At 36.0% G+C, this 72,089-nt stretch overlaps 1 protein-coding gene and 1 non-coding gene across 2 annotated transcripts; one reads left to right on the top strand and one right to left on the bottom strand.

Moving 5' to 3' along the window:
• The first annotated feature begins 18,308 nt into the window (after positions 1-18,308).
• LOC143640932 (transport and Golgi organization protein 1 homolog) lies at positions 18,309-58,564 on the top strand. Its single transcript, XM_077108446.1, has 29 exons — positions 18,309-18,441; positions 21,242-21,375; positions 24,238-24,324; positions 26,178-28,989; positions 30,572-30,775; positions 33,142-33,290; positions 39,172-39,303; positions 41,529-41,550; positions 42,464-42,552; positions 42,793-42,870; positions 42,956-43,066; positions 44,290-44,361; positions 44,559-44,663; positions 45,306-45,428; positions 45,527-45,635; positions 46,666-46,721; positions 46,810-46,900; positions 47,072-47,210; positions 51,941-52,042; positions 52,898-52,958; positions 53,073-53,108; positions 53,184-53,251; positions 53,363-53,463; positions 53,647-53,784; positions 54,553-54,621; positions 54,725-54,801; positions 54,927-54,998; positions 56,395-56,557; positions 57,568-58,564. Exons 1-29 carry the CDS (start codon positions 18,309-18,311, stop codon positions 57,879-57,881), a joined length of 5,847 nt encoding a protein of 1,948 aa, XP_076964561.1. The 3' UTR covers positions 57,882-58,564.
• On the bottom strand, positions 36,334-36,440 carry LOC143640960 (U6 spliceosomal RNA). The gene has a single exon (XR_013155199.1). It is a non-coding gene; the product is annotated as a U6 spliceosomal RNA (small nuclear RNA).
• Positions 58,565-72,089: the final 13,525 nt, after the last annotated feature.

The following is a 72,089-nucleotide window of genomic DNA, read 5'->3' as shown; positions in this document are numbered from 1 at the left end:
TACAACTTGAGAGTGTGAATTAGATTGATGGAGACAGGTAGTTAATGTCTGTGCAAGAAGGAAAGAATCGGAGAAAAGGAAAATAAAGTAACATTTATTAGGCAGTGCAGTAACTATGATTTCACATGGCTCATCTCATTTATTTTGCATATCGACTCTGCATAGTCAGTATTATTTTTGATATGAGTTGAAAGAGATTTGAACCAAGGTCAGTATATTCCAAAACACCAGATTTTGTGCACTATGATACATTAACTCACCATGCCTCACTCCTTGAAATTAGTTATAAAAACTATTTAAATTTTTTTTTGCTAATCCTAACATCTGTGTCAGCTCACGGAACTTTTTTTATATGTGATATTTTCTCTTGTGGTTCTCATTTTTCTATCTGCTTTGCATTCTGGCAAAATTTAATGATATTCTACATGCCTATAATCCCAGCAACTCAGGAGTTGCTGAGGCAGGAGGATCAAGAGTTCAAAGCTAGCCTCTGCAACTAAGGGATGCACTTAGCAACTCAATGAGACCCTGTATCTAAATAAAATGCAAAAAAGGGCTGAGGTTCTGGCTCAATGGTTAAGCACCCCTGGGTTCAATCCCTGGTAGCAAAAAAAAATTTTTTAATTATATTCTGGTCATTTATAGATGATACATCATAGGAAGTCTGGATTATGTTGTCTTCCTATAAAGGATATTCTGTTTTATGTGTCATGCAGGCTAATTACTGGTGAATTGTTTTGATCATATTATATTTGGTATTATTATTATTATTATTATTATTATTATTATTATTTGGTACCAGAGATTGAACTCGGGGTACTCAAGTACTGAGCCACATCCCCAGACCTATTTTATATTTTGAGAGACAGGGTCTTACTGACCTGCTTTAGCACCTTGATTTACTAAGGCTGGCTTTGAGCTCATGATCCTCTTGCTTCAACCACCTGAGTCACTGGGATTATAGGCATATTCCACCGCGCCCGGCTAGGTTTGGTATTTTTCTTTTTTTCCATATTTCATGGTGCATTATACTTGTACATAATGGTGGGATTTGTTGTTATGTTTTCATACATATGTACAATATAGTGATAAAACTTAGCCAATATTATTCTTGAGTATTTCTCTTTTACCTGCTTTCCTCTCTCCCCTGATCCCTTTCCTCTATTCTACTGATCTCCCTTTGATTGTTGTGAGATTCCTTTCACACACACACACCTTTCTTTTCCTTTTTCCTTTCTGGCTGCCACATACATTTTTAGCATGAGTCAATTTTGGTTTCAAATGTAGGTCTACCATTTTCCCTTTACTCTTTTGTGTGTGGTTCTTTTTGCTAAGGCTTATTTCTGAACTCTTAATTAATTACCTGATATATTAGTGAAGCTGCTGCAACCTGACTCTGCTGGAAACCTAATTTCTTCCAACATTGCCATTTAGCATCATCTTCAGTCTTTATAGCAGTCAAACTCTGCTAAGCCTTAAAGAGTCTCATCTGGTACATTCATTTCAAAAATGAATTTCCTCCAGGCTTTTAGTATTCTCTCTCTAACACGCACACATAATCACATTGCACCCACCATACATAACTCAAGACATTCTTGTCCACAAAATTCCAACCACTATGATAATCTTGCACTTTGATAATTTTCTCCTTAACTCAGTATGACCACCATCTTACTTGAGCTTCATCTCCCTGTATAAGTGTGTTTTGTGCACCAGGCCTACAGTCATGTCTGAAATTAATACCTGAAAGTGTTTAGTTTTTCTAGTTTTATACTCTTTTGTGTCAGGAAAACAAATCCAGTACAGTAGATCTATAACAGTTTCAAGTAAAAGTACTAAATTACTTATATCCTTGCCCATCAATAGTGGTAGAGGCACTTAGGTGAACTTACATAGAAACTGCAACATCTTACATACTCAACAACAATTTCATTGCCCATGGAACCCAAAATTAATTGAAAGAGTAAACCCCAAAATGGATATCTGAATAATAAACTGGTCAAAATTAGTAAGGCAGTCAGACTTAAGTAATCATATATTTTACCAATAGCACTAGCTTAAAAGTATGGGTCTACATTAACTGGAAAAATACAAGTTAATGTCTAGAGTCATAAAAGTTTCTATTACAATCCAATAGGCAGTCTCCTATGATGCTTTAATATTATATGATAGTTGTGAAATGATTACAAATTAATAATGAACATAATCTACTTGCAGATTAAAATGTTCTTCCCTGTATTATCTACAAAGTTTAGATACACCTCAAAATGTCCTGGAAAAGAAATTTCTTAACTCTCATCAAAATGAACTGCCTGGTTTTTTCCTACATTTGACATGACACAGTGTCAAGATTTCTAGTCCTGAATACACACTTTCTATAGGGAAGAGACATTTATCTTGGCAATTAACAGTTCATTTATCTCATTTCATACAGCCAGTTTTCTTCGTAAGAAAAGAAATGTTTATGTATTTGTTCTGCTGACTTTAATCTATAATCTAATCAGGGATCAACAAACTTTTCCTGAAAAGAGACTGATAATAAATATATTAGACTTTGTAGGCAAGTCTTCATTGCTACTCAAGTGCCAGTGTAGCACAAAAACAGCCTAGACTGTGGGTAAATAATATAAGCTTCTGTGTTCTAATAAAACTTTGTTTACAAAAGCAAGTGTTATTGTTGGACACCGTGGTGTACTCCAACAGTCGCAACTACTCAGAAAGCTGAGGCAGGAAGATTACTTGAGCCTAGGAGTTCAGGCCAGCCTGGGAAATATGAAAGAAAGAGAGAGAGAGGGGGGGGGAGGGAGGGAGGGTGAGAGAGAAGAATGAAAAATAGAAAGAGAAAAAAAGGAAAAAAGAGAACAATTAAAAAAACAGTGTCAGGCTGACAGCTATGATTTGCTCATCACTGTTCCAGAGTATTAATTAATGTTTATGCTCACAACAAATGTTTGGCTAAGCTGTGTATATACATACATACATACATGAAAGCAATTTTGTTCTTTTTGTTTGCTTTCTTTTATTTTTTCCATTTTTTTGGTGATACATTATAGTCGTAAATCATGGCAGTATTTGTCGTTACATATTTCCACATGCACAATATAACACTACAGTTTGGCCAATATCATTCCCCAGTATTTTCCCTTCACTCCTCCCTCTCCTGGTCCCTTTCCTACACTCTACTGATCTCCTTTTTATTTTCACTTTTCTTTTCCCTTTTCCTCTCTTGCTTTCACATACGAGAGAAAACATATGCTCCCTTGACCTTAGGAGTTTAGCTTATTTTGTGTAACAGAATGTTCTCAAGTTTCATCCGTTTTCCAGCAAATGACATAATTCACCTTTATGGCTGAATAAAGCTCCATTGTGTGTATATGCCAAATTTTCTTTATTTATTCATCCTTGATAAGCACCTAGTTTGTTCCATAGTTTGGCAACTGTGAACTGTGCTGCTATAAACATGGGTATGCATGTACTACTCTAGTATTATGACTTTAATACTTTAGGATAAACATTGAGTAGTTGTATAGCTGGGTTATATGGTGGTTTCCTGCCTAGTCTTTTGAGGAACCTCCATACTGATTTCAATAGTGGTTATATCCATTTACAATCCTATCAACAGAAAAAAAACTGTCCCTTCTTCTCCACATTCTCTCTAGCATTTATTATTGTTCATATTCTTTTTTTTAAGTAGTTGGACACAATACCTTTATTTATTTATTTTTAATATGGTGCTGAGGATCAAACCCAGAGCCTCGCACGTGCTAGACAAGCGATCTGCTGCTGAGCCACAACCCCAGCCCCATATCTTTCGCATTCTTGATGGCTGCTATTCTGACTAGAGTGAGATGAAGGCTCACTGTAGTTTTGATTTGCATTTTCCTAATTGCTAATGATGCTGAACATTTTCATAGATGTGTTGCCCATTTTTATTTCTTCTTTTGAGAAGTATCTGTTTAATTCATTTGCCCAATTAAGCTAGGTTATTTGAGGTTTTGATGTTAAGTTTTTTAAAGTTTCTTATATAGTCTGGATATTAATCCTGTGTCAAAAGAGTAGTTAGCAGGGCTGGGGATGTGGCTCAAGTGGTAGCGCGCTTGCCTGGCATGCATGCAGTCCAGGTTCCATCCTCAGCACCTCATACAAACAAAGATGTTGTGTCTGCCAAAAACTAAAAAATAAATATTAAAAAATTCTCTCTCTCTCTTTAAAAAGAAAAGAGTAGTTAGCAAATATTTTCTCCCATTCCGTAGGTTCTTTCTTCATGTTACTAATTGTTTCCTTTGCTGTGCAGAAGCTTTTTAATTTGATGCCATTCTGTTTATTAACTTTTGTCATTATTTTCTGAGCTTTAGGAGTTCTAATAAGAAAGTCATTGCCTGTACCTATATGCTGGAGTCTCAAACCTATATTTTCTTCCAAGGATTTGCATAGTTTCTGGTCTAATTCTTGGGCTTTTGATCTCTTTCAAGTTTGTACAGGGTCTAGTCTTATTTGTCTACATATGGATAACCAATTTTTCTGGCACCATTTGTTTAAAAGCCTGTCTTTTCTCCCAATATGTTTTGGCACCTTTGTCAAGGATCAGATGACTATGAACTGTGTTGGATCTTTTTCTGTGTCTTCTCTTCTCTCCCATTGGTCTGTGTATCTGGTTTTATGTCGGAGCCATGCAATGGTTATTTCAATAGCTTTGTAGTATAATTTGAAGTCAGGTATTGTGATGATGCCTCCAGCTTGCTTTATTGACTTAGAATCGTTTTGGCTATTCTGAATATTTTATTCTTCCAAATGGATTTCAGGACTGTTTTTTCTAGTTCTGAAAAAATGACATTTATTATTATTATTATTATTATTATTATTATTATTATTATTATTTTAAATATATGTATGACAACAGAATGCATTACAATTCATATTACATATATAGAGCACAGTTTTTCATATCTCTGGTTGTATACAAAGTATGTTCACACCAATTCGTGGGTATTTTGATGGGAATTGCATCAAATCTGTCTGTTGCTCATAAAACCAATTTCAAACATATACAATCATATTAGTAGTGATTTTAGTGTCCAAAAAGAGATCTACTAAACATTAATTACTGGGCTGGTTTGGTGACTTGTAGTCCTAACTACTCAGAAGGCCAAGCCAGGAGGATTGCTTGAGTCCAGGAGCTAGAGATCAGGTTAGGCAACATAGCAAAACACCCATCTTAAAAATAATAATAATTACTGATGTCAAAACACATCTCAATCATTATGATAGTCACTAACTCTTCAGTGTTTTCCTTGAAATTCTAATATACAATTAGTGAATGTCAATTTAGGACTAATTGTGCTGTTTTATAGAGGAGAAAGTTGATTATAATGGTAAATGAAATCAGCTATCATGAACTGATTTGTGTTTATTTAATTACAATTATCATGCTGATGACTCTACATATTAAGTCTCCACCTGTAGTCCCCTAGGTGCTAATTTTAAAAACATGAGTTTTCATTAAAAATAAGAAAATAAACCCCTCCATATGCATTTCAATAATTCAAATTGTATCATAATTTGACTATTAACACAAAGGAAAATCAGTGCAACTAATTCAGATTTAGATTTAAGATTACACAGTGCAAAAGAGGGAATAGTCTTGGAAAGGGAAGTAGAAAAATGTAAGATCCCTCTTAGATTTCAGAAAAACTAAATTCAAAAATGTGATTTTTTTAAAGGTAGTGTTAACTTGAAGTGGAAAACAAAAAGCAAAAAACCTTTGAAGCAAAGTCAGTTGTGTTTACAAGGGCCTTTGGGTTTCTTTTTTGTTTTAGTGCTTCTGGTTTTTAAAATGTTGATTTGTGGAGGATGGGCAGAGGGGATTGAATCTAGGTGCTTAACCACTGATCCACATCACCAGCCCTTTTTTACATTTTTTAATTTTGAGATAGGGAATCCATAATTACTAAAGGCCTTGCTAAATTGCTGAGGGTGACTTTGAACTCAAGATCCTCCTGCCTCAGCCTCCAGAGCCACTGGGATTACAGTGTGCATCATGAAGCCCGGCCTTAAATGTTGATTTTAGAATCCTTTCTTTTTAGCTGATAAGAGAAATTACAAAATACAGAATACTTGCAAACTACAAAATATAGGATACTTACAACTAAAGGTGCTTTGTTAAATGATCAGAGTTTAACTTAAGTTTCAAGCAGTGACTCTCAAACTGGGAGAGTGATTCTATTTTATCAAGAGAAATTTAGAAATGCCTGGGGGCATTTTGTTGTTGTTTCACCATGACTGAGGAAACTACTAACATTTTTTGGCCAGGCCCATAGATAGTATATAACCTTCAGATAGAAGGAAGAGTTCAAACCAAAGTACCAATAGAGTTCTATCAAGAAACCCTGGTGCAAAGAAGTAATCTACCAAGGTCTCTTACTTAACTGCAAGGAAAACACAGTTGCAGTTAAGTAAGAGAACAGAGCAGCAGGTACTGGGTGCAGTGCTGCATGCCTGTAATCCCAGTGGCTCTGGAGGCTAAGGCAGGAGGATCCTGAGTTCAAAGCCAGCCTCAGCAAAAGTAAGGCCCTAAACAATTCAGTGAGACCCTATCTCTAAATAAAATACAAAATAGGGCTGGAGATGTGGCTCAGTGGTCTAGAGCCCTTGAGTTCAATCCCTGTTACCAAAGAAAAATAGACCACCCAGGTGACTTGTTTGTACCAGTAGGTCTACCTAAAACGAAAAGGGATTTTATGCAGTCAAATTGTTTTATTATCCATTTAAATATAATTCTTTATTTCTTTATGTTTGTCAAGAAGTAAATATATTTAAGATAAAAATGAAAAATAATAAAAGAATGACAAGTGTAGGAACCTAATGATGACTTACACTTTTTGATTACAGACTTGAGATTCATCTGAAATGACAATGCAATCCCTAGCTATTGCAACAGAAATCTTAACCTCTGAGTGAAAAAAAAAAAAAAAGAGGGATGTTGAGATACCTTCAATCATCTTTTCTCACTTCTGCGTAAGTACCAAGAGAGGTTGGCCAAAAATATTTTAAAACCTTAAACATACTTTTAAACTTGGCTTTTCTTTAAAATAAGTGCAAATATATGATATGGCCTAGTGTTAATTTACAATCCCTACTTTCTTATGCTGCGACTATCTTTAAATGTGCCCAGTTTGAACTGAGATGTGCCATAAGTCAGATATCAAAGACTTATTATGAAGAGTGTAAAATAACAGTTATATTTTTATTTTGATTACAAGTTAAAAGGATGACATTTTGAATATATTGAATTATGTAAAATGTATTATTAAATGAAGCTCATCTCTCTTACTTTTTAAAATATGACTTCTAGAAAATTTAATTTACATGTAGAGTTAATATTATATTTCTATTGGTGGTTCTAAGGGATCAGTGAGAAATAAGAGAAAGATCATGTTCAGATTCTCTATGTCATCATTTGGGTTTGATGTCATTCACTGATCCTCTTATGTATTCCAAACCATTTCAAATTTCATGTGGATTTGGGTAAGACTGAGCTTTCATACTGTCGCAGAGAACTTACTTTCCCATATGTTTGATCAGTGTCCCCTGCTGAGTATAGTCTTCATAATAGTGTTTATGATCCTGTTTCTAATTTTATACTGCATGCATCAGTTAAAATGCTGAAGATTCAGGAGGGCTTGCTTTGCTTCAGTGTATGCTCTGGTAGACTATATGTTATCCCAAAGAACATATTTTCTCCTCCACTCTCCCTGTCTCCTCCAAGAGGTGCTTGTGATCTTCCAAGCACACTTTGGGAGGATGTTATCAGCCTTACTTTGTTTCAGTGAGAAGAGAACAGTTTCCAGAGTAGGCACTATCTAAAAATGGCTCCTTAGTGATGAAAGCATTTATTGCCAAGACTTTTGTTGCTTTGTCAATTGTCTATATTGGCTGTAACAGCCAGGATGTTGCTGTTTAATTATTTAAATCACATAAATGGGCAATCTTTCATATATTATCTCATTTTCTTCTTAAAAAATGAACTATACAATTTTAACTTTGACCCATATTTGTATAGATGAAATATCTGAGACTCAGAAAAGTTAATGATTTGCCTATAGTCACACAATTAGACTTCTGACTCTTACTACAATCCTTTTGGCTATATTCCTTACTTCTGCTGTTATTCTGGTAAGGAAGTAACTTGTATTTCTGAAAACTAAATGTATCAATCCAAACAGTGCGGGGCTGGGGATGTGGCTCAAGTGGTAGCGTGCTCGCCTGGCATATGTGCAGCCCGGGTTCGATCCTCAGCACCACATACAAAGATGTTGTGTCTGCTGAAAACTAAAAAATAAATATTAAAAAAAGCCAAACAGTGCACTGTGGAAATTGAGATGTATAGGCCACATGTCCCCAATATCTGTTCTGCATTTATTTCAACACACCAAATATTTGACCTCCATGAAAAGAATGCCAAGGTAAATTAGGGAGAACCAGAAACAGGAACTCATATACATGCCATATATTAGTGGCAATTTCAGATGTTTGAGTTTCTTTCTTTGTACAATTGAAAGTGGAATAATATTTGTCAGGGCTAGACAAACAGTAGATGCTGGCAGAAGACCTTGCCTTGTATATGACTCACTCCCATTAGTACAGTACACTTCGACATGACTTTTTAATTGTGGGGAATGCCTCAGCCCTAGTGGTCATGCCCAGCCTAAACCTCCATCTTCCCTGGATTTAAGGACAAGATACTTGTTTAAATTCCACTGAAGTTATATGATCCCTTTACTTAAAGTCTAATATTTTCTGCATTTTTATTCTATTAAGTCTAAATCCTTATGCTTGATTTTCAAGGAATTTCATAATCTGACCTAAGCACACAAATATGTCATCCTTTATAGAATCCTTTCCTCTTAGCAAAATGAGGTGTCTTTACTGTCCTTTAAACATATTTCTTTCTGCTGAGTCTTTCTTATGCTGTTTAATTCACTTGCTTTTTATTCTCTTTTTAGAATCTGAATCTTATGTACTTATCCAGGTCTAACTCAAATCCCAAGACTCATCTCTTACTTTTAACTCTTTAGTGTTTATGATTTGTATCAAAATGCATTTTAGCATTTATTTTGTGGCAGGGTAGGGCCCTTGCCACCCTCCCACTGCACTAACTTTTACCAAAGAGGAAACTGGTGTTACCAATAAAGACCTGTTTATTTTTTAGGAGTTCCCACTTTCGAGATTATAATGAGGATCTAGAGTCACCTCCACCCTTGGAGATAGATCCAAGATTGGGGTCCTTAGGCACAGGTGTAAAGGTTGATCCATTGCCTAAACCTCTTACACTGGCACAGAAGATGAAGTACATACACACACACACACACACACACACACGCCAAAACTCAGGAAGGAAGGAAGGAAGGGAGGGAGGGAGGGCAAGGAAAGAAGGAAGGAGACCCTTTGAAATCCATTGAGAAATGATATTGTTCTGGTCAACCTGAGAGAAAATGGATATTTGTTGTCATTTTATGACTTACCATATTGTGACCAAGCATCGTGCTCTTATTTTTATTAAGTTTTTACTAAGACCTTTACTAGGATTCACCTGGTTTATAACTTTCTACCTTTAAATATAACTGAATCTGCTGGGAGGTGGTGGCAGAGTCTGTAATCCGAGATATTTAGGAGGCTGAGGCTGGAGGATCGAAAGTTTGAGGTAAACTTGGGGAACTGAGCCAGACTCTGTTTCAAAATAAAAACTAAACTGGGCATGGTGGCACACACCTGTAATCCCAGCGGCTCAGAATGGTGAAACAGGAGAATTGGGAGTTCAAAGCCAACCTTAGCAACTTAATGAGGCCCTGAGTAACTCAGTGGGACCTATCTCTAAATAAAATACAAAAGAGGGCTGGGGATGTGGCTCAGTGCTTGAGTTCCCAAGAGTTCCATCTCTGATAGCAAAAAAAAATAAATAAATAAAAAAATAAAAAATAAATAATAATAATAATAAAAGAATAAATAAAATAAAAAGGGCTGGGGATGTAGCTCAGCAGTAGAGCACCCTTGGATATTTGTACTAGGGAGTACAAAAAAAAAAGAATTTTTCAATGCATATTACTTTTTGTCTAGTTTATTTCCTTCAGAATCTCCCTGTTTTTGCTATTATCAATAGTTCTTTATTCTTGCTAAGTATGTTTCCAAAATTTATTATCTATTTTCCTATTGATATACATTGGGGATTTTTTTTAAGAAAACCAGGTTATATTTATACAGTGGAAAATTATTAAGCAATGAAAATAAGAAGTACATTCATATTCAACAACTTGGATAAATCTTATAAAAATACATATGGAGCTAAAAAAGCCACACACCAAAGAACACATGTGTATGATTACACTGAATAAAGTAACAAAACAGGCAAAACTAATCCTTGTTATTAGAAGTTAAAATAGTGCCTAACTCTGGGGGAGCGGAGGGAATAATTAGGGGAGCAATGAGAGAGGGCTCATGAAGGTGCATTTGATGTCCAATCTCTTGACCTGGGTTAGGTTTAATGGATATGTTTACTTTGTGATAATTCATTGTGCTATACGTGATTTTCTTTTGGCTGTTATATTTAATAAAAGAGAAGTTCTATTAACAGTAAAAAAATCAATCTCTACATTCATGGAATAGTTAGTAATCAAATGCCTACTATATGGTTAATATGAGTATAAGGATTCTGAGGCATGACATGTTCCCACAGTCCAACATTGGGGATTTTTTGACTATTACAAATAAAACCACCATGAATAGTTGTGCACAAGTCTCAGTGTGGATGTATGCTTTTATTTCTCTGGAGTAAATATCTCGACAGATGTGATTTAATTTTTAAAGCAACTGCCAAACAGTTTTCTAACAGTTTGCCATTGTTTGTACTACATGGTATAGTCTGCAGTTCTAAGAGAGATACCATAGTCTTCATCTTTGTCAACATTTGTTATGATCAGTCTTAAATTTTGTCCATCCTACTGTATGTGTAATAACACTGCAGTTTTGATTTACATTTCAAATTATGTTGGATATCCTTTCATGTGCACATTCACCATATTTGTATCTACTTTGGTGAAGAAAAAAATCTTCTGCCCATCCTTTCAAATTGGCTCATTTTTCTTATATTAATAAGTTTCAAGAATCATTTGCATATCCTAGATATCATTCTCTTGAGAGATATATGTTTTGCCAATACTTTGTCCTAGTCTGTCAGCTTACCTTTCCATTTCCATAACAATGAATATAGAATAGACAGTTTGTTGTTGTTGTTGTTTTTAGTACTGGGGATTGAACTCAGGGGCATACCACCACTGAGCCACATCCCCAGTCCTATTTTGTATTTTATTTAGAGACAGGGTCTCACTGAGTTGCTTAGTGACTCACTTTTGCTGAGGCTGGCTTTGAATTTGCAATCCCCCTGCCTCAGCCTCTTGAGCCACTGGTATTACAGGTATGTACCACCACGCCCAGCATGAGACAAAGTTTTTAAGTCTGATCTATTTCTGAGAGGAGAGAGAGAAAAAAGAGAGCATGAGGCAGAGAGAGTCTCTGCCAAGCAGCTTTTTATATTTTCTTCCAGAAGTTGTATAGGTTTAGCTGCTACATTTAGGTCTGTAGTCTATCCCTACCAGTAGTGTGTGAGGGTTCCCATTGATCCACATCCTTTCCAACTTATTATTATCTTTTTGATTATAACCATCTTAATAGATGTGAAGTAGTATCTCACTGAGGTTGTACATTTCCCTAATGGTGCTGGGTATCCTTTCATTTGCTTATTGGCTTTTGCTTATTTTCTTCGGAGAAATGTCTATTCTAATTTCTTGCCATTTGTCTTTTCATATTGAACAATAAGAATTGCTTATGTATTCTCGGTAGTTATATTCTAACTACATGAATTGTAAATATTTTCTTCTATAATTGTATTTTCACTTTCTTCGATGGTAGCCTTTAAAAGTTTTAAATTTGATGAAGTTTATTACTTTATTATTTTTTCTTTTGGTGCTTGGGCCTTTGGTGTCTTAACTACGAAGTAATGACTTCGTAGTTAAGTTCTTCTCCAAGTTTTACTTATGTTTTCTTACATTTGGTTTTGGTTCTTACATATATATGTGTTGTCCATTTTGAGTTCTTACATTTATGTCTGTGGTCCATTTTGAGGTAATTTTTATGTGGGGTAGGGTTTAACTTAATTCTTTTGCATTGGGGCTGGGGATGTGGCTGAAGCGGTAGCGCGCTCGCCTGGCATGCGTGCGGCTCGGGTTCGATCCTCAGTACCACATACAAACAAACATGTTGTGTCCGCCGAGAACTAAAAAATAAAAATTAAAAAAATTCAAAAAAAAATCTTTTGCATTAAAGACTACATCATTTTGAAATATATTTTCATTTGGAATGCAATTCTAGGATGTCAGTGTTTTTTTCTTTCAGAACTTGAAAATATTGATGTACTGTTTTCTGGTTTGCATGGTTCTTGAATGAATTTTGACATTTTACTCTCACTCCTTTGTACATAATGGTATCTGTTTTCTGTAGATGCTTTTCAATTTTTTTCTTAGCACTGGTTTTAAGCATTTAGTGTATATTTGTGTCATCTTTATCATTTTTCTTGTTCATTGAGCTTTTTGAATCTGAGTGTTCATCAGATATGGAACATTTTTATTTATTATTTCTTCAAATGTGTTTTTCTCACCTCTTTTAGGAACTACCATAACACATATATTGGACTGGTTGAAGCTGTGCATACTGATGCTCTGTTCAGTTCAGTCTCTTTCTCCGTGTTTCATTTTGGAGAGTCTTTATCACTGCATATTCAGTTTGCTGATATTGACTTCTTCAATGTAGAATTTGCTGTTAATCTCATTCAGTGTAATTTTCACCTTAGCCATTGTTTTATCTGAGTTTGAATTAGATCATTTTTATATCTTCTTTTTTCTCCTTTACATGCTTATGCTTTTCCATAGCATCTTGAACATATGGTATACAACTGTATTAATGTCCTTGTATAATAACTCTATCACAGTGTATTTAATGATCATTTCTATTAATTTTCTTTTCAACATGGGTTATATTTCGCTACCTCTTTGCATGCCTCATACATTTTTATTGGATTCCAAACATTGTGAATTTACCTTGTTGAGTATTGGATATTTTGTATTCTTTTAAATATTCTTGAGCTGTGTACAGCTTTTTTCTGAACTATCTTGGAAACATTTTTATCTTTTTAAGATTCTGCTAGACAGGAGTTACCTTCAATTTTGGGCTGATTTTTGCCCTTTACTGACTATGTTACTTGATGCCTTTTTATTATAGATTTTCCATTCCAGCTGGTGATTACAAAAATTGATCTCCATGCCAACAATCACCACCACCTTCCATCCTGTTCCTTTCTGAAGATTCTTTCTCTGGCCTTACATGTGTGCCCATTGTTACTTAACCACAGACTTCAGGGGAACCCTCCATAGATGTCTAGAGAGCTAGTACATGTACACACTCTCTCTCCCTCTGCAGTTCTCTACTCTCTCCTTTACTCTGATCTGTGACTTCTAGCTGCATCGGTCTCTTCAGACTTTAAAATCCATCTCTTCAACTCAGGAGATTTTCTATTTGAGTTTCCCTTCTCTGAATGTGGCCTGAAAAATTCTTTCCAGGGAGTAAATTGGGATAATCCTAGCACTCATCTCTCATGCTTAACTTTATCTTAGAGGTCACTCTTATGCTGCTTACTATCTAATATCTGAAAACTGTTGTTGTTTGTATTTTGTCCACTTTTTTCCAATGTTTCATATGCGAGGGTAAATCTGTTGCCCCTCTTGGAGAGATTTAGTCCTCCATAATGTTTAACACTATTCTCTGGCACATCATTTACAATAGATGAGGTTCTTCCTGGTAACGGCAGCGTTAGGCCTTCTGAATGCTCCTAGGCAAGTGCCTTCACAAGTTTCCAATGGTATATGTTATTATGCTGCCAATTATTTGTTTCAGATATGTTTTTCTTGTCTCATTTAGATTGTACTCTGACATTAGGAACCCTCATACTTAGAATTTTATGTCCCCTCCACCCAAACTGGATACATTTACCTTTAACAATTACTCAACCCTTACCCCGTAAGAATTCCCTTTGAGGTATTAAAGAATAATGCACTTGAGATTATTTATCTCCATGCCAACAATCACCACCACATTCTATCCTGTTACTTTTCTGAAGGTTTTTAACATAACCTTATATTAAACATCAATGCCACATATTTAAATGCTATGAGTAAAAGTGAATGCGGATTCATCCACTAATTGTATGTATCCTGGTAGAAAGAACTACCACTACCTTATTGTGGCCAGTTGAGAAATTTTCTTCTCATTATCCACCAGACTAGTTAATATGTCTTTAAGGCAATAATTTTAAAAAATAATACTGATAAATCAAAATATTGAAAACTCTACAAACTAAGCAGCTAGTTCTTCAGTAACTGGAAGCACTAACTATGCATATAAAATTATATCTGATTATGAGTCAAAGTAAATATCAAGAAGATAATATGCAATTAGATCATTTTGCTATTCTGATTTTTCCACCAATGAATTATCATTAATCTCTATTCTATAATAAGAAAAATTCTACAACATACCATATTATATAATAAGAAAAATAGGAAAAAATTAAATCTAGTTTTTAAAGAACTGCTTAAATATTCCAGTATCATTTAACAGAACAACTACTCTCCACAACAACTATGTTTTTATTCAACACAAACATTCAGGGGTCCATTCCTGGAGTTGAGATCATTGGAACCATGAGTTTATTCAACAAATCATTTGTTAACTCTCTCATACATTCTAGGCATTTCCCTAGTCACTGATGTAACAGTAGTGATCAAAACAACTAATTTCCTGCTCGTGTTGGAAATTGTGTTTGAGGTTGGGTTGGAGCACTCAAATAGATAAACAAATGTAAGGCAAGTAGTAAGAGAAGTCTAAAGTGGTAAGGCAAGTCTGAAGAGAAAGAAAGGCAGGGTGATGGGCTTGATAGTCATGGCAAGAGGCTCTATTTTGCGTAGGGTGGCCAGGGAAGGCCTTTATCACATGAAATGCCACTGTTGCAAAGACATGATAAAGTGAGGGGGGTAGTTAGCTAGTCAGATGATTTGGGGAGTTAAGGTTGAGGCAAAGTTGCAAGTGTAAATGCTCTGAAGCAGGGGTGGGCTTGGTGTATTTAAATGGAACTAACAGAGCAAGAGAAGAATGCTAGGAAATGGGGAGAAAAGGATGAGGGGAGTCACATTGATTAAGAGCAGTCCATAATAAGGCAGGGCAGTCCATAATAAAGTCATGGCTTTTTTTCCTTTTTTTTTTCCTGATACCAGAGATTGAACCTCCAGGGGCACTTAAACACTGAGCAACACCCACAGTCCTTTTTAAAATATTTTATTTAGAGGTAGGGTCTCACTGAGTTGCTTAGGGACTCACTACATTTCTGAGGCTGGCTTTGAACTCAGGATCCTCCTGGCAGCCTCCTGAGCTTCTGGGATTACAGATGAGTACGACCAGGCCTGGCTAAAGTCATTGCCTTTTATTTGGAAATGGGAAGCTATAGGAAGATTTTGAACAGAGAGACACAATCAAATTTATATTTAAAAATATCAGTCTAGTTGCCATTAGGACAGTAGATATTGGGGAAAATGAGGGCAGAAGCAAAGACAGAAGAAGGCTATGGAAATCATTCAGGTGACTTATGATGTGGGTTTGGCCTGTATATTGGCTTAGCAGATGCAGAGGAGTGGTCAGATTCTGGGCATGTTTCAAATGCTTACTTGGAAAGAAGGATGTCAGAAAAATAAATAAATAAAATGCTGTATAATTTATATCAAATTCTAGAAAATGCAAAACAATCTATAATGACAGGAGATGTTTGGAGACAGCCAGAAAAGAAGAGGGGAGGGATTACAAAGAAGGATGAAAGACTCTTTTGATTTTGGTGATAGTCTCATGGGTATATTCATGTCAAAACTTATCAAATTTTACACCTTAAACATTTGCAATTTATTGTAGGTCAACTATATCTCAATAAAATTATAAAAATAAAGTCATAATATTGTCTAATGGACTGGAGTTGGAATGTGAGAGAAAAGAGATCAAAGATGGTTTGTAAGTTTTGGGCTTTGAGCACCTGGATAATGGGAATTAAATTGTCATTCTTATTTCTGAGTTAGGGAAGACTGAAAGGAGCAGATTTTGAGAGAAAAATGAGTTCAGTTTTCAACATGTTGTTAGAGATGCCTAGTAGATACATTTTATAACATAGTAAATACATGGTAGAAAAGAAATGAAGAATGACTCAGACAGTTTCTCTCTATGATCCACTGGTTCTCCAGAAAGCGCAGAAGTACACTGGACCAACGGGGACCTCTCATGGCCCCTGTAGACAAATGTTTGTGCACACCTTTTTTCCATTGTTTTCTTTATTTAACATTATGAACATGGTGGACTACATTCTTTTCTCTAAGTTTTAAAGATTCAGTTAATTTGGGGAAACAACTGATGGGTTCAGTGTTGGAGGTTGATGAATAACTTTAGCAGAGACTATAGTAACAAGCCCTTGGTCACAGACAAATGAGAATGGCTCCACCAAGGATGAGAGCATTGCAGACACTCTTCCTTGGGCTGGCTAGCTTGTGCCTTTCCCCCCCTTAACTGTACATATCAGTAATTCAGCTATATTATGATTTAAATCATATTTTGCTCCTCTTGTCAGAAAGTACAACATTTGCTTGTTAGTTGATGGGTTGTGATGAAAAGGAGTCTACTCCTTGGGTTTGAAACTTAGCTCCATTACTCACTGTGTAAAGGTCAGGCGAGCGTCGGAGGAAGAGACCACCAAGAGACTATCTCATGCAATGGCAAAGGGTTTATTGACCAGCATGCTGGGACTCAGAGCTCACTTGAACAGAGCAAAGAGAGAGCAAAGAGCCCTGACAACAGCTTAAGCAGAGCTTATATACTTTCCTTGAAGAGGGCAGGGAGGGAAGTTACATTCTGCAGTTTGGCAGTTGGGGACAGCACATTCTGGGAACAAGATTAGCAAACAGTTCAGCAGTTGGGGACAGCACATTCTGGGAACAAGATTAGCAGACAGTTTTTTAAGATTTCAACGGTGTTTTGTTGAGCATACAGAAAAACAGAGTAACAAGTACCTGTTTTATTAACCTTTCAACTGGATGTGTGACTGCCTCAATTTACTCTAAAATAAGGATTGGAATAGGACCTACTACTACTGTAAGGTACTATTGTTATGAAGATTAAATGAATTGATATGTATAAAACCTTCAGAATAACAACTGGACATAAAGAAAGTGTTCAAGAAATGTTAGCTAATTGCTTTCTTCTCTGACAACCGGTTTTGACAGTTGGTTCCCACGAAGTTGTGGACTTTTTCAGACCAGGACCAGATATCTTGTCTTTTGATTTTCATCCACTCCCACACCGTGCTAGGGCTTTGTCCAGCATCTGGCATGAATGGTAGCACAAAATGAAAGTTAAAAATATGCTGTTGAATTAAATGATTTCTTCCCTTATGGATAAAGATAAGAATCTCAAGATCTTAGCCCGAAGACTACTGTCCATCTCTCTGCCCTCACTTGTCCCCGCCTTAAAAAAAAGCAGGCCATAGTCTCCAGTTTACACCCTCACTCACAGTTCCATTCACTTTCCCACTTTCCCCTTTCCTAATCAGAGGGATTGGGGTGGGGCTTCAAGGAACCTCTAGGAGTTTGAAGGGGAGGGAGCTTGGAACCATAGACTAGCTGTGACAAGTCATGGGTGGGATTTGGTAGTTCAGAAAAGGTGGTACCAGACCAGGAATGGGGGATGGGAGTGATGGTGAAGTGGAGTAGGCTAGTTCAGGATGGACCACAAATGAGAAGTTGATGAAAGCCAGAAAAGACCGGTTGGCGGAGTGGCGGGGGATGGTGGGTGGCGAATGGAATCATGCGGAGGGTCGCTTGTGAGGGCACCGAAGCAAAGGCAGGTGATTGGATGAGAAAGAGAGTCCTAGTTGCCACGGCAGCGACTAGAGGAGAAGGTCTTCAGTTGAGGAGCAGGTCTCCACTAGAGAAGGACGGGGAGCTCCGGCTCCCTGCATTCCCCAGTAGAGCCAGTGCATCGACCCCCATATATCCCTGCTGACGTGTCAACCGGGAAAGGCTGAAGCCTTCCCGGGTGCCGCCCCTCCGCGCCTTGCTACCCACCCTGCCCCCTGAGCCCCATGCCCGCCGCAGCCTACTCCCCGAGGTGACCACAACATGGCTGCGGCGCCGGGGCTGCTCTTCTGGCTGTTCGTGCTCTGTCCGACCTGGCGAGTACTGGGCCAACCGGACCCGAGCACTGGCCAGCGCTTCTGGAAGCACAAACTCTGTGCAGACGACGAATGCAGCAGTGAGTGCGCAGGCGGGTGGGCGGCCCGGGGTCTCCGCGGTGGCTCTTCAGGGCTGCATGGGGCTCTGATCTCCCAGTCCCCAGCCCCGCGGGCTGGGCTAGGGGGTCGAAGGACGACGGGTGGGGTGCAGGAGTGACAAGAGCCTCGGGACCCTGCGTGTGCCCACTCCGGCTCTGCCTGCGCCCCCGCCAGCCCGCTCGGGTTGCGGGGGTTTGGACTCCCACTTGTTGCCAGCGTTTTATTTTTCTCTACTGACTGAGGTGGGGGTTGGGAAACAGGATTCCCCAGGGACAGCTCTCAGTTTATTCCCTTCCAGGATTTGCCTAGGATCTCAATGGGTGATGGGGTTGCGCGCCACGCGCCCGGGGCTCCCCACACTGTAGCAGAGCGCTTTTCTGCCCCCGCCACAGGGACCTGGGCCGGTGCGGTATCAGGGCAGATGCTCTCCAGGGCTAGGTGGCCTTAATCCCAGTGGCAGGTTGATGGTGGGGCTCCTTGGGAAAGGCTCACTGGCCCCTTCGTTTTTTTTTGCTGCACTGGGGATTGGGCTGGTTTTGCCTTTTAACAGGGACTAGAGTTTAGGCTTGGGAAGAGCACCAAGTCCAGCCACGCAATGTGTTCCGAGGTCTCGGCCCCGACTCTGCTTCAACCTGTCATTTCTGTGCATAGAAGCCTCCCTTCATATTTGAGGTAGGGTAGCAGGTGGGCCAGTAATCTTTTGCTTTTGAAAGAGGCCAAGGATCTGCACTGGCCACCTGGGAACTGCAGCCTCTTCTGTGTGCAGGAAGCGGACAGAATTGCTTCCTGCACACCTGGATTGGAGGTGGGCGGTGGGGAGGATGTAGCCATTCAGATTCAGATGAAGAGGTTTGTTGCAATAACAATAATAAATACTCCAAGATTTTTATAAGCCAATTCAGTTTTAGACTCAGTTGCTAGTGTTGTTGGAACCTCTTTCCTCTATATATTTACTGGCCCAGAATTCTTCTTTTGGCCTCCTGCTTGGTTTCTAGTAACCTTGTAACTTGATGACCATGTTGTCCATAAATTGTAAGCAGTACATATTTTAAAATATTCATGCTGAAAAGGCCAAGAAGTTTACCATTGAGCTCTTTATGCCTAAATTGGTGTTACCAAAAACAAATTTTATAATTTGAATTGTTTGTTCCACTCCCATAAAGAAAAAAGATGTTTCCAATATATGTTAAGCTGTTCCTAGAGGTAACCCTAAGGCTGGAGTAAATAAACACTCAGAAAAGCAAAGCAGCTGCCATGATATTTCCTTTCAGTTTTGGGTGAACAAAATCAGGCTTCCGGCATGGTAGAATGTTTGCTATTCTTTGCTGTCAAGCGCTATCCTATGTGGGCTACCTGGACAATCTCATCACTGATGCTTCCTCAGTACTAAGACATGGTGTTGGTAAGGTTCAGTGGGGTAACATAGCTTGAGAAATGGCCTGTGTCCAAACAGATGTGACCAAACACAACAGGTGGGTCTGTGTTGTGTTGTAGGAAGTAGTGAGGTGTGTATGTCAGGTGTCCTTGTGTGCCTTCCAAATAAGTGCTCCAAAAAAAAATAACTAAATAGGTGCTCCATAGTATGCATTATGTTGTCACCTAATATATTACTTATTTGTAAATCCTCTATGACCTAAGGGGGAACAAGAGAAACATTGCCATTTCCACTTGTGATGAGAATTCCCCACCTTAAAGTTTCTCTCACCTTCAACTTGGCCTCTTAATTATCTATGAATTAGGATGCTGACAGTTTTGAAAATAGTTCTATTTTAGCTTCAAAATAACAAGTTACCCTCTCCAAATCTGTGTTTGTTCCTCAGACATATATTTTTATAAAACACACATTCTTGTGTATTTTACTGCTAATTGGCCTTTAGAAAAAGTGTTATTTCCATTTCTTCTTTGTGCTTTTTACATACATCTATTGTCCATTTCATCTTAAATCAGAAACTGTGTATTTGGTCAACCAAAAGAAAAATGTTGCTTCTACCAGTTTCTAGATCAATTGTGATTCTAGTCCTGCATTTTAAGCATGAAGGTATTGCCTGACCTTTTCTCATGGTTAAACTTGTTCCTTGTCAGATAGGATACCCACTTTTGATTTTTGATATTAATGAGGATGTTTTGAAACAATCTTAATGTTGGATATAGTCAACAATATTTGCTCAGAGAAAATACATTTCCTGGTAATTTACCCAGATCCTGAACACAGAGACAGCAACTCTTCTGCAAATGAAATTGACCGTGTTTATGGCTGCATGGTAGCACTTGCAGCCACTTAAAGGTAATGTCTTTTAGCGGTTAGTTCAAGTTAATTAACCCCTTGGAGGTTCCTGGATATTCTTCCCTCTTCCCTCCCTATTACCTCTGCATGAAGCCATACTTAAGCCTGTCCGTGTCTACACTTGGATTTACATATTTGCAAAATGAAGCTTTTTATGATTATGAAACAGAAAAAAATTGAGGCCTGCAAGAACCAAGAGTTTCACTGAAACCAGCCATGATTGGTGGTAGCCACATTGCTTTTTATTTCTCAGCACAGAGAAAAATAGAGAAGCTTCCTTTTCCCTTGTCTAATTGCAGGGAATATTGTATTTTATAGCAATAAAATCTCGAAGAATTTTAGATACTTTGAGCAGGTGAATTAAAAGTGATTCCAGAGAGTACTGGAAAAACTTGATTTTTGTTCATAGTGGGATTCATATTTCCTGATGGGTCAATGTGGATCGTGAAAAATCAAATTCTAATGTTTGTTTTTCTTTTTTCAATGTTCATATACAGTGTTAATGTACCGAGGTGAAGCTCTTGAAGATTTCAGAGGCCCAGATTGTCGTTTTGTGAATTTTAAAAAAGGTGACCCTGTATATGTCTACTATAAACTGGCAGAGGTATCACCAGAACTTTGGGCCAGAAGTGTAAGTAAAAGTTTGACAGGTGTTATATTCTTACTTTTGATGGGTTTTTCAGCAGTGTAGATTTAAATGACTGATTTCTTGGGGTCTTTGTAGAGTTAACCTAACCTCTCTGCCAGGCCCTGTGCTCCTAACATGCCTTAGGCCTGGCACAGCATAGAAAGTCAGTAGACTTTCTGAAACAGAACTGAACTGGTTGTGGTTGCTACCCCTCACATCAAGTTCCAGAAGGCTCTACACATCATAAAGGTTGTCATGGTGAAAACCTGACAATTCTTAGCTTTGCTGCTTCAAAAGGGAAGGATTCAAGGACATTAGAGTTAATCCTGTAAATTAAGTCTGAGATAGTAACTCAGGCATGCATATTTAAAGTTGATTTTTTGTGTATTTTACCTAATCATTTGTGCTGTTTTTACTCTAAAAAAGCAGAATATTATGTTCATTATGTGCTTTTTTTTTTCTTTTTTGCAACTTCTGGGTCATCCATTTCCTGCTTTTCCTATAATCTATGCCTGAAGGTTCCCCCAGGGGTTCTACTTCTAGCCAGTTGTATGGATCTTCTGATGAAAGACATGACATTCTTTATATCATGCTTTGATATTTTAAATGGGGAGATTCACAAGGAGTGACCTCATTGAGAGACTTATGAGTATTGTCCTTTTCATTTAAATGTGATATGTGGATTGTTTACTTAAAATAGTAGCAAGGGTCTTTGATGACTGTAGGAATGTTCCAGTTTAGAGACATTCCGGGTTGCATCCCTGAAAGTTCTCACCCTAAATAAAATACCACACAGCAGAAAATAAGAGTAATCCCTATGGGAAAACTAGTTTCATTTTGTTGCCATTTCTGATTCTTAGGGAATGATCTTGAAACTTGGTGCCTTTAGGTACAAACTTTATATTTAGACAGAGTCCCAGTTGCAGTACTCCATATAAAGAACCATCTATTGTTTCTTTCAAGTATACCAAATAGGATTCGTAATCTTTAAACTTGGAACTGTTTTTCCATGTACCCAAGTGGCATTTTTCATACAGTAGTCGTCTTTCTCCCCTTCTTTGAACTTTTGGATAAATGGGCTTGATTTACATTTTCTCCTGTCACATTGTAGCCTGTTAACTATGTTCATCCCTAGGACTCTTGCCATTCTGGGTGGCAGCACTCATCCTGTCTTCCTGAGGAGCCCTGCTTTCAGCACCTGACCAGAAAGGATCTTTGCCGACTGATGAGTGTTTGGGTGGCACTTTGTTTGCATTGCTCCTGTGGCATTCATTTGTCTTCTTTGCCTTCAGTCAGGTTGTGTTTTATCTTAGCTCCCTATAAAGTGAAAAACTTAGTTAGGAAAGGACCCCTGTCTAATCCATCTTCCTTTTGAATATTTCCATTCAGGGCAGTGGCACTTAAGTACATTTGTTCTGATAGTAGCTTATGCAGAATTTGTTCTCTTGTGGCAGTTCTTTGCTCCCCACCCACAAATCAAATCAGCAGCACCTCAGCAGGGATGATGTATGGAAGCAAAATTAGGTATAAAAATTATTTCCAGTCATGAGCCTCCATGATTCTGCATCATTTTTTTTCATATCACAAGAAATGGGATACCACCCAGTGTGTAATTATGGAGCTTTATATAATCTATGGTCTCAATTGACACAGATTAATAAGAGATAAATGTGTTTCCTTTCTCCATACATCTCTGTTTTTTTTTCCTTTTCCAAATTTAACCTTAATAGAATTTTCATCAGAAGGGAAAAGTGTATTTCCCCTCAGACTCGCCTCTCATGTCATGAATGTTATACTTAGGAAATTAAAAACTCTTTAGTTTTCAAAATGATTCTCCTTTTGAGTTTTTAGTTTTCATTCTGCAATGTTGTTGATTTTCTAGAGTCTCAGACTTTATCTGCCAGTGATGAAGCTTTTAATTGCTCCGTCTTATCTAATCTTCATGGCAGTATTCTACCACTAATACTGGCTCTCAGATGGTTTCTAGATATAACAAGAACATTCATGAATGGGGATATTTTAGAGTTAGTGATAAGATGCCTTTTTTAATTTTCTTTTTTGGGCGTTTGATTTGCCTATCAGTTTCCTTTAATTATTGGCAAGAATCTTCTGTTCCTTTTAGTCAGTAGTTAGTAATAAGAGTGTCTTTCTCAAGGGGAACTTTATATACCTTTTGTACACTTTATGTAACTTCATATAATTTAGCTGTTGGTGCTGAAAATAAATGGGGTTCTTTTCTGCAGAGGATTTATTTTGGGTGAAACTGAAGCTTGATATGTGGTTTAGTATGCATTATATTGTAATTTTATTTTCTCCCCAAGTACTTGTAAAAGTAGATTTGGAAAAAGCTAGGAAAGCATATACTATCAATACATTTGCTATAGTGGTAATACATTTTAGAGATTTTGTATTGTTTTTACTTATTAATTTTCATGACTGTTATGTATTGGTTAAGAAAGACATAAATATTGGTTTATGAGCAATGCTACAAAATGTACAGGTAAATTCTTGCTAGAGGTTATTTGGAATTGCATTTATAACCAGCTTTGATTTATATAGTTTTAACCATATAATATACAATAATCTCCTATGCAAATCTTTTATTTACTTCAGAAGTCTTAACTTTATATGCTCTGTGTTGAGAATTAAGCTAAATGTAAAAAAGAAAACTTCAGTGGTTGGAAATGTTGTTTTAACAGTTCTGTATTTGGAATAATAATCTCAGTGTAATTGTTATAGCAACTTTCTTTCTTGGTTATACCATATACCTATCTATTATGTGTATATTTCCTGCCACTTCTGAGAATCTCTTATTTATATTTCTTGTACAGAATTTATTTTATATTTGTCTCCTTTGCACTATAGTTTGGCCATATTTTTGGTTATTTTCCGAAAGATTTCATCAAAGTAGTTCGTGAATATACTAAAGAAGAGCTACAAATTTCAACAGATGTAAGTTATGGATTTCTTTTTTGTTCTCAATTGTAAACTGGCTTATAAATCCACCCATTATATTCAGTTAACTGCTTCTGAAAGTTTTATAATGTGTTTATAACATTTGTGTATCAGATTTTCATTTGAAATCAGACTACCTATAAAAAAAAGTTTGAAAGGCATTCAAGGGTGATTATATTATAATCTGAGAGTTTTCTAATATATTGAAACAGATATTCTTATAGAAGGCTGTTTACTCAACTATAGGGCTTTTCTCTTCTGTTTTATATGTGAAAAATAAATAATGTAATATATTTGTACTTGGCTATTAAATTTAAGAGGTAAATAATTTCATTTTACAGGCAAAAGGAGGTATTCCAACTTGAAAACTACTCATTGGATAGTTATTAGACATTTTAAGTATATTTAGGTTAAATTAATAAACTCTAACTTTTATACTAGGCTAGAAATACGTACTTACAAAGGTTTTCTTATTCTTAGTCATATATGGGATCGTAGTCATGTTATAGATTTGGAAAAGGGGACCTGAGTGTTTCAGGTGATGTTCAGTCTCAGATCTTTTAAGGCCCCAACTGCTTCCTTTATACAGCATTCCTGTATTGTGCTCTGACTTAAATTGATTTTGTGACTGAAAGGATTTCGTGTTCTAGAATTCTCACTTCAGCTGATTATTTTCTAGAGTTTTAAATTGTGTAGTAATTGATGCCCACCAACATTGAAACATCTTTGGGCAGCTCTTTGTAGTGGCTGTAGAATATGCAAGCTGCTAGGCTAGGATAGTTCTTAGATTAGATGGGGTGAATGGATAAAGTCATCCTGTTTGTTGTTGCTGTTCCTAAAATTTCTTCATAATCTCAGGGGCCATAAAATCACTTCTGTTGCTTGTTGGACTTCATTGTTGGTAAAGAGAGTTAGTTCTTGGGATTTAAGCTGTGACAGCAGTTCACTGATTACAGAGAACTCATTTGTTTTGAACTCTGCCTTTTCATTATGTTTCCCATTACATGCATCCCTCATGGCTTAGAAATGCATGTGATGGGGAGAGGAAATCACTCATCCCTACTACATTGAACTGCCTCCCCCACCCCCAGAACCCCCACAGAATATTATGAAGATTTAATTAGGAGATGGAAATTTTTAAAAAAATTTCCATTCATACTATGGCTCCTTTTATATGTCAATTTGCTTACTAGTGGCAAGAAGGAAGACTAAATAAATATATAGATAGTCCTGAGAGAGGTCTTAGTGACTGTGAAACCCTGATGAAGAGGAAGGTGTATAACTTGTTGAATCTTGTTTTCAGTTCGTTCTTGTGGTAATAATAATGTGAGGAGCCTCCTTAATATCATTCTTTATTCCATCAAATGTACTTGTATCTCAGTAAGATACTTTAAAACTGATTCATCTTTCTCAATGCTGCAGGATCTTCCAGCTTCTCCTGAGCAAATGATTAAGAATTAAATTCCTGAAACATAGGTGTAGATTTTAGAGCTTGAGGATCCTACAAGTGATACCTTGCCTTTCCCTACTTATGCTCAGAGCAAATTGAGAGAGACCCAAGAGTCAGGCTGTTGGAGACCAAATTGTCACCATTTTTACTCATTATGCTTTTTAAAGAATATGACCCATGTTAAAAAAAAAAGAAAGAAAGAATAGACTTTCTAACACTGTAGTCTAGAAAAAGACAGATTTACGCAGCCATAGAAGGAGTTAGCCAATGGGGGTTGGAGGAGGGTAATCTGGTTGACCCCAAAGATTCTTTAGAACCAATCCTGAATTTGGGAGCATGGATGAGTTTGCTTTTGTGACACTTTGTTATTGACACACTAATGTTTTCCTTTTCCTTACAGGAGACAGATTTTGTCTGTTTTGATGGTGGAAGAGATGATTTTGATAATTATAGTGTAGAAGAACTTCTAGGATTTTTGGAATTGTATGATTCTGCAAATGAAGATTCTGAGAAAGCTATAGAAAAAGTGGAACAATTTCCTGAAGTCTCCCAGGATGTTGAACCTGAACCTAAACCAGTAGTAGCAAACTCAGAGCAAATTGAAAGTGCATTCTCAGAAAACACTATGGATCTTGAGGAACAATTTCTGGCTCAGAAGAACCATCCTCATGCAGATAGTCAAACAGATAATGCTCAAGGTGAACAAACTTCATTTGAACCCTTTGAAGAAATACTACAAGATGAATTGAAAGTGCCAGAAAGTGAAAACAACAAAACCAGCAACAGTTCTCAGGTCTCAAATGAACAGAAGACTAATGCTTATACACTTTTGAAAAAAGAAATGACATTAGACTTGAAAACCAAATTTGGTTATACTGCTGATGCACTTGTGTCTGATTATGAGACGACCAGACTGGTGACTTCATTAGACGAAGATTTTGATGATGAGGAATTGGATGCTGATTATTATGCATTTGATAAGGAAGAAGAGGAGAATGAGGAAAGCTTTGGGGAGCTCCCATTACTAACCTTTATAAGTGAAGAAGGCATGAAATTCCCAGTAGAGTTTGGAGTGGAGAAATATTCAATAGGTGAAGAGCAGAATTCAAATGAAGAAGATAAGGTTGAGGTAACTCTGCCCCCAGGCATCAAGGATGATGACAAAAATATACTGACAACCTTGGAGGATACTTTATTTATTGGCACAGGTGGTGACGAGAAAACAGATATGATGGATTTGGGGAATTCTTATTCAGAAGAAGAAAAAGAAGATGAGGAAGCTTTAGTTCCAGATAGAAAACAGAAGAAACCACAAGCAGCAACAGATTATATTTATCCTGAAAGTGCAGAATATGGTCTTTTTGTGGAAACCTCTAAGACAGATAATGATGAAGAGCCAAAAGTGGACATCGAACTTCATATTAAAGGAAAAGAGACAGATGTTCAGGAGCCTAAGAAGCACCTGATGCAAGATGTTTCAGAATTAGAGGATGAGAAGATAGAAGGGATGATTGCATATACTTCTCCCCAAAGCAATAAGCTCAGCTCATTGCCAGCTGTTGAAAAGGGCAAGGACACATTAAAATCAGCCTTTGAAAACAAAGAGAATGACCTAAAAGAAGCAGTTATCCATATCTCAAAAGACTCAAAAGAAGTGAATGAAGAACTCTCTTCACCTGGAGAGAAGATTTTGGAAGATAGCTTAGAGAATAAATCTCTACATAAAGCTGTAGGGAGTCTGATGACCCAAGAACAGAGTAAACCACCAGAATCCTTGGGCATTGCAACATTCCTGGGAGATAATCAAAATGATACATCCAAAGATGGAATGGAGGAGCCAGGTTCAGTAAATACACCAACCCTGCACATAGACTCAGTGGAGCATCAACCTCAGGAAATTAAAGAGGGACTAGTTCTGAAAACTGAAATTCAATCTGGATTCTCCTCTCCAGATGGAATTGGTTTGTTAAGAGAACCAGAAGAAGAGGTCCACAGTCCCAGAAAAAATTTTTCTTGGCAACAAGAAAGAGATGTGATTGTTACAGTTAGTCATGTAAATGAGAAAATAGGGCTTTCCAAGCACAAGGGTAAAGAGCAGTCCTTGGCTGAAGAATTGATTCAGCATAAGGCAACACAGGGGACACAGGAAATTAAAAAAACAGAGCAAACTGACGAGGTAGAAGTACCGGGTCTCCATACCGAAAGGCCAGCATCAGTAGAGGAGGATTATTGTCCCCCTGAAGAGCTACTGGAGGATGAAAATGCTGTAAGTGCAAAACAGTCAAAAGAAAAACATTCTGGGATTCAGAATGTTAACCAGCACGTTCTTGAGAAAGCAATTTTAGAGACTATCAATCCTGATCTAGAAACCAAAGAAAACAAACAAGAAATGAGTATAATTTGGGAGATTTTTAAGAAAAGTGAAACCACAGCCAAAAGGGTAGACATGATGGACAAGGAACGAGGTGATATGGAAATGGGAAAGGAGGAAAGTCCTCTGGCAGATGAGGAAGCCCAGGGACTCTTTGATGGAAGTGATGAGGAAAACACTCAGACTTCAGGGATAAGTGAAGTATTTCAGGATAAAAATTCTGATGATCTTGAAAAAGACAACCCTAAGGAACATCTGAACACTTCACGGTCTACAGAAAAGGCTACTGGAAAAGAAATCTCAAAAGAGGACCTTGAGGACATAGGGCATATCACGGATGCAGAAAGCCAGGGTCCTGCTTATGCAGATCTTGGAGATGATATACTCCCACAGAGTCCACATATAGCCCTAAAGCCAGAGCTTAGCGATCAGGAGGAAGACTTGCCCATAATCCGCAGCTTCTTTACAGAACAAAAGTCCTTGCAACGCTTCCTGAAGTACTTTGATGTCCAAGAACTGGAAGCCATGTTGCAGGAAATGTCATTAAAGCTGAAGTCGGCACAGCAGGAGAGCCTGCCCTATAACATGGAAAAAGTTCTAGATAAGGTCTTCCATGCCTCTGAGTCACACATTTTGAGCGTAGCAGAGCAAATGCTTGATAATCGTGTGAATGATATTAGAGACATAGGAATAAAGGAAAGTAACATATTTGAAGAGGCTGCAGTGCTTGATGATATCCAATACTTGATCTATTTTGTGAGGTACAAGCACTCCACAGTGGAGGAGACTGCTCCATTGATAACAGTGCCTCCTCTACAGGAAATCTGGACTAAAGCTGAAGGTAAATACCTGCTTGCGGCTTGAGCTGGAGAAAAGGAGTTGTTCCATCCAGGTGTTTTTGTGTATTATTGTAAAGTTCTGTTCAGTTTCCATGTGCCTAAAGGAGAAAGAAGGCTGACTCAGGAGCCCCATATATTCCTTTATTCATTCTTTTGGGCTAGAGCATGAAAGGACATTGCTTATTCTTTTTTCCTTTAGGACAGTTGGGATTGGTTAGCATGTTCAAAGAGAAATTTTATAAAAAGTTAAAGAGAAAGATATAAATGAGAAACTAATGCACAAAAGTAGACCTGTTAACAGTACAGATTTTATGTTAAAATTATAAAAGGGCTTTATTAAACATAATTTCTTAATCATAAAATATCTGTACTAGATCATGTGGGTGTGGAGTTACTAGCATAACTTTTTTTATTTTAGAATTTAATCTCTTTTTATGTGGTGCTGAGGATCGAACCCAGTGCCTCACCTGCACTAGGCAAGTGCTCTGTCATTCAAGCCTAGCCCTGGAATAACTTTTAATGGATAGCTTGCCTGAATTCCCCTCCCCAGCATTTATATTTGTGGATACCATGCTATTTCCAGTCTCTTGGGGGAGAGGTCACTTATTCTGGTTTTACTCCTCTGGGTTCTAAGGTCCTTGCATTCATATTAATCAAGGATGGAACCAGGATGACAAGCCTTATAATGTAGTGCTTGACACATAGAAGCCTTTCAATTAAATATTCGTCAAACTGACAATGAGCCCCAATATCCTGATAACAGCTTTCTGTTTCCTGGTTTCATATTTGATCATCTCTATCCATTGTTTTTCAAAATGAAATATTTCAACTGAGAGTATATGATAAGAATTCCAGAAGGACATAAAGCCATTGGAAAATTTACATCCCAAGAATGCTAATTTTACCTGATAATTTGGGGAAGAAAACAGTTGTACATTTAATCAAAGCAGATATATTTTGGATAAGAATGCAAAGTACAAGTGAATGTTCAGGGTAGAATATGAAGCTGTGAAGAGATAATCTTTGCTCTGGATCCTATTGGTCTATGTCCTGAGCTCAGGAAGGAGATAGGTTCACCATTTGGCTCCTAGGTTACTTGGAACATATTTGAAAGTCACATTAGCAAGCTAGACTTACGGAATTCCCTTCTCTATACTGGCTCGGTGAGACCAGCACACTTGTAGATGAAAGAGTTCCTGTTATTTCTGAGCAGAATAGACATTTCACATTTTTGTTCTGGACCAGAATTCTCTTCTGCACATTTATTCATGTGGGTGTATGTTGGTTTGCCAAGGGAAGTTAAGTTATTGAAGCCTCTATCATAAATGTATTTGTTTATGAAATACTTTGGATTAAAGGCTTCTTTATAAATTTGACTGTATAGTTCAGTCATCCTTTAAATGGGATGAAAACAGTGAACCCTCCCGTATCCTTGCCCAGTTGTTCTCATGGGCGCATGCCAGGACAAGGAGGGCAGTGTTGAGGTATCTGGAGCTGTGTGCTGAGGGGGAGTGCTGATCATTGGGCTTAAGTGGGGGTAGATAGTGTCATCCAGCTGGCTCAATGCATTCTTCTCCCCTGTAGAGATGCAGCCACCCCATGAAGATGATTTTCCTAAAGAGAACACAAATCATCTTAATAGAAATCTTCATGAAGAGCCTCGCCTCCTGAGTCATCATTTAAATATGAACCATCCTGAAGAGCCCAGCCTCTTGAGTCAACCTGTGACTGAGGACATGGGTGTCTTAGAAGTGTCTCAGATCCCAAATACTGAGAAAGTAGACCCAGGTAAAGCTTGCCAATTTTTCTCTACAAAGTAGTGGCATTATCATAATGAAGGCTTTCAAGGATATTTGTTGCCAAAGGTACAAAATGAGCAGAGAGTAATATAGGTACATGTGAGTTCAAAAAACAAAATCTCTTAAGTGAGAGAAAATCAAGAATAAAGATGACTAGAAATCAAAAATAGGCCAGAGACTGTAACTCACCTAAAAGCAAATGTTTAGCTATGACTAGCTTGTGTAAACCATTTACAACTAAAATATTATTCTTCAAAGGCCTTATTTTCTAAAACTGTAATTTTCAACCAGACCAACAGCATCAGAAACTCTGGGGGTGGGACCCACAATCTGTGTTTAGCAGGCCTTCCAGGAAAGTCTGGCCTGGTACAAGTTAGCTTGAGAATCCCTGTTCATAGTCTCTTAAATTCTGTGTTTTTTCCCTTTTCTTCTAAATGGAATGTACTATATCTCAAGTCCTGTTTTGACTTGCTTCCTGGACATGGTAATTAAACTTTTTCAAATGCAGTCAATCGTCCAGATCTTTATACTTAGAGGAAGCAGTACAGAACTGCAATCCATTTTAGACTGACACTTATGAATACTTCATCATAGTGCACAGTATCCAGTGGGAGATGAGAAACAATTTTTCAAAAAAAATCCCCAATAATGGCATCAATAGCATTCTACTTTTGTGTTGCTCACTCTCATTTTATCAGTAAATTACATTATGACTAATTGTTTTATTTTATCCATCCAGTATGGTGCTATGAAGCCATAATTACTGTATTTTGTGTTTTTAAAGGTTCTGGTCTGTAAGCATAGCTATAACATTATCCTGCACCAGTGCAGGGCTTAGCAGCACTGATCCTGACCCCGCCCCCATCTGCACACACAGAGTGTAGGAGAACTCATGGCAGGGGGGATTCAGTTAATTTGAGAAGGAATAACATATCAGTTTTTCCATTTTCCAGAAGACATTTCATTCATATATGAACACTACTGACTTCTGAACTGTCTTTAACTCCATAAGGTTCTGAAAATGAATCACGCACCATTAAGATTTGTTATTTTCATGCTCCAAAACTTTCAAGATTAGGGAAAACTTGGCTTACAAAATTAAGCATGAATTATTTCCCTGGCCTTTTAGGTTCCACCACAAAATGATGTCAATCACCTTTATATGTAAAATCTTCCCAAATGTCATTTAATGTGTCTCAAGTGCTGAGATGCTGAGCCAATGGGCAGACTTCACCAGCAGTCAAATTCATAGACCAATAGTGATTGGAGGGCCTGGGGTTGTAGCTCAGTGGTAGAGTGCTTGTCTAACATGTGAGGCACTGGGTTTGATTCTCAGCACTGCATACAAATAAATAAAATAAAGGTCCATCAAAAACTAAAAAAAAAATTTTAAAAATTAGGCAAAAGCTTAAAAAAATAGTAGTGAATGGAATCTCAGGGTTGAGAAAGACCTTAGAGGCAACTGGTCCAACTTCCTTTTTTTTAGAGAGAGGGAGAGAGAGAGAGAGAGAGAGAGAGAGAGAGAGAGAGAGATAGTTTTAATATTTATTTTTTAGTTATCTGCGGACACAACATCTTTTTTTTTTTTTTATGTGGTGCTGAAGATCGAACCCTGGCCGCACGGCCAGACGAGCGCACTACCGCTTGAGCCACATCCCCAGCCCAACTGGTCCAACTTCTTAATAACTGCACGTTGGACTCCTAGCTGTTTAATCAAACGTACCCCAGGCTCATGTAACTCATACTGAAATTCCACCCCTACAAGCTCTCAGGTCTAATTGGAATTCTACCTCATTCACAGAGCCTCAATGCAGGTCTGTACCCAATATCCTTTAGTCTCTCTTGATATTACTGTGTTCTTTTTAAATAGCTGTCATCTGTCCACTCAATAAATAGTTGTTGAGTATCTCTGCCAGGTGCCAGATGCTGTGTTAAGCCTTGGCTCATTCCACCTGTAAATCTGCAAACCAAGACTCCCTCTCTTTCAGCTTTCCTAAAATTTTTAACACAAAGTTTCACCAGCACTAAATCCATGTTTGTTGAATGTCACCCTGTCTATATATCTCTGGTTTTAAAAATTTTCCTTTAGTAAATATTGTTCTGATAGCAGTTGTATGGCCATGGAAGTAGTGGAGAGTAGACTGGAGATTGTTCATTTTATAATTGAAGGGTCTGACAGCTCTAATTAGGATTTTGAAGTTTTCTTCTCTGTGTTAATTGTCTTTAGGAGAGCCACATATTCCAGGCACTGTGATTCATATATTTAGTGAAACACTGATGAATATTGAAACTGAAGAGAGACAATTCTTATTCTATAGCATAAAATAAAATAGCCATTTCCCCTTTCAATTTTAGAGCTACTTATAACAGAAGGTACTCCTGTTGATGATGCTGATACAGAAAAACAACTAAAGGACATAAAGTTGGAAGAGCCAGCAGATGCCACCCTTTTGGACAACGTGCTTTCCTTGTTATATTCATACTTGCTTTATTTCACTAAGATGGTAAGTTTGACATAGTTTCTTCAATTAGAATGTTGATTATTTATTAGTTTTTAAGTGGCTTCTGGTCATGAAGTGAAGAACTTAAAATGTCTTTATGAAAATGACTCCTGACCCTTTGAGTAGATAGCTCCTAAAACAAAAGCCATAGCGGTGTGGCTTAATGGCTACTTAGTTTAGCATATGAGGAAGATTTGCTGTCTACCAAGGCTGGACATTTGTACACCTGTAAAAACTTGGTTCTTCCCCTCAGAACCTTTCATTCTGGCAGAGAGATAATAGCATTCACTTGAAACACAGTAAGATAATGGCAGAAAGAGAGGTATTTATTTGATGGTAGAACATTATTGTCCATAAATGCATTTATTATGGTTGGAAGGGTGATCAATAAGGTCAGAAAGTAGTTGAGATGTGTTTGAAGCACAGGCAAAGGGCAAACAGGAGTGTGACATGTGGTTTGTTGTTGATTAGACAGGCTGGGGTGGAGGATGGTGGGGGAAGCTGGCAGTCAGAAGAAATGTGTTCAGAGAAATGGAAACATGAAGAAAAGGATATTTGGGGAGGCCAGGAGAATGTAAATAGTTGGTGTTGTATAACGTGTGAAGTTGGAGGGGGATGGTCTGTTGGAGAGGCCAGCAAATCTTAAAGGAAGTTTTGGGCCAAAGTAGCATTAGACCATTAATAGTGGGGATCCTTAGAAAGTTTTAAGAATGAAAGGAATTAGGTTAGATCTGTTTCTTAGAAAGAGTCACTTAAGGCTGACCTTTCTAAAGAAAATCATGATCCAAACAAGACATTTAATCTGTCTAGAAGCTTATCTAAGCATTTTAGGACTTACCTCCCCGTCATGGTATTTGTTGATGTTGGACTTTTAGAGTTTAATTATAGGAATGAGAAAGCTTTTAGAGCTTGGAGGATAAGATGGTCCTAGGGCCATTGTGACAGTAATCCTTCTCAACTGAAGTTGTTTCCTGTAAGTTGTGTTATTTCAAGACTTGTTTAAGAAAAGTGATGTTGTTGTTTTCCTTGTAAAATGTATAGATTTTGAAGCCAGGTAGATCTGGTTTCAAATCCCAAGGTTATCATTTAGAAGTTTGGGCAAATAACTAAACTTTTGAATATCAGATTCCCCATCTGAAAAATGTAGATAATGCTTACTCCAATCATAAGAATTAAATGATTTGACAAGGTAAAGTGTCTGGTGAGATGTCTGGCATTTTGTAGGGTTTTACCCCCACGCACCCCCTAATTCTCATGTAGGCAGTCAGAGGTGGTATAAAGACAATGAATACCTGGGGAGGAGAGACCACCAGGGTGGAAAAGATGTGATGGGGAGAAATGAATCAGTTTTCAGTTGGCTCCATGTTTGTTCATGGTGGTGGCAGCCACCTGGGTAAGTAGTATGTACAAGCCAGGCAGTTAGAATAATGATATTTCCAGTGATTAAAGCCCAGTCTTCCACAGTCATAATATGATTATCAGAATGAATCAACATCACTTGGAAAGTTTACGGCCTCATGATATGGGAAGGATTTCTTTATTCGTATTTTTAGGTATGCACAGAGCCCTCCTCTAGGTCTAGGTCGGGGTACACGAATGTGGTGCAGGTATGGTCAGTGATTTTGCGGTGATAGGTAAGACATTGACGTGAGTGGCAAAGAAGAGGCACAATGTTACGAGACTGATTTGAAAGGAGCCTTCAAAAAGGCATTTTGATGGCCCAGTATGTACAGGACATTGTGCGAGGACTAAAAGAGTCTAACAGGTGTAAGGCATGATTGTGATTTTTGAAAGCCTTAAGAAAAGGACTTAACAAATATATGCAAAAATTATGAACAAGTCAATGTAAAATCTTAAACAAGTAGTATGATATCTGATGGGACTGGAGAGTAATAGGCTCTGATGTGTTTGGGAGATGTGCACCAATCAGATTCATTGATCAATGGAATCTTAGTAGAATCTTAGTGTTAGAAGAAACCTTGGAAGGCTGTTAGTCTAGTTTCTCACTCATTGCTGTAATTTTCTTTACTGTGGCCCTGACGAGTAGTTATGAGGCCTGTACACCAGTATTTCCTAGCAGGAGTCACTCTCTTACAAGGCTATATGTTCTTCTGTTGTCTAGTTCATCCTTGTATTGACTCCAAATTTTCCTCCACATGATTTCCTCTATAAAATTGAATTCTTTTCTATATAGAAATCCTTTAAATATTTGCAGTTATATCTTAATTTAAAAATTATTTTTAGTATTTTTATCATGGAAACTTTCAAATAAGAGCAGAGAGAATAGTAGGGGACTATAGGTAATCATAACATACTGTACATTTCAGAATACTAGAAGAAAAGATTGTGAAAGTTTTACCATAAATGATGTTTGAGGAGGTAGATATATTTAACCTGATTTAAACGTTACATAGTGTATACATGCATCAAAATGTCATGTTACCTACTTCAATAATTATAATGTTTATTTCTATGTACTAATTAAAAAATAAATTTAATTAGAAAAGCTTTAAAGAAAAGCATAGAGAATAGTATAATGAACCCATGGGCCATCACCCAACATAACAGTAATTCCTTGATAGCCAATATCAGTGAGTTTTTTTTTTAATTTGTTCTAATTGGTTATACATGATAGCAGAATGCATTTTGATTCATTGTACATAAATGGAACAAAACTTTTCCTAGTTGTACACAACACGTGTAGTAGTCCTACATGTACCTCGGGTAATGAAGTTCATCTCATTCCACCATCTTTCCTATCCCTATGCCCTCTCGCCTGTCCTACCTCCCCTTTGCCCAATCAAAGTTCCTCCATTCTTTCCATGCCCCTTGCCACCCACCTCACCCCCATTATGGGTCAGCATCCACTTTCAGAGAGAACATACAGCTTTTGGTTTTTGGGATTGGCTTACTTCCCTTAGCCTGATATTCCCATTCACCCGCAGATGCCATAATTTTTTTCTCTTTTAATGCTATAAGTAACATTTCATTTTGTATATGTACCACAGTTTCTTTATCCATTCATATGTTGAAGCGTTGTTTCCACAAAACTAAGGAATGCTTCACAAATGTGGGTGTCATCCTTGCTCAGGGACCATGCTAATTTTTTCTGTATTGTCCCAATTTTAGTATATGTGCTGCCAAAGCAATCACACTCTGAGTTTTAACAAATGTAGATACCCATGTAAAAACTACCATAATCAAGATATAGAACAGTTTTTTTCACTAGAACAGGGGTTTCCTTGGGATCCTTCCCAGTGAGTTCCTTCACCACCTGTTCCAGGCAACCACTGATAACTTTTTTTTTAAAACTATAGATTCATTTTTCCTACAGTACTATTTCATATATATGCCCCTATAAGTGGACTCATATCTAGGAGTGCAATTGCCTCCTATGTTTAATGTATGTTTTTATCTTATGTGATACTGTCAAGCCATGCTAATAAATGACCACAATCATTTTATACTTCCACCAGCAATTTAGGAGACTTCCACTTGACTTCATCTTCACTAGCACTTGGGCCATTCTAGTGGGTATGTCTTTGTGAGTTTATTTCCTGATAACTAATGATATTGAGTGAACTTTTTTTTTTTGAGATAGGGTCTTACTAACTTGCTTAGGCTCAAACTAACTTGCCAGCCTCAAACTTGGTATCCTCCTACCTCAACCTTCTGAGCTGCTGGGATTACAGACATGTGCTATCATGCCTGGATCAAATACTTCTTCATGAGCTTGTTGACCATACTGGTTTTGTATGTCAATTCTCTCTGGTTAGCTGGAATCCAGACTTCTCCCAGCTCAGTGCCAACTGTGGGATTGGTTAGCTTATAGTTGTTCTTGGCCCTCGCAGGTACTGCTTAGAATGTAGCCCCAAACTGAAGACCACCTCCATGCAGATTTCTGGAACTCTTTTTCTTTGTGGCTCCCATCTTTCTGGTAGTTTTCTCTACATGTTTTTGGCTGCTTAATCTCCTGGAACTCTGGTCTCTTTCTCCTCAGTGAGACTGTTAGGCCCCATTTGGGTTCCCCTTCCCAAACTGAGGTCTAGAGGGTGCCTCAAGGTAGAATGCTCACCTATTTGTTCTCCTTCTCTTAGGGGTGACAGTTGCATGTCCCTTGTGGCTTTCTATCTGAAAAATAGCTCTTTAAAAATATATTTTGACTGTGCATGGTGGCACATGCCTTAATATCCTAGTGGCTCGGGAAGCTGAGAGAGAATCATGAGTTCAAAGCCAGCCTTAGCAAAAGTGAGGTTCTAAGTAACTCAGTGAGACCCTGTCTCTAAATAAAATACAAAATGGGGCTGAGACTGGGGATGTGGCTCAGTGATCAAGTGCTCCTGAGTTCAATCCCTGGTACCAAAAATATATATATTCCAACTTTCTGGTTGCTTTCAGTGGGAGAACAAGTCTCATATAAGTTAATTGATTTCTCCTTTTGTTGTAACTTTTTGCAGTAATTGAAAAAAATACGTTTGTGGGACTTCTAGGATATATTGTAGTTTTGGTGAATAAATGACATCCCCCTGGTACAACAATTTAACCTGTTTTCTCTATTGCCTTTTTTTTTTTTTTTGGTGGTGCTGGGATTGAACCTCGGGCTCCATGCATTCTAGGCAAGTGCTGAGCTAACAACCTCAGCTTCTCTCTGTTGCTTTATATTTCTTGGAAATTCATAGTCAGGTTTAGGTTCAATTCTTTTTCTTATGAAAACTTAATAGGAAATATTGCATTGACATATGCATATCCTCTCCTTTGATGTTGACTACTAGTCAACAGTGACGTTGGTGAGATTTGCTAATATATTATAGGTTGCAAAATAGCAATGGTCTGAGTTGCTGGATTTTTCTTTCTTCATTTAAAGGATGGGATGCCTACACAAATAAAAATTTGATTATTCTTTTTTTTTGGGGGGGGGTATTGGGAATTAAACTCAGGGGCATTTGGCTAGTGAGCCATATCCCCAGCCCTATTTTGTATTTTATTTATATACAGTGTTTCACTGAGTTGCTTAGCAATTCCCTTTTGCTGAGGCTGACTTTGAACTTGCTATCCTCCCTCCTCAGCCTCCCTAGCTACTGGGATTACAAGTGTGTGCCACGGCGCCTGGCTATGATTGATTATTCTTTACACAGATATTTGGTTTGTATAGTTAAGGCAGGAGAAAAATATTTGATTCCTTTTCTTTATTTAAACACTTTTCAGAATAGTAAGGTATTCTTCTAGCTTATCAAATGATACCCAGAGGGGCTTGAAATCTTTTTATTGTTTCATTGTTTTTATTTGTTGCCATAAAATTAATTAGTTCTTTCATATATTTAAGTTTTTGTCTTAAATGAATTTTTTAAATTATAAAAACCAGGTTATCTAAGAGAAAAGAATGATCCAGAGGGATTCTAGCCAGGTGTTAGACAATGTGATGATATAGGGCCTGTTACAAACTGGAAAATTTAAAGTATGCTCAATTTAAAGTATTTAGATTCAGGCTGGAGTTGTGGTTTAGTGGTAGAGCGCTTGCCTAGCATGCATGAGGCACAGGGTTAGGGTTAGGGTTAGGGTTAGGGTTAGATGGTTAGGGTTAGATGGTTAGATGGTTAGGGGTTCGATCCTTAGCACCATATAAAAACAAAATAATGTGTCCACCTGAAACTAAAGATACATAAATAAATTTTTTAAAAAAGTATTTAGATTCATTATACTTGAAAACACTGCAAGTGAACAAAAAATATGAGACTGTCAGTATCCTTTCTCTTGAAGAAACTATTGGAAAATATTGAGGAGGTGGATTTCTGACGAGGAGGTTGGTTTAGAATTGCCATGATTCTTTGTGACTGTTTTGTTATAAATTTAAGGTTTCCCATTTCTTCTAATTTGTCTGTTTCAGCTGTTTACTACATTGCCTGATGAGTATCAACCTGGGCCTAATTTTTATGGACTACCATGGGAGCCTGTAGTTTTCACTGTTTTCTTTGGATTGGTATCCTTTGTCATTTTCTTTTGGAGAACTGTTCTTGTTGTGAGTAAATTAACTTACTTATACCTTAGCACATAAGCACAAGGATTATTTTATATAGTCACTGCCCCCCCACTTTTTTTCCTTTTCAGTTGCTAAAACACAAATTAGTGGTTTAAGTCAAACTAACCTTATAAAATAATTTAGTGTGGGTGCAGTTTGTAGAACTGGTAATTCTTACAGCCATCCTGACCAGTAGTTTCATACGTATCAGAAGTCTTAAAAGTGGGATAAAAGATGGGATAGGTTAGATAAATATCCTTTTATGTAGCATATATGTCTAGTAATCTATATTAAAGAAATAACTATGCTTTGAAGATTTTGGTAATGTTTTTCAGTGGAACAGTGTATTAGATTGAAGACTTAGCACAACATAATTCATTTAGGGGATATTGTATGTTCGCTTAATGGAATAGTAGGCAGATTTATCTATTTCAAAGCTTTGAGGTACAGAAAATGCTCACAATTAAATGTGAAGTGGAAAAAAAAGCAGAAACTAAGATTTAAATGTTGATGAACTGTATGTTAATATAAACACATATAAACAGGGGGAAATGCTACAAAGAAATACAGTAATATGAGAAAAAGGAGATAAGATAATTTTTCCAGTCTTTTATATATATTATTCCCAGATTTTATGATTTGATCATATGTTCAGAAAATACCTTTTTATTTGGAAGTATAGATTATGTGTTGTCCAAAAATCCATTAAATGTTTTGTTCATTAAGTCTTATTTTTCTGAGCAGAATTAGTCTATCTCTGTGTATGTGTGTACATATATGTATAAGCTTATATATATAAGCTTATACATACATATGTTTGTACTGTAGGTCATTCTGTTTCATAGTTATTTAACATAATTGGAAGAAAATTATTTTAGGTAAATGGACTTTGCATATGAAAAGCCTAACAGTTAAAGAGGCCAAAAGCATTGGATACAAATCTTTTCAAATCTGAGTGTTCTTTTTCTGATTTCTTAATTATATCAGACATATCATTGTTAAGGTAAGTTTCCTCTCCTTGTACAATTGAGTGTAAAATCTCTTAAAAAGCATTCCCTTCTTAAATAGAAGAATCATTTGCCTGGATTCCTGTGAGGAATTTTCACAGTTCAATCTCATTGAACTTTTTCTCAGCTAAAAGGAAAAAGGAAATAGAAGGATAAAGAGAAGGGAAAAACATGAAAACACTTTATATTTCTCTCTTGTTTCTTTCATTTCAAGAAAGAAACAATACCTGTTTCTCTTTTCACTAGGTTATGTGGGATCTGGTTCCTAGCTGTTGCTCCTCAGTTTCAGCATTTGACTTTGGAGCTTTAGTCTCTTCCTTAGATGACTGCTTTTATGCTACTTCCCATTTTCTTCTGTTGTCATTTTGAGTAAAAGGTTAGCAAGGCTATGTCATTAAAGAAATGCCATTTCTTTCTGTGTTGGAGTTTTCTGAATGCAATTTCCTATTACGAAGATCCCATGGATGATCCATGGACACATCTGAGTATTCCATCACCATTTATAACATTTGAAAGGACATGTATATGCTAAGTTACAAAGAAATTTAGTGATGTTTTTAAAAAAATTCTGCTTAGGTTTTATTATCAGGCAGTTTATTGCTGTCTTTAGGAAATGATTGTTTTTGTCCTTTCCAGAATATGTTAATTGTCATTTCTCTTGTTGCTTGTGCATTTTCTTCTAGCAGTCTTCCCTTTCAGATTTCTTGCTATATATTTAGTGGTTTGTAGAAATAAGATGATGTAGCCTATTAGTTTCTAAATTCAGCCAATAGGCAAATTTAAATTGGAGTTCTAAGATGTTTTCTGGTGAGTGAAAGTGGCATATCTTAGTACAAAGATTATGCTATGCCTTAATATCGTTTCCTCAGATTCCTTTTGATTGTTTCTAGACTTTATCCTGGTTATTTAGAATTCTCAAGTAAATGATTTTGAGTACACACACACACACACACACACACATACACACACACATCTTTACTGTGAAATAAGGTACATATCTTAGTGTGTTTATGTCAGAGCCTATTTATGAAATATAACTACCAATTAAATTTAAAATTCTTGTTAACCTTTACTTATTTTTAATCCTATAAATTTATTATTCTGAACCAGAATGTTATTAAATTCTCACTTGGTTATGATTCTGACTGTTGTTTTAGGAATGCTGTTTCTATTGAGCAGATGTTTGACATCAAATTTAATCTTTTTTCTCTCTTCTAGGTAAAAGATAGAGTATATCAAGGTAAATTTTTAGGTTTCTTAAACTTGTATTGTATTGGTGTTTGATGTGTGTTTTATGTATGTTAGAAGTAGATACAGTGACTTTTAATGTCTATTACTTTTTTTTTACCTCCTGAAAATTTTACTATTCCTAGGTTGCTAGCATGGATAACTGAGTAGATGATGCTGGTTCCAACTCTGAGATAGGAGATAAAGAGGAGGAACAAATTGTGGATAGGGAGATGATAAGTTTTAATTTGGGGCAGATTAACTTTGAATATTGATGTAATGCAGATGTATTACATTTGAAGAGTATTTCTATGCTAATGATTTAATCATGCATTAAGTAATTGAGTAGATAATTTAAAGAATGGTAATGTGAATCAGTATGCTTTCATTTCTGTTTTTCTTTGCAAAGAATTAAATGATTCCATTTTCTGAAAAGAAAGTGTTTTGAGAAGGGAGGAATATCAAGCTACAACACTTTACTGTATTTCCCATCTGTGAAATAAGCTTAAATTGAAATATCATTTTGGATGGGAAGGGTACCTGGAATTGAACTCTGGGGCACTCTACTGAGCCACATCCCAAACCCCCTATATTTAGAGACCAAGTCTCACTTAGTTGCTTAGTGTCTCGCTCTTGCTGAGGCTGGCTTTGAACTTGGGATTCTTCTAGCTCAGCCTCCTGAGCCACTGGGATTACAGGTGTGCACCACCACACCCAGCAAAATATCATTGTTCTTATATTTTTCTTAAATTTTAATAATTTTATACTCTTATTGCTAATAAGCATAGATTGCTTTTTAAAAGCATACTAGTTATGCTAAGAAGTATTTCCTCATAGTACCATATAACATGTCTTTACTTTTAGTAGATTGAGTAATTGGATTTCATTTAGTGATTGTAATAATCTTGTGTATTTCCCCCTTTTAGTCACTGAACAGCAAATTGCCCAAAAGATAATCAATTTCATGAAAGAAGATGAAGAACTGATACAGAAATTTTCAAAGTATGAACAGAAGGTATAATTATTTTTTTGTTTCTTTCTCCCTTGGTTCTAGCTTGAATCATTTCTACCTGTTTTAATTTAAAAATCATATTTTAAAGTTTTTATTTCATTATTTCCTACAAATCATCCAAATTCTAAGCAGTCATATGTATTAAGTACTGCTTTCTTCTGGAAAGGGTCACTTGTCTGGAAGTAACTTGTATAGTAGCACTATAATTTGTGTATCTTAATTCTGAATGCTTTATTTACATAGATAAAGGAATCAGAGAAACAGATCCAAGAAACCATGAAACAAAATATGATTCTTTCTGATGAAGCAACTAAATATAAGGTAAAAATCCCTTCTTTGGGGGGAATTACATTCTAAATCAAAAGTAAATGTAATGAGTGAGTAATCTTGACACCTTTTTTCCCAGGATAAAATAAAGCTTCTTGAAAAAGCTAAAGAATTTCTGGATGAGAGAGCTAAAAGTCTTCATGTTATGTTAGAATCTGAAAGAGAACAGAATGCTAAGAATCACGACTTGGTAAGAGTTTTGCTGCTAAGTGTTGCTTTAATTTGGCTTTTGAAATATTTTGTAAAATTGGTTAAGTTGAACTTAGTTCAGCTGTTAACTAAAGTAAGATTAGGAGTCAAGGAAGTTGAACCCACATCTGTGCCCATTTTGTGGAACTTTTAAGTACTGATACAACAAATTATTTTTATGGGCCTAGGAAATATTTTTATTCTCAACCTTGGATAATTTTCATATTGCTTTGCTCTGCCCTTGGAAACATGCAGATCAACTAAAAAACTATTGTCCAATTGAACAGTATTTGTTTACTTTTTACTTGAAAGAGTAATGAATTAATCAATTTTCTGTACTTAAAAAAATTTTACTTACATATTTCATTTTCAATTTCTATAAGTTTCTGTAATTACATAAAAGTTGCAAAAGATAGTAGAGAGTGTGTTCTGAAATATCCTACCCCCAAGTAAGCTTGATCACCTAGCTGAGGTAGTATTTATCAGATTTCGTCACTGTAAAAATTCTTTCCAATCCTTTTCATATTATATTCTTTGGAAGTTACCATGCACAGCCCACAGTTAAAGTATGAAGAGTTACGAGCTCAGGATGCAGCTCATGGTAGAGCACTTGCCTAGCATGCATGAGGCCCAGGATTCAATCCCAGGCATTGCAAACAAAGATTGGGGAGTTATGTCCACTTCCTTAAGGAGCGAATATCTTTATAAATTTTTGGGAATTCTTCTGTATGTGAGATTAGTCTATTCTCCCTTAAATTTTATCATTTTTTACTTCAGATAAGAAAATTTTAAAAATGATCTTGGGAAATTTTTTTTCTCTATCACTAGAAAAAAAATTACTAATTTGAACTGATTTATTTAAAACAGTAATTAATTAATTTTCTATGCTTTAAAACATTTTATTATTGCATTATGATTTTCTATACTTTGACCTCTTTTTCTGGTTATCTCATAAACAGTAAGGTTGTGGATGCCATGAAATATTTATGACTTCATTTTCCCTCATCTCTTTCAGTTCTTGATTTTTTGCTTAGTCCAAAGCTGGATCCCCTGCATTACTGAAATGTAATGGGATGGCTTGACAAATATTTTGTTGTGTTTATCTTTTTTAGTATATATATGTGTGTACACACACGCACACACGCACACACACACACACACACACATATCACTATTTCTACTGAAATCCTAATGCATATTTTGTGTTCTGTTTTCACCTGGCAGATAATTGAAAATAAGAAATCTATAGAGAAGCTTGAAGATGTCATTTCAGTGAATACTTCTGAATTTTCAGAGGTAAAGCTGCCAACTCTTGCTAATGGGATAGTTGGCATAATGGGATATTAATACTATATCTTAGTTTTGTTGCGGACCAAAAATTTGAAGTGTGCTAAAATGTGCAAAAAATGAGAACTATATGATGTCTGGTTTGGGAAAGTATAACTTTGTTTTTTCTTTGGAATTAATTCACTAACTCTAGTGTTTTGCATTAGCTTCAAATTGTCTTTAATGAAGCTAAGCTTCGTGGAGAGAAGGTGAAGTTGGAATGCTGTCAGCTTCAGAAAGAAAATACCATACTTAAGACGACGAAAGAGCAGGTAAAGAAAATTTGATGTCATACATAATGTAAACTAGAGAAGTGAATATCATTATCTTGTATCTTTCTTGGATCTGTTTCTGAGGTAAGGAATATTCATGTAGGACCTTTTCTAGATATGCAAAGTTTAAACATGCTCCCTAAATTGAGTGCATGTATATGTTCTCCATCTGTTTTGGATTTTTGGATTATTGCTTTTCTTATCAAATGTCAATCAGTTATTAACTTGCATAGCCTCAAAGAAACTTTTTAAACCAGAAAATTAAGTATTTTATGATCCTCTTTTGAGTAGTTACTGATTCACTGGCCAAGGGAAGATTACATGATAAGGAGTCTAAATTTAGGAGACAGTCATATATGCCCAGCCATTCCTGCTGGAGGTAAATTATTTGAATTGGCAGCAATTTTCTGGGGAATGCAATAAACAGGGTCAACTTCCTGAGAACTCTGATGTTCTTACTGCAGCTGTGAGAGTTGGGGCCACTCTGCCCTCTTCCTTAACCAAGGTCTCAACCCCCTCCATTGAGGCAGGCCACCGAGGAGTATGGTTCTCTATTTCTTTGTCTAAGTCTTGTAGTCCTGATGTATCCAGTGCAGAAACCCCTCCCTAACCCACAGGAATTCATGTGTTTTGACTTTTCAGTTGCAGCAGGAAGTCAAAGACTGGTGTACATCACACGCTGAGCTCAGTGAACACATCAAATCATTTGAGAAGTCCCAGAAAGATTTACTTGTATTTCTTAATCACAAAGATGATACTATTAATGTAAGTTTATACTCCAAATACATGTTTCATCTCATGATTTCTCCTGAAATTTTCTGAATTAAAATCGAGAGTCTTCCAACCTTTTGCTTCTTTTCTAGACTTTGACTAATTATATCACACAGTTGAATCGGTTACAATGTGAATCTGAATCTGAGGATCAAAATAGAGAAGATGAGTCAGATGAATTAACCAACGGAGAGGTAGCAGGTAAGATCAGTCTCAGGGAGGTTGAATCCTTTTTTTGCTTTCCTGTCTTTAATTAAGTATTTATACAGATGCCACTTTTCAGCTAGCTGATTTTCTTCTTAAGCTTCAGGGTTGTAGACACATATCACTGGATCTATAGATATGTCTGTTGCATTGGCAGAGGTGGGTTGCTGGGGTATAATGTAGCAATAGGCATGTGAAGAACACTGACCTTTTCTATCCCATTGAAAACTAGTAAGTACACTGCAGCTACAATAGTCACATCCTGTACAATACTTAGAGTATTGAACATTGTACAGTAAGAGAAATTTATTTCTTATGCAGATGATAGTTGATTTTGATACTCATCATCTCTATGGCTCTGTGGTTTTAAGGTCCACAGTCAGTCTTAAGAGTCCAGAGGTAGTTGGAACCATAAACTAAGGCTGTGAGAACAGAGTCTAGAGACTATCAGAAAGCTAGAGAGAGGGAGTGTAACAGTGTTTACTGATGAGGAAAATATTTCCAGATGTTTTCTCCCAAGTTGGATATTGCTTACATAGCAAGTATTTCAAACCACACCTGGTAGTAGATTCAGGGAGAAAATAGAGGATTGAATCTTTCTAAATAAGACACTTACTTGCCCAGGTGAAGATAGATCTGAGAGAGAAGAAAAGCTTTTATCTTACAAGAATAGCATAGATAACATTTTAGTTGTGCAAACTAGAAATTCACCTTTTTTTGTTTTGTTTTTAAGACAGACAGTACTTTTATTTATTTTTATGCTGAGGATCAAACTCAGTGCCTCACACATGCTAGGTGAGCACTCTACCACTGAGCCACAACCCCAGCCTGAAATTCACCTCTCTCTCTCTTTTTTTAAATCTAAGCTTGCAATTCTCTTAAAAGTCATTAGTCTAATCAGTTTAGTTATTTAATTGATTTTTTTTTCTTCTGGTGTTTGAACACAATCATTATTTAGTTTGGGGAAGTTAGGAGAATATAGAGTTAAAAGTAAGGAAAGAAAAAGCAAAAGTCTTTTGTTTTTTAGGTGATCGGAACGAGAAGATCAAAGATCAAATTAAGCAGATGATGGATGTCTCTCGGGTATAGTTCTTTGTAAGAGTCCCATAGTGCCTGTGAATTCTTCCTGTGCCTCACTTTTAAGAATACCTCTCTTTTCTCCATTTTTTAGACACAAACTACAATATCAGTAGTTGAAGAGGATCTAAAACTTTTACAACTTATGCTAAGAGCCTCGATGCCCACAAAATGTAATCTAAAAGGTGGGTTCTTTTTGAGAAGAAATTGCCATGTTGGAAAGACTTAAAATTTTATTGGAAAGATAAAGAATGGCTTCTTGCTTTCATGCTTCTTACTTTTCTTGGCACTACTCCCTCAAACAAGTTCTTAAGTCCTTGTACACATATAGAGATAAGCTGTTTTATCCTTTACAGACCAAATAAAGAAATTAGAAGGTGACTGCAATTCACTACAGTCTTCTAAAGTTGGACTGGAAGAGGAATGCAAAACTCTAAGGCAGAAAGTGGAGATTTTAAATGAACTCTACCAGAAAAATGAGATGGCACTACAAAAGTAAGATTTTCATTGTTTGTTATTGTTATCACTGTGTGAACTAATAGATAATTTTATGTTTTCTTAAGATTATTTACAATTTCTTCTAGTTGTAGTAAGTAGAGATTTGTCTTTTTTCCTTTGTGTTTGTTTCCTATAAGTTGCATTTTTCTTTCCATTGTCAGTCTTAAGAGTCCTGAGGTAGTTGGAACCATAAACTAAGGCTGTGAGGACATCGTAATCAATTGTCAAATTCATATGAAGGCAGGAAGTGGTAAAATGGTATTAACAGTCACTGATGTGGAAATACCTCTCAAAGTTCTAGACCCTTTCTATGATCTCCCTATTTATTTTAATTACCTTTCATTGTGATCAGTTATGTAATTCTAATGTTTTGAACTTGTATCTCTAACTCTGGACCTTTAAAAATACTGAGTGATTTGGAATGACATGTTTTAGTAGAATAAAAACTTCAAAAAGGGATAATATTTACTTATTGATGGTACAAGTTTTGGACTTGAATATCTCAGATGTTCACACAAAATTGAACAGTGGCAAGGACCTTAGGAGTTATGATTACAGAAGTACTTGTTTGTAGAATATATTTATATATTAATCTTCTTAGTGTGGAGCTAGTTATTTTTTGAAAGTTCATTTGAAGTTTTTAATCCACAAAAATACTTGGATTCTCTAAAAATAGGTTGTGTCAGATTTTATTTGTTTGCACCTGATTTTACTCATATATATATATATATATATATATATATATATATATATATATATATATATATATATATATATATATCTTGTAAAGCAAAGACAGACCTTCTTACAGACCTAACTATTTTTAGGTATTTTGACTTCTGTTGCCTAATTAATGCATTAAATATTGAAACCTTTCCATTAACTTTTCTAAAATTCTGTGATCTCCAATCGACCTTTTTAGAATCTCAAATTTTTGTTCAGGCCAGTTCTAAATTCCTGGCCTGTTTCAAAGAAACATTTCTCATTTTATCACTTTTTTTTTTTAAAAGAACACTTGTTTTCTCTGTCCCTACTAGTAATCTGAATGACCTAAATGGCAATTAATTTTTTTGTAATGCAGTTAAATTGTAGCACTATTTTTCTCAACTCCTCCAAAATTCATTCAGTCATCATCTGTGGTTTTTACTCTTTTTACTGATCCCCAGGTACTATGTTAGTTCATGCCTGTGTCATCTTTTCTGTTTCTAACCTAGATCATCTGTCTTCATTCTACATTTTTTATATTTGTATATAACTTATTTCAAATTCTTAGTAGTTTTCTCTATAGCCGCTTGAGTGGACTTTCTAAAATATAAGTCTGTCCATGTCAATATGTGCGTGTGGTTTATGAAGAATTTGCTTTCTATTTGATGACCTGTTCTTTTTTTCTTCCTTGTATCTTTTTTAATAGTTTAAATATTTTTAATTATTTTCCTCATCCCCTGTATAAGCTTGATGTAATCATAAATTATAATGGAATTATAATTATATAATTATAATTTTATTCATCTTCTCATAATTTAAAGGCCATGGTATATATTCTGGATTTAATAAAAACCTGACATAGATTAATAGGTTTATTATTTTTTTTTATGGGCTTTAAGTAGCTCCTGAATCAGATAACTGTTGTGGCATTGTATGTTAGTACTTCATATACTGTGAACTCCACAAGACATTCATTCAATTTATACACATATTTAAAGTTTCTGTAGTTCTGCATTCTACACTGTTGGTTTCTTATTTGAAATTATTTTCATTCTATTTGAACATTGTCCTTTAATGATAGATTTGATTAGTGTATCAAAGGTAATACAAGGATAAACAGAGAATAGTATTTTATTCACTAAATATTGCTACCTTTATAATCTGTATTAGGTTGACATGAACTTCATGATTAGAGTTAAAACCAGTTTCCATTTTTAAAGGATCTTTCTTTTGGCTACTGAATTTTGACTGTTACTTAGTTTTAGCAATTTAAAAATATCCAATTAATTACCATCTGTTTTAAATTTTTTTTTAAGGAGTCCATTATCATTGTTTTTTGGTCTTATCCCTCTTCTAGTTTCTGTAGTCCTTTCTCTTTTTTTAACAGTTGTATTGGGAAGTGCCTAGGTGTAGTTTTCCCCACCCCACCCACTTTTCCTCTTGCAGTTATGTTGCTTGGGACCATTAAACACTTCTTGAATTTTCGAGTCTTTTTCTAAATGTTGATTTTACCTCATTCTCTCTTCTGATTATAATAATGTATATTAGAATTTGATTTCCCCTGCCTCCTACATTCTGGATTTACTTCTTCTGGATATTTTCTTCTGACCTATGTTAAAAGCTCTAGGATTTATTTCACTTCCCAAATCTGCTGTTAAAATCATTCATTGAGTTTAGGATTTTAAAAAATTCAGGGTTTAAAATATTATTTTAGTTGTAGATGGACACAATATTTTATTGTTTATAGGATTTTTTAAGAGAGAGAGAAAGAATTTTAATATTTATTTTTTAGTTTTTGGCAGACACAACATCTTTGTTTGCATGGGGTGCTGAGGATTGAACCCGGGGCCGCACGCATGCCAGGCAAGCACGCTACCGCTTGAGCCACATCCCCAGCCCGACACAATATTTTATTTATTTTATGTGGTGTTGAGGACTGATCCCAGTGCCCCACACATGTGGGGCCTGTGCTTCACCACTGAGCCACAACCCCAGTCCTATTTCAGTACTACAGCTCAAACCCAGGACCTTGAGCCATGTGCTCTACTATTGAGCTACCTCCCCAGACTCCTTGCTCTTTCTCATAAGGGACTAGGGTCTTACTGCTTTCCAAGCTGTCTTTAATCTCATAATTCTGCCTCTGCCTCCTGAGTATCTTCGACTGTAGGTAGGTCACCACACCCAACTATTTCTTTGTTTTATAGTTTCTAATCCTTTGACAAAATTCATAATCTTTTTTTTCCTCTTTTGTGGTGCTGGGGTTTGAACCCCAGAGCCTTGTGCATGCAAGGCAGCACTCTACCAACTAAACTATATTCCCAGCCCTGAAATTCATAATCTTGACTTTACTTTTTTGACTATATAAAGCACAGTGATTTTAAAACATGTGCGGATAACCCCATTAGCTGGTTTCCTTTTCTATGGGATTTTTTCTCACAGAATTTTGTCTTATGGAGTGCCTGGTCAGTTTTGATTGGCCAACATTGTTGTGATAATTATAGATGAAATTTGAGGACTAAGACGAAGTTATCTTCTTATAGAAAAGTGTTGAGGTTACTTGAGTAAGATTGTCACTTTAAACTTAGTCAGCAATTAAGATAATTAAAAAATGACTTGTCTTTTCAATGTTTTTCAGTATTGTTCCTTTTGGATTTTTTTGCCTGTTCATCACTTAAGTGTGCAGTACATTCTAATCTAAACTCAAAGGCTAGGGCTTTTATTAAGGGTCCCTTTATTGGTAGCCTCATTTTTTCTCTAAGCCCAGGAATTTAATGAAGGCTTGGTTCATACTCATATCTTTGTGTTATCTTCAATAGGAGAAAAGTATCTTAAAGTGCCAGCCTTACTTGTAATTCTGAGATTCCTTTTTCTAATGGATCTTGGCCACATACATATATCTTCACTGACTTTTTAGCTTGGATCCCTTCAAACACAATTTTATATTCTTAGATGTTTTGATTGTTCTTAGTGCTCTCAGACTAACTCTTTGATAATTGGAAACAAAATTCTCTCTGTCCTTCAAGATTCAGTTTTCTCCATATTCTTTCTTAAGCCAGTGGGGAAAATTATTATATTCCTTTAGGCATCATTTATACCTGAAACAGTGAGCTCTTTTATTCTTTAGCATCTTACAAGGTAACTAGTATATTATAGCCACTCATAAAATACTTGCTGAAGAATTAAATGAGAAGCTATATAAGAATATATTATCCCCTTTTTCTATTTGGTACCAGTAATCCTTTTTTACTGTAGTTCTTCTGATTTATGGAAAATTAAGTTTCAAGTTAATTATCTTTTGAATTGGAAATATGGCTAAAGTAGTACAAAGATAGCAGAAAATAGTATTTTTTAAATCATTAAATGTGGCTACCTTTGTGTCAGTAGATGAACATCTTGAGTTTCATGATCAGAGTTAAAACTTGTCAGTAGATAATACTCTGATAGTGGGTCACTTTGGCTTCTTTTTCTGGTTGATAGACATTATCAAAACTCAGATTTGTCTTTTTGCTTAATTTACAGTTCTTTTGAAATAAATATCTAAAGTGTGAAAAATGTTCTGTGGTTAATTGCATAGCTAAAAGATATATTCTAGAAGATTTTTTCTTTGACTGACTATATGGTACCAGTCTTGGATTGAGAAAAGAGTTCCTCCATGACAAAGATATACTTAGTGTCCTACCCATGGCAGAAACGAGAAAAGAATTATCCCCTGCTTTATCCTAATATGTTTAATTATGTTAGGTTGATCAGTCCTGATCTTCCACATTGAAGTAAAGTGAGTTTTTATTATCTTACACACAGGAGACTTGCCCTTGGGGCACATGTTGTTTTCACATTTATTTTATTTACTGGTAAGTAGAGAATTAAGAGGATAAGTTAGAAAATGTAAGTGATTTGCCAGAGTTTGATTTATGAAATTGCAGGTTTGAATTCCTATTTTATGTGCCTAAGCATTTTATAGAATTGTGGGAAGTGATATTCACAAAGAGAAACTTTTGATTTGATAACTGGTTTTCTTTTAGGAAACAGAGTCAAGAAGAATGTGAGAGACTAGAAAAAGAGCAGCAGCTGTCAGCTGCAGATGAAAAGGTGGTTTCCGCTGTACAGGAAGTTAAAAATTACAAGTGAGTTCAGTTTCTAAAGGAGGGTGTTAATGTCTCATGAATTAGTGTTAGCTTTCTTTTTAATTTTTTTTTTACATTAGGTAGATAGAAGAAAATAGCATGGAAGTATAAATAACGAGAGGATATGAACACATTCAATTCACACAGGAGAAAAAATAAATTTCAACTTAACAAATGAAAAATGTTAACAAAAATTTACTTGTACCCAATGGGCAAGACCATAGGGAACTTGGTCAATGCAAACAGTTCTGGGGGTTTTGTATGTTGTAGTAATTCTTTAAGAAATCAGTTTGCTGTGTGTTATATCAAGACCCACAAAAGTGTGGCATTTGATAGACCTTGGAAATCTTCTATGGATATAATTTGAAAAAAAGAAAAAGTTTTAAGGAGGAAGATATTTCTAGCAGAATTACTTGAGAACACACTGATGAACAGTTAAGGAAATTATAATTTATCAATTCAGAATCTCTAGCAATTAAATGATAAAGAAGTTATTAGTATTAGGTTTTTATTTTATTTATTTATTTATTTATTTATTTTTGGTGCTTTACTACTAAGCTACATCCTTAGACCTTTTTTTCACTTTGAGACAGCGTCTCAGTTGCATAGGTTCCCACTTAATTGCTGAGACTGACCTCGAACTTGTGATCCTCCAGCCTCAGCTTCCCAATCATTGGGATTACTGGCATGTGGCATTGCACCTGGTCTGTAGTATTAGTTTTGAACACACTGGATTCATATAACTTTAGAAATGTTTTTCTTATGTATGATAAAAGTCTTTAAAAGTATAGCTGATGGAATAAAGAGAAAATGGTCAGAATGTTTCAAATTTTATTCAATTGTTGTAATTCTTAGGCGGAGAATTGAAGAGATGGAAGAAGAATTACAGAAAACCGAGCGCTCATTTAAAAACCAGGTAGTAATTAATACTGTCCTGTAGTTGCAGAATTCTTTGATATCTAATACAGACAATTATAGGCTATAATAATGAATCCCTAAAAACATTTTTTTAATGTGTTGCCTTTTTCAGATTGCTATGCATGAGAAGAAAGCTCATGATAATTGGGTAAGATTTTTTTCCCCTTTTCTTTATTTTTGCATAGCCTACCGCAACTGAATTTGAATATTTTCTCTTTAATAGCTCAAAGCTCGTTCTGCAGAAAGAGCTATAGCTGAAGAGAAAAGGGAAGCTGCTAATTTGAGACAGAAGTATGTGATTTTTGGTGTCTTACTGTATGTTTTATAGTGTTTTAAGGTTATGCTAGATATTATCTATGATTGCTGTTTCATAATTCAGCCCATTCTTTCTCAATATTCAAGACTACTGGAAATGACCCAAAAGATGGCAATGCGGCAAGATGAACCTGTGATTGTAAAACCAATGCCGGAGAGACCAAATTTACAAAATCCTCCTCGGAGAGGTAGGGGGCACTTTGTAAAAGGAGCTATTTTATTTCTTGGTGCAGAATGTATGTAAATTACTTTTTATTTCTGTGTGTAATGGTTATGAAATAATCTGAATGATTTGCTAAAGCGGGAGGTGTGGGGGTTGGTGTCAGGGAGAAGGCTGCCTTAAAGTAGTAACACGGCATTGTTGTCTTTAGGTCCACTGAGCCATAATGGCTCTTTTGGTCCATCCCCCGTGAGTGGTGGAGACTGTTCCCCTTCACTGACAGCAGAGCCAGCTGGGAGACCTCCTTCTGCTACTCTTAATCAAAGAGATATGCCTAGAAATGGATTTGGTGAGCATTCACATGTTGCTTTATAGTAAACTGCTTCAAGGTTTTGATTTTTTTCCCTTTTGAATATTCTAATGAAAACATAGAATTTGGGCCTGTACAATATATAGAAGATAATTTCTTACTTTATCTTAGTGAATGTTTTCTGTAAAATCTGTTCTAGAATAGAAAACATTTTTTTTCCCCTGGAGATCCCTGTATTGTTTTTTCTTTTAAATTTTACACTGTGAAGTGTAAACCTTTATCTTTAAATTAAATCTCTATGGTGTTCCTTTTCCACATATTATAAAAGTAGCCTTAAACTTTATGTAGCATACATATTTCCAATATGAAATACTTAGTCTTATTTCCAATTCTAAATAGGACTGTAGTCTTGGTAAGATTGGAAGTCAGGTTATACAGACTAAAGAAAAGCCAACTTACACATACTTCAAGTCTGTAGCTTAAAGTTTAGGACCAGTACGTATTAATTTGCTGTTCTATCAACCCAAGGCAGTTCTTTATTTTACTTAAGTCTCTTCATAAATTGTGATTTATGTATTGGGCAACCCATTTTTTTAAAATATTTTTAATTGTAGATGGTGTGGTGCTGAGAATCAAACCCAGTGCCTCACACATGCTAGGCAAACACTCTGCAACTGAGCTACAACCCCAGCCCCTGAGCAACCCATTTTAATGTTGCTTTCTAGTTATTGTTGAACCCTGACCTGTCCACCAGTGGTTTATTTCTTCTGAAAAATACATATAAGGGCTCTGATCTTTTTTCCCAAGGGTCAATGGATGGACCTTTACCTCGTACTCAATGGTCTTCTGAGGCATCTGGGAAACCCGTTGCCTCTGGTAAAGAGACCAAGTAATTTCAAAGAATCTGTAATTGTGGATGCAGGATTTTTATTCTCTTCATGTTAGAATAAGTCTGAATCCATTCTTTGATCTCTAACAGACCCAGGATGTGGTCCAGCTCACATGAACAGCAGCTCCAAAAGTTCTTCTCCAGCTAAGGTGACGGATGAGGGCAAGGTAAGTTCTGTAGTTACTGTGAATCACGTGGTGGTGCAGGAACATGTTGCTTTCCTACAGTACTTGCTCTTTGCTTTATCCTTCTTTGTGTTCTATTTGTACCATCCCATTTGTTTTTTAAAAAGCAAACTGTTCCCCAAGAACCTGAGACCCCCTCAGTTTCTACCATTACTTCTTTAACTGAGCATCCAGTTGGAGTAAGTACTTAGAGGTTGAGAACTGAATTGGGTTTTATTCTGTGCATTTCTGGGAAGGATATTCAGAGCATGACACTGATCTTGTTTGCTTTAAACTGCATGCAATATTGAGCTTACTTTTCTCCTTGGAAATGTGGCTTAAGTGTGTACAACTATAATGAACTACAGAATGTGAAAAGTTATCACTCTAACTTTATATGGTGTTTTGTGTTGAATGTTCTAAGGCAAAGTACATTCATTATAAATTATATAATTCATCATTTTTATTTTTGTTTGGAAGAATGCTATTTAAGAATTCCTCCATTTGTGCAAACCCTATTTTGAGTGATTTGAATTAGATTGGTATCAGATTTTCTGAAAGTGAAATACTGTTTCAGTGCAACAATGATAATCTGAAATGACCTCTTGAGCCAGTCCCAAGCAATGGTCTCATTTGTTCACATAAGTGCATTTTCTTGTAACTGTGTTGCTATTATATCTGGTAGGTCTTCTGCAGCTCTATAATAAAATAAATTTTTAATTGTTTAGTTTCAAACTCACTACTCATAGGAAATGATAAATCAATATCTCAAATGGTGTACAGTAAATGAAAGTAAATATTAAAGCCTTGTCTTCCTAATTTGTGTATATAGCATTGTGTTGGAAAATACTTCTCAAGTTCCAGTGTATACATATTCCAGGAATATACATCTCTGGAGCAATCTAAGGGCAGCTTAGATAAGACCCCCAAACCCCTTTGTAGTAGAAGATTTAAAAGAGAGCAAAGACCCGTTGTTATAGAGGAGTAGAGGTGGGAAAAGCATGGCTTGCAGGCAAACCTGGGATTGAGACCCTTTAATATGCAGTGTGGCCTTCAACAAATTATCATAATCCATTTGCTTTTGTTCCCTCTTACAAGACAGTCTACTTAAAGATCTCAGAGGTTGAATAATTATGAAAGACTTACTGAAGATACTCTGAATAGTAGCTATTATTACATGGGTAAAGAATGTATTTTTCATTTTATTCTGTTCATTCTTAATATGGAAGTAATGAGCTATTGTGATGAAAGGGAAGTGATGGGGAGGAGGGGGACTCCCTTTGAAATAGGTTGTAGTGAATACAGCATGACATACTGGTCAGAAATCACCTCTGTTAATAACCTCTGCCAGTCCTCTTGCCTTTCCCTTTCCTGAGCAGATATAATCACTAACAAACTGCTCCCTCTTGTGGAATCCTTCTAACTTCTGTAAGCTGTCAGTGGGAATACACAGGAGGGGTGGGTAGAGTTTTGTTGCACTGATGGTGTTCTCTGGACAGGTGCCTGTTTTGGTTTTAGCTTTTATCGGTGTTGGTACTTTGTCTTAATACATAGGAATTTTAAAACTTTTAACTTCTTTAAAATCTTAAATTGCAGGTTAATATGGCTATGAAAGGGCCCCCTCCTTTCTCAGGGGTACCCTTCATGGGCCCCCCTATGGAACCCCCGATGCGACGGCCTCCACCACCTCCCTTTTGGTATGGACCGCCATTTCAGCTCGGTGGGCCTTTTGGGCCTCGGCCAATTCCTCCACCATTTGGTATGATGATCTGAACAGTAGTGATTGACTTATAAATCACATTCATCTTTCATTTCTATTGCTTGCTAAAACAGTTGGTTGCTATCTCAGGTCTTAACAATGAAAGGATACAGCTGAGTACATTTTAACTTTTCCTCCAGTTTTTTGGGACATATGGGACACTACATAATCTTATACTGAGATAGGCAATAGCTATCTCATAGACAAGGATAAGGGGCTATATAGAGAAAAGCCAGAAATATTACTTCTGCAGATGTTTGTTGAAAATATGTTGATATGCACTGCAATAGATGAAAAGGTGGATGAGACACATGCCATAACTTAAAATTTTGTCACAGATATGAAAATCCTATAACATAAAGTTTGTAATCACCCATAATGGAATCATAGGCAGTAGGTTATAGAATATAGAAAAGGAAAAGTCAAACCCTCCTTACCTTGAGAAAAGTCAGAGGGAAGTGTTAAAGAGGAGGATTTAACAGTGACCTAATAAATGTTGCTGATTTAATTAGGTGGCTGTGGAAGGCCTTTTCCAGGAGGGCATGCACCTTGATTCTGATGGCATGTGTAAAGTCCATGCTGAAATACTTCATGAATTTTTAATGGATACAGTAATAAATAGTGGGATTTCCTTTTATCAAAATTTCTTTGATGTAGTAAAGTTCTTATTTCATAATCTATCATCTTGTCATGGTAATATAGTACTTCCAAATATAAATGGAGCTCTTGTGAGATAGAAATAATTCTGCAATTATATAGTAGGGAAAGATAAAAGATAAGCCTGGAGCTAGGTAGAGCCATGTTTAAATCCTTAATATGTTGCTTCATGGCTGGTTGGCCAGGCTATAACCTAAACTTGTTCCATTTCAGTTTGCCTCATCTGGCAAGTCAGGATGTTCACCAGTTGATGTTCTAGGCTTGGGAGAAATTAAAGACTATATTAACATACTTGAAATCACCCAAGTTCAGAAATTTCTGGGTATTTACATAACTTCCTTTTTATTTTCCAGGTCCTAGGATGCGTCCACCAATAGGCTTCAGAGAATATGCACCAGGTGTTCCACCTGGACAATGGGATTTGCCTTTTGACCCTCGTGATTTTTTTCCAGGACCTGCACCATTTAGACCTTTAGGCTCATTTGGCCCAAGAGAGTACTTCATTCCTGGTGCCCCATTACCACCTCCAACTCATCGTCCCCAAGACTATGGGCCACCACCTGCTGCAAAAGACTTAATGTCTTCAGGCTTTAAAGATGAACCTCCACCTACACCCGATTCTCAGAGTAGTGAGGGCTGTTCACAGGCCTTAAAACAGGGCCCATAAAATTAACCTCTGACACTTAGTCAGAAAGTGGACTATGAACTATTCATTGTGTTGAAGGATTATTGGCTTCAAAATATAAAAGTTTATTTTAAATGGTTTATGTTTTTAGAATGAAGCTGCCTTGGTGCAGTATACATTTGGAGCCAAAATATTTTCCCCCTAAATATCCCCCACTTAAACTAGAGTATCCTTCCAACTTTAAAATATGCAATAAGGAATACCTTTGTTTTAGTTAATGTAGCATATACAATTGCTAAATGGTTTAGAATGTCATAATTATGGACATTTCCTGTGGAAATGCTTTAAGAACATGTATTTCCAGTATCCTATTTTTAGTGTATTCCAGTTGATAACAGAGAAATGGTGTTTTATAAGCTTGATTTTTCTCTTTAAATATCTGGTCGCAGAGACTGTTACGCTAAAAATGTTTACTCAAAGATCATAAACTTCATTTTCCTTCTTGCTGAAGTTCTTTGTTGTAATAGTTCATAAAAAATTGTTTATTAATATTTCCCAAGTGTCTGTTGATTCATTGGATCGTCATGAGACTTTGTGCCATTGGGGAAGCATGTAAACTCACTCTCAGAACTGAAGATGGTGACTTGGCAGCATATTTCCTGTTGCTCACTGTTAAGGAGGCTGGACCTTGGTCAACTGTGGACTTATACAGAGGAATTTCTTTTACTTGTGAGAAGTCTTGTGGCTCTATTTTTGTAGCACATTCATGTACTTTTTTCTAACCACTGTCCATGTGAGAATGGTTTTCTGAGAATGAGTTTACATTAGTAGCAAGAGTTGTTTGACCTGAAGTTCTACTGCTTTTGCCAGTATTGCATTAAAACAGTAAAATATAGGGTGGTATGTTGTGTCTATAAAAAATAAGGAAATTTCTTTTAAAAAAAAATGTGCACACACACTCTTCTCTTTCCCATACCTTGCCACTGATTTTCAAGGAATATGATAAAAAAATTAGAAAAGTATAATCCTCTAAGAATGAATGAAACCCTAAGGCTTATAATGTCCTTAATCAGCAACTATGGGCTGAATTAAATTCTTTTTTTTTAGATACTCAAATATATTTTATTTAAAAATCAATTAAAGCAAGTCCTGAATCTGTAACTACTGTCTTTAAAACAATGTTCCTAAGAACTAGCTCTCCAGAGCTGTAATTTTAATTACAGCAATTTTAACAGTACATTTTAAGAGGTTTAAGATTTAAATAAAATTATAAAAGCCTGGTACTTTTGTTTACTGCTAGACCATATTCTTCCATTCTTTAAAGTTCTAGAAAGTAATAGGATTGTTGGAACCTAGAACATATCATTGTTCTTTTTATGTCCCCTAAGTATTCTCAAAATAGGGGCAAAAGCTTCAGTGTGAAACAAAATCTCTGTGAAACAAAATCTCTAAACTACTGAAGATGACTCAGAATCAAAAAGAATTTGAGTCCGTTAGGAAGAATTCAATCTACATAGCTTCCATTTAATATCAGAAGCAGCAGCTGTGTGTAAGAGAAAAACCATATAATACCTTATGCCATTTTTAGCCATGTAAAATAAAATTTAAGTCACAAACACCAATTTTGAATGTATCTTTCAACCTCTACAGGACACATGGCAATGCTGAAGTTACTATAACTTCTAATTTTAAAATAGCATTTAAATAAAGGTGATGTCAGCTAGGAAGATAGATTTTCAAGGAAAGGCAGATTTATTTTTTTATTCAAAGCAACAGTAGTTTTCCCTCTAAAGCCTTTTTTGTATTTATTCTATTAGTAAGCTATAATGTGTTCTACGTAGTTTATCTGAGCAGTTCTGAGCCCACCCATAATTTCCTCTCCTTATATCCATCTGATTGTACCACTTCTGTAGCAAAGCCCAAGGTAGCTGCCCATATACCGGTTGTGAGAGAATACTGTCCCTTGATTCAATTATACTTTTGTATCTCAAAAGTTTTAGAAGTCCTCTCCAGCAAATTGTGTTTGAGTTTAGTTACTAAAATCATTTCATTTGTGAAGCAGTAGTGTTTCAACCTGAAAGTATTACTGCTATAGTTGTAATTATTGTCCAGTGACTCATCCCCTCCCACACTAGAAAGTAAATTTAAACAACTAATTTGTGAGATACAGATTGTTTTGTGTTAATTGCTTCAAGATAAAACCACCTTTTTTGGCAGGGGAGGTTTGGTCATTCAGGTCTGAATTAAAGCTAAGCTAATGACAATGTTCAATTTAAGTTTGTTTAATGCTGATGAAAGACATTCATACAAAGCATCCTCTTTTTTTTCATATAACCCCATTCTTTGGTGGCAGCTGGGGTTGTGGCTCAGTGGTAGAGTACTTGCCTAGCACAGGCAAGGCCCTGGGTTTAATCCTCAGCATCACATAAATAAATAGAGGTTAAAAAAAAAAGCATTCTTATGTGAAGGATGCTAAATGTTTCTTTATATAAATTATCACTTTGAGGGGCTGGGGTTGCGTGTGAGGCACTGGGTTTGATCCTCAGCACCACATATAAATATAAAGGTACTGTGTCCATCTACAACCCCCAAAAAAAGGTTTGTTTTTTTTTTAAATTATCACTTTGATATACATGTTTTATAGTCTATGAAAAAACAGAAAGAACAATGTATCAGTTTTGCTACATTTTAATAGTAGATTTTAAGGGAGCAACTTCAACATCAGTAACATCAAACAAAAAGGTACTGAGTACTCCACAGGGTACAGAGTGCTGCCAAGCACCTTGGAAAGTTTACATGACATGGAGAAGATGAGGCCCTTCTCTTGAGAAGTTTACAGTCTGGAAATTTTGACTACTCAGAGTTTCTGTTGAGTGAACATTTTATTAAGGCAAATTCTTCATTTCCTAGAACTACTGTAGACTGAACTATTTTTGCACTTGTGAAATTAACCCAATCCAGATGAAAGAAAAGACTAAATTTGGTTGAGAATTCTTTCAGGCTCATATCCTTTTATTAACATTCATCTAGTAAACAAAATTGACCTAACAGACAACTGAAAAATTAAAGACTAGATCTCTTGAAGTGCAAGGGCTAAAATAACTGTTATTCATTTTAAAAAGCAAACAGATGGTATGATTAGGGTTTACACTAGTTTAAAAATAGGCCAAGTATTGCATTCCCTTCATGCATTGTTCATTTAAAATAGTGAATATTAAAATACATGGGTTCTACATGTAACCCACAAAAAAGCTCCTCACAAATCTTTATGTTCTGTGTATCAAATATCCACCTTGTGTACTATGAAAGTTTTATTTATGTCTCATCATTAAGTTAAAAGTAATGTAAATGGTGAAATTATAATAGGCTAATGACCTGCATATTTTCATATGAATGTCAATATATCTAAATAGGAAATAAATGGCAGTTGTATCTACCTATATTAAAAAATAGAATATCTTTCCAGATTTTGCATACTCATCACTTTATAAAGACAAGGTATGCAGGTTTTAAGGTTTCACAGTCAGTTGTCAGAAAAACAGCAGTTGTTCCTGCAGTATCTCATTAGCATCTGACTCAATTATTTTTAGATGACATGATTTAAACCCACCCAAAAATTTGTAATTATTCTGAGAGAGATGGTTTTAATGTTAACCCTAGAATCATTAATGTTAACCCTAGAATCAATAGCAATGTGATGTAGAACAACTAATCAACATGACTAAAAATATGCTCACTTTCAGAAAAACAATCTGGTCATCTGGAAAAAAATCACAGCTACAATCTGGGGGGCACTCCCATATAAGATATTGATCTGGTCAAGGCACACTATTTCTAAGTAGAACTATCAGATGAGGGTGAATTTAGGCCAGCTCTAAGGAACAGCCTATAAGACAGACCATAAGTGATCCAATTTCCTTTCAAAGCAATCTGGTACTATCCTACCCACTTCAATTCAAAAGTTTGAAGTTAATTCAAATCAAAAGACCATATTGGAGCAAAAGTGAGCAAATGTGTAAACTCTAGCACATTCTTATTGCTGTATTTTAAAGTTTGAAGATGAGCATACGTACCACAGCAGTATTGTTCCAGGAAGCAGGGTAGGAACAGTGGTAAATTAGGAAAAAGACTATTAATTGCACAATTAATAGAAAAGTAAAAACATGTTTCAAAATCTACAATAAACCTTGTATCCAAAGGAGTCATAACAATGAGGTGCTGGACTTTAGTTCTGTGGTACAGCTTTGCAAAGGACTCACTGGCCTATAGGTAAGGCTCACTTCCTGCCTCCTGAAGGATGAATATGCTACCCAGAGCTATGATGGTTTGTACTGAGTGGTAAAATTCACAGAAATTCCACATTACTCATGTCAGAATCATTCCTTGTGCAAAGTTTGATGTAGATGAAGATAAAGTGGTTTCTTGGTCAATAACTGCAATTTCTTTCTTTTAAAGTCAGTGGGTTTCTTGTATCTGTAACCACAATAGAAAGATGATTGTTTAAAATACTTTGATGATTGATTTACTCCAATGTTACATTCTAGATAAGAGGGACTAAGAAGAAACATGAACTAGTAACCATTAGTACAGTGTGAATCCTAAATGTATATCACTTACAGTTCTATTACAATTGGCCCAGGTTTAATCTCATCCATCTCCATGAAAGCAAAACACTTGGTGCTGGTAAACCTTTTTTTAGGCTTGTAGTGTTTGAATTCAAAGAAGATAGCTGCACCTAAGGAATTAAAACAAACCACATAAGCCAGAGACCACACATTTCTTATGTGTCACCAGAAGCCTATGATTTTACAAAGTAACATGTGTCAAACAGTCTGATGACACAACTGTTGATAACTCACTGTGGCTGTCACTCCAAGCTCATCTACCATGTCTGAGTGACATTTCTCCATATCATTTAATTCTACAAAGTACAACAAAATTGTATAGCAAGAATGTAAGTTATGTACACAGGTAGAATCATAAACTACCAAAGAATATAAAATATTAAATACCACAAGAAAAACAGAAGTTACTTAAGTATCAGCAGTACCTATAAAAATGGTTTCAATAAGCACCTATATTAGAATAGAAATTTAAAAGAGTTCCTTTGATATTTTATTTCTCTCCCTCCTGAAACCACCATGCCCAGATTGTCCTTTCCATATTCTTACAAACTAACTGCCAGTTATAGTATCTTTTTACCCAAAGCATCTTATTGAAAGAAAAAAAATAATTCCTTAACTGTTAGAAAGTAATCATTAGGTTCCTAAAAGGACTTAAGGTAATTATTAGAGAACCTGCTTCCTTAACTCTGTATTATGAGAAATACTTCCCTGTCAAATAATATTTAACCACATTATTACACAACTAGATAATGCAACTGCTAATTCTCATAATTAAAAAAAATGTTGATTTGACTTTCTTTAAGTCAATATTCATAACTATGTGACATAAGATCTTGTTTTAAGTACACTATCAACACAAACCCAGATAAGTACTGTCCTTAAGAAGTCCTTAAGAAGTCAGTAACTGATAATTACAAAACTTTGGTTAATTTTTCAATATGCTTCTGGAGCTCAATGTCCACATTAAAATGAACATATGTATCTTCTTTTCTTGAAGCCACAGGAGTATCTTGCACAGGAGTTAAATCTATGCCATTCAGATCTGGAGAAACAAATAAGTTTCTGCTTATGAGCATTCACATATACAGACGGAAAATCTAGAAACTGCAAAGGTTACAGTTCCTAAAGAGGCATGGAAAGAGCTGAGAGGAGATTCTCAGGCTAAGAGATTCCTATTTGGTGTGAGCAAGTATGTGAGAGTTGTTGAAGTTCATGGGGTATGTGGAGAGAAATGAATATAGACTGGATAGGAGACCTCATGAAGGGGACAAGGAAGCCTTTACATGGCCAAGTGGACAAAACTTGATCTTCATAGTGAAGTGGTAAAAAGAACAAACATGTTTTCCTTAGGGAATAGTCCACTATATTTTTCTATGCAAAAAAAAAAAATCTGGAGTATATAATTTGCCACAATGGAGCTCTACCACCAATTTCTAACTTTGATCAAGTATATGGCTTATTTAGAAAAGCCTTTAAACCTAACCTTATCATAATTTCCCTGTTAAGAACCAAAAATGGATGAGAACAGCCAACAAAAACCCTTTGGTTAATGAATAATTTTTCATATATATTATCTAAATTCTGGTTATACTGTTTACAACATACCCTGAATTTACAACAACCAGATGGTACATTATATATAGTTTTAATTTTCTGGGTTTTAAAATCTCAGTTTAATCAAATTCAACATGGACTCATTTAATAACTCCTCAGTGTTTATGTGTTATTCATTTATGTGTCTCAAAAAGCTCAAAAACAATTTAGTACATTTAATAATTAAAAAATATTTACATAAAAATATTTCAGTTTAACATATGCAAAGGTAACTTAACATTTACAACATCATTAAATATTTTTGTGTTTTAAGTATACTTTCTGAATGAGTATGCAGTTTTACAAATGGTCTATCAAACAATGTAAATATTTTCCAGTATACTATATATTTGATAACTAGTAACATCGGAATTTAAAAGTGTACCAGTATTAGTGCTGTGGATTAGGTTCTTTAAATAAATCTTTTTCTTTGTGGTCATATTTTTCTTTTAATTAGCACTAATGAACCCATGGATCTGACTTTATTTCTGCAATTGATAAAAGTTCCTCCATTTAATTTCAGCACCGATCTGTTCCTTTGGTGCAAAACCACAGATTAAAATAAGCCATTTGTACTAACTATAGTTATTTCTGTAAAATGGTATCATTTATTCCTTAATCACATCTTCATCCCACGGGATTGCTCTCAGGGCATGGATGTTATGGACGCACCCTACTTCCCTGTCCCCTGATTTTCATCTGCCTCTGTAGGACTCACCTATGTAGATACCTCAGTAGCACAGGAAGAAGAGGGGCTGAAGCAGGAGAGATGGGAAAACAGGACATGGGGCTTTGTGTAGAAAACTACACACCCATGGAAGGTGAGGAGTGCTATTGTTAATCTACATCCTGAAGGCTGTAGCTGCTGTTAAGGAAAATGTGTATGTTTAGTCCGCACGTTAGCTGGAATCTGAAGAGCAAAAATCTATACAAACTCAAAAGCAAGTAGGAAATATATTTTGTAAGTCTTTCAGAACTATGTTCTGTTATGATCTCTTCTAGGATTTTGCCTCATTATAGAATGCATTAAAGTAAGTTGTCACATATACAAGACCATCCCCTGTCAAAAACTTTGTCCCATATGAGAAAAAACATAATGCAATTTGCCAGTTATTTACCCTTTACACTAACTGTAATATAGGGATCAATGCACTGTCCAGGGTCTTTCAGACCAATTTTCTCAATCCTGATAGTGAGTAATGTCATTCCTGGTTCTGATGGCAACCTTGGTAATAAAGTACCTGGCAACAGAGAAACCTCAATAAAAGATAGCTCCACCAATATTTCAGAGTAAATACATTGACAAACAGAAGATATAGCCTACCTCTTAAGAACTAGCTAGGCATTATGTATTTTTATGTCCAAAATTCATGAACATCTGATTTATACTTTTTTAGAAAAATATTTAATTTTACACATAATATATCTGCATTTCCCAACCATACAATCACCTTTAAGCAGAAATAATAATTTCTATAATAATAGTGTATAGTATGTACAATAAAAGTTTGTTAAAAACATCACTTGAGGAAGCCCAATTATACATAATAGTATAATATGCTCACATAATATTTATATTCCATATGTACTTCTATATTATACTCAGCATCTTAATATGAAGTGGTAGAACAAAGACAAGAAAAGCTTTTAAAATACTTGTTATTCTGTTCTAAAGTCTGAGACATTTAATATCAGAGTTGATCAATACATTCTTTCCTTTAGTTACTCCTAATAAAGAATAATTTACAATTTGATATTTATATTTTAATTTAACTATATAGTCTAACTTCTATTCTTCATTCTATTTTGTATGATTTATTCTAAGAAAGTAGTAATATACAGACTGCCATATAAAAGGGCCATTTGTATAACTGAACATTTTCCCCAAAACCAAGTAAAATTTTTAAAACTAAAACCCACCCAGAACAACATGACAACATTCACCCACCAAGAACATATGAAGGAAGAAATCAACTGTTCAGTATGTTCCCTTTTTTGAAACTACCAGTAGAGAACAGATGCAAATAAGCTGATTTTAATCAAGTATGTATACAGAACCTCAAAATACATTTAACAAAAGATTTTGGTTGATGTTTTTCAAGTTTCTATTCATCAATGTGTTATGCTATTTTTAATGATGAGTTATTTGAAATACATGAAGCAATCAACACACTATATTTGAAAATACACATTTGATTGATGGCAAATGTGGCTTGAGGAAATTTTGGGAGGTGATGGGAATGTTCTGAACTTGTATAGTGGTGACAGATGCAAAACTCTATAGAGGTGTCAAAAATCAATGAATTTTATTCTTACAGAAGGGAAATGTTATGATATACAAATTATACCTCAACAATGCTGTTAAAAATGTATTACTTTCTAATTTAAACAAATATGAAGACAATACAGACAAATGCAAGAATGGGAAGGCCTGGAGGCTGCATTCCACTGTTGCATTAACAAACCTAAATGGGCTCAGTCTGATATCATTAAATATATACATAATACCTTTTTTATGCATCTTCTTTGATTGACAAATGAGGGTACTTTTAGAAGAGGGGGCTTGTACCTGGACATCTGGGATGAACTTCAGAGAGCTAAGAAACACCTCTGAAATTTTATGAAAAATGTGAATATGTATACATTGATATTTATATACATACATATTCACATGTATGTATATCATATATGAATTTTTCTGCAGAAAAGTTCATTCTATTATGTAGTACATGGCTGTATAAATATGCTACAGTTTATGTACAAATTCTTGTGTTGATAGATATTTGAATTACTCCAAGTGTTTGGATATAGTTAACAAGGCTATTATAAATACTCTTCTGAACATCTTCTGGTGCCCATAAGCACCCATTTCTGAAACAGAGGAATCACTAAGTCACCTGGCATGTTACCTCTGCTGGGAGCCATCAGCCAAGTAGGTATGACAATTTCCTTGCCAGCTACTCCCATGCTGTCTAGTGGAAGGACTCCTGAAAGGTGACCTTGCTCAAGGACCAGGGTGGATCCGTGTTTAGGGTGTCCCTGGTTTAGCATAATAGGAGATTAGAGTGTTCCCCCTTTAGAATAGGGCATATCCTGCTGCCTGAGTTCCTCTTGAGTTCTTAGGGTCAGACAGTATATTTGGGAGACAGAAGCCCAGTGGAGTGGTGGATTTGGGCAGAGAACCTGGATTCCCCCAGAACGTGTTTGTAGACGGCCGGTGTGAGTTCAGGAATAAAGAATTGCTGTTTGAATCTACAAGCTGTGTGGTGGCTCGTGATTTTGTGCCCAGCCAGAGACTGCAGCAACCTCCATACCTACTATGTAATGACAATCCATTTCCCAAGGTGGTTGTGCCAATTTTTATTCCTAGCCCAAGTGCAGTAGTGTTCTCATTGCTCCACTTCCTCATTAGGTACTGTTTTCTCAGATTCTTCATGTTAGCCAATTTTGGTATAAAGAGATCAATCATTTTAATTTGCATTCCTCTGAAGATTAATAAGGTTGAGCACCTTTTCAAATAAATCAAATAAATGATTTCCTCTTTCTGAAGTGTGTTCAAATATTTTGCTCGATTTTTTATTGAGATGTCTATCTTATTGAGCTGTAGGAGGTCTCCATTATTTTGCTGGACAAATGTTTTACAAATAGCTTCTTAGTTTTCTTTTATAAAGACTTTTTGTTGAAGTAGAGCATATACATTTTAAAATGTACAAATTGTTAGCACAGTTTGCTGAACTTTCACAAAGTGAATACACCTGTATAACTAGCATCAGATCTAGGAAAGATATGATCAGCCTCCTGGGAGTGTCCTTCCCCACACCCTATCCAATGCACTCTTCCAAAAGATAGCAACCGTTGCTAACTTCTAACACCAAGTATTAGTTTTGAATATTAAGAATGACTTTTGTCTGCCATGGTGTCTTCTGATTATGATAAATACTTACTGCTAGTAATATCAAATTTCTTAATATCTTCCTTTACAATCAGTGCTTTTTATGTTATATTTAAGAAAACTTACCCCACTCCAAAATCATAAAGGTATTATCTTGAAAGCATTTTATTGTTTTGCCATTCACACTTAATTCTTTTTTTTTTTTTAAGAAAGAGTGAGAGAGAGTGAGAGATTGGGAGAGAGAGAGAGAGTTTTAATAATTATTTTTTAGTATTTGGCGGACACAACATCTTTGTCTGTATGTGGCGCTGAGGATCGAACCCGGGCCACACGCATGCCAGGCGAGCATGCTAATGCTTGAGCCACATTCCCAGCCCCACACACTTAATTCTATATGTCACACAGAATTATTGTCTATGGTGTATAGTAGGAGCTTTAATTTCATTCAATTTCACATAAATACTCAGTTGTCTCAGCACTACTTATTAAAAAGACTGACATTTTCCACCACTGATCTGCAGTCCCACCTCAATCATTAATCATGTGGCAATCACTTTCTGAGTTTTCTGTCTTACCAAACTGTTTATCCTCTTATCACTAATACAGTATCTTAATTCTATAGCTGTATAAAAGGTCCAGGAACTGCAATAAAAATTCAGATGAGTTTCAGAAAGAGTCTATCTATATAAATTGCTTCTTCTAATTTATGAACTAGTATATATCTTTACATTTTAAAAATAATAACATTTATTTAATAGAACTTTATTTGACCTAAAAGCCTTCAGAAATAAAGACCTACAGATCCAGGGAAAACTCCTGTTTTTATGTTTATGTTCCATGAAGAATGGACGGCCATGTAGAAATGACTAGAAAGGGGGTGTGAGCTAATGGTAAAAGGCTGCCAGGATCCTAGCAAGCCCTGTCTGGTCAGATTCTTCTTGGCCTCTCTGTATAGCCTTCTTTCCTTCTGGACCTAAGGCAGGTCCTGTCTGAAATGAGGGTTTTTAAGGGAGGGGGTAAGGGAGGGTAAGGGGACAGGAAGGGAATAGCAGAGAGGGTAGAGGAGAGAGAGAGAGAGAGGGAGAGAGAGAGAGAGAGAGAGAGAGAGAGAGAGAGAGAGAGAGAGAGAGCTTTCTAGGTTTTATGAGAGAAGGCTTTGGGAGAGAAGGATGAAGGACAGGAGGGCAGGAGGAGGGCAGAGGCTTTGCTGCCTAGGTTGCTTTCGGGATTCCAATCTCCTTCAGTTAGAAGTTCTCAGCAGGCCAAACCCCCACCCTTTGGGCTATCATATTCTGATGTGACCCTGCCCACCTTTCCCCTCTCCCTCCCTCTTCCTCCCTTTCTCCTTTTAAGAAAGGAATGTGTACATCTTTCCATATTCTAAGATCTTCTTTGATTTCTCTGTTTAGGGTTCTGTAGTTTTCATTGTATAGATCTTTGACTTCTTTCGTTGATTCTCAAGTATCTTATTTTTTTTTTTTGAGGTTACTGTAAATGGGGCAGTTTTCCTCATTTCCTTCTCAGAGGCTTTGTCACTGATATACAGAAATGCCTTTGATTTATGGGTGTTGATTTATATCCTGCTTCTTTGCGGAATTCATTTACTATTTCTGGAAAGATCTACCTCGCTCTTGGGATAGGCAGAATTAATATTATCAAAATGATCATACTACCAAAAGCACTATATAGATTTAATGCAATTCCAAACAAAATCTCAATGGCATTCCTCATAAAAATAGAAAAAGCAATCATGAAATTCATCTGGAAAAATAAGAGATCAAGAATAGCTAAAGAAATCCTTAGCAAGAAGAGTGAAGCAGGGAGTATCGCTATATGAGACCTTAAACTATACTACAGAGCAATAGTAACAAAAACAGCATGGTATTGGCACTAAAACAGACTGGTAGACCAATGGTACAGAATAGAGGACACAGAGACTAACCCACAAAATTACAATCAGCTTATTTTAGAAAAAGGTGCCAAAAACATGCACTGGAGAAAAGGTAGCATTTTCAACAAATGGTGCTGGGAAAACTGGAAATCCATATGCAACAAAATGAAATTAAACTCATAACTCTCACCATGCACAAAACTTAACTTAAAATGGATCAAGGACCTAGGAATTAAGCCAGAGACTCTGTGTCTAACAGAAGAAAAAGGTAGGCCCTAATCTTCATCATATGGGTTAGGCCCCAACTTCCTTAATAAGACTCCTATGGCACAAGAATTAAAACCAGGAATCAATAAATGGGATGGATTCAAACTAAAAAGATTTTTCTCAGCAAAAGAAACAATCTGTGAGGTGAACAGAGAGCCTACATCCTGGGACAAAATCTTTACCCCTCACACATCAGATAGAGCACTAATCTCTAGGGTATATAAAGAACTCAAAAAGCTAAGCACTGAAAAAACAAGTAACCCAATCAAAAAATGGGCCAAGGACTTGAACAAACACTTCTCAGAAGAGGATATACAATCAATCAACAAATATATGAAAAAATTTTCAACATCTCTAGCAATCAGAGAAATGCAAATCAAAACTAAGATACAACTCTAATCGGAATGGCAGCTATTATGAAGACAAACAACAATAAGTGTTGGCAAGAATGTGGGGAAAAAGGTACACTCATACATTGCTGGTGGGACTGCAAATTGGTGTAGCCAATCTGGAAAGCAGTATGGAGATTCTTTGGAAATCTGGGAATGGAACCACCATTTGACCGAGCTTTTGCTCTCCTTGGACTATACTCAAAGGACTTAAAAACAACATACTACAGGGACACAGCCACATCAATGTTTATAGCAGCACTATTCACAATAGCTAAACTGTGGAGCCAACCTACATGCCCTTAAGTGGATGAATGGATTTTTAAAAATGTGGCATATATACACAATGAACTTTTTAAAAAGAGAATAAAATCATGGCATTTGCAGGTAAATGGATGGCATTGGAGAAGATAATGCTAAGTGAAGTTAGCCAATCCCCAAAAAACAAATGCCAAATGTTTTCTCTGATATAAGGAGGCTGACTCATAATAGGGTAGGGAGGAGGAACATGGGATGAATAGATGGATTCTAGATAGGGAAGAGGGGAGTGAGGGAAAGGGAGGAGGCAGGGGATTAGCCTCCTAATGAATGTGGAATGAATGTGATGGACATCATTATCCAAAGTACATGTCTGAAGACACAAATTGGCTGTCAACCTACTTTATATACAAACAGAGATATGAAAAATTGTGGTATATATGTGTAATAAAAATTGTAATGCAAAAAAAAAAAAACCAAGTACATGTATAACGTGAATTGGCGTGAATATGCTTTATACAAAGATATAAAAAATTGTGCTCTATATGTGTAATAAGAATTGTAATAGACTCCATTGTCCTGTATTTAAAAAAAAAATAAAATCAATAAAAGAAAAAGAAGGGAATGGGGAGTGGGTAGGGAAAAACTGTGGAATGAACCCAAACTAACTTTCCAATGCACATATGTGAATATACTATAATGAAACTCATCACTTTGAATATCTATAAGATACTAATTTTAAAAAATGTAAATAAATAGATCAGTAAAGTGGATCAAAGGGAACAGTGGGAGGGAGGATGGGGAGGGTGAAGGGACTGAATTGGAGCAAATTATATTCCATGCATTTATAATTAGTCCAAATGAATCTAATGTCAAGAATAACTATTATGAACAAATGAAAAAAAGAATAATGACTTCACTGTTTTTATAAAATGCATTCTCATAAACAATTCAATCAAGAGAAATGAAAAAAGTAAAAGAGAACGTACAATTCAACATCTCACCAACCATAACAATTATTAAGTCACTCTTCCATCTTTTTCCATAATTTCAAGATTACTCCAGTTTCCTTTTCCTTTTGATATTCTTTTCTTTCATTCCACAAAGGTTTATTTTCTACATAAAATTCTTATATTTCTTGTGTTGAATTTATAATAAGGTCCTTGATATTATTTAATACTACAATATATATTATAATAGTTCATTTTCTAACAACTATTACTTGTTTGAGATAGAATTGATTTGTCTGTACAGATTTTATATCCAGAAACCGCATTATCTTATTAATGAGTTATGAATAGGTTTTTTTGCATATTCTCTATATATTCATAAATA

This window comes from Callospermophilus lateralis, unplaced genomic scaffold (assembly GCF_048772815.1).
Source record: "Callospermophilus lateralis isolate mCalLat2 unplaced genomic scaffold, mCalLat2.hap1 Scaffold_79, whole genome shotgun sequence".
In the NCBI taxonomy this organism is placed as follows: Eukaryota; Metazoa; Chordata; class Mammalia; order Rodentia; family Sciuridae; genus Callospermophilus; species Callospermophilus lateralis.
Note: the sequence above shows the minus strand (reverse complement) of the source record. Positions and strands in the feature narration are given on the sequence as shown.

Bases quoted from the DNA above. Each gene is read 5' to 3' on its own strand.
- LOC143640932 (XM_077108446.1), top strand. From the start codon at position 18,309: ATGGCTGCGGCGCCGGGGCTGCTCTTCTGGCTGTTCGTGCTCTGTCCG. The intron at 52,043-52,897 runs GTGAGTTCAGTT...TGTAATTCTTAG, and splicing joins CAGGAAGTTAAAAATTACAA to GCGGAGAATTGAAGAGATGG. The intron at 53,785-54,552 runs GTGAGCATTCAC...TTTTTTCCCAAG, and splicing joins TATGCCTAGAAATGGATTTG to GGTCAATGGATGGACCTTTA.